The sequence below is a fragment of the Schistocerca serialis genome, chromosome 2 (genome assembly GCF_023864345.2).
Source record: "Schistocerca serialis cubense isolate TAMUIC-IGC-003099 chromosome 2, iqSchSeri2.2, whole genome shotgun sequence".
In the NCBI taxonomy this organism is placed as follows: domain Eukaryota; kingdom Metazoa; phylum Arthropoda; class Insecta; order Orthoptera; family Acrididae; genus Schistocerca; species Schistocerca serialis.
The window spans coordinates 790,596,487-790,668,575 of record NC_064639.1 but is presented as its reverse complement, the minus strand read 5'-3'; the positions used below and the strand labels follow the sequence as shown (position 1 = coordinate 790,668,575).

Below are 72,089 nucleotides of genomic sequence, written 5' to 3'. Positions count from 1 at the left end.
GGCATAATCTTCCGGTTGTAATTGTTGCACGAGCTGCAGACGGTACGATTTGAAATGTAACGGCTGCCGCAAAATATTCCACACACGTTGCTGTGATAGTCCAACATCGTGCTTAAGTAGGACCGTTGACGTTTGCGGAGCGCGTACGAAACTCCCTCACCCTCTCCACGGTTGCAACTGATCTGCCGGTGCTTTTGGGTTTGAAGTGACAACTAGTGTCCCTAAACTGTCAGTACCAACGCGCAACGCACTGTTTAATTGGTGGTTCTTTCCCACAATTGCTTCTCAGAGAACGTTGTTCTAACAGATAACATTTCGCACATTCCGATAAACAAAAACTCTTTTCTTCGTCGCCATTTTGTCAATGCGCTGTTGTAACGCCAGCTGACAGACACAATGCAAGAACGATGTCTTTGTGGTTCTATTCATGCGTCATATTTGTACATGCAATATTTTAGAAAATATATAACTTTGAAAAAGAATGAATCATTATTGTAGCCCACTAAATTGTCTTAAGAAAATGTTTAGCTTTTTGCCAAACGTTGCCCCATTTACGGCCCTTGTATATCTGCTGGCCATTATTGTCTTTTAGACGACAGTGTTCTTCAGCGAGTTGTGCTTCTATTGTCGCTGATCCGGCTGTATCCAAAGGCAGGGTTTTACAGACAATTCACCTTGTTGGATCTCCATATTTTAAAATAGTTTATTGGTTTTTAGCCTTTGTAAACACTGTTTTGGGGCCGATACTAAGACGAAGTCCATCGCAACTCTGTCATAGCTTGAATCTTGGATACTTATAAAAAAAAGAGCTCCCAGTGCTCAAACTCAATACTGTGAGTTCTTCCAATATTTAAAAAAATTCTTTTCCGATAGCTGTATTGACTCGTATGGTCCACAGTGGGTGTCGTAGACTGCCCTGTTCTGAGTTTCGTGAGCATGTGACGGAACGGGACCAGCAGCCTGGTGTGACCGGCCGTTTTGGCACACACGGAAGCCTGATGCAACTTGTCGGACCTGTTGCTAGTCACGGCACGCTGCACCATATGCTTGCTAGATTACCTTAGTGGATTTGCAAAATCGGAAGTGTATTTCAAAAGTAAGTTCCAGGACACAATAACAATCTCTTTTTGGAGAACTGTTTTAGAGCAAAGACTATTGATATTTTTAAGGTACTCAGAGAGTACCTCTCATGTACATTGCTCCGCCGACTACTTCACTTTTAGCTTTTGCGATGTAATACAAGTCATATTACTAGTGTTTGTGACACTTTTATCAAGAAGCGTTGGCTCCATTACACAAATACGTAAAATATTCGAAACAGATATCACTTCTGCAATATATTTTTCATTATGTATTCCCTTACTTTGCGTAATTTCGAAATACAGTTGTGATCCAGGAGCAGCAGTTTACAAAGATCTTTACTAATCGTATTATTGCCGCAAGAAAGGAAGGTCTGTGTTATAAGCCAGTGGAGAAAATGGTTGTATGATCTACAGCAAAGAGTGTAATAAGCGTCTTTTAAATGTAACTCAGCACCGTCTTTCACCTATATAAATGTTGTACTAAACAAAGTAGAATACTGGTAATGATAAGCGTGAGTCAATTTTGCAGGCCACCTGTTGTGTGAACATAGCACAATAACGTATTAATATCGATATGTCCGAAAGAACAGACACCATATCCACATAAGTATATAGTTCTGGCAATACCAGCCATGACCTTCTTCTGTGCAGATGCACACATATTCCCCGAACTCTTACGGGACTTGGTAAGAATGTCTTCCACGAGTAATGGGTGTGTTGAGGCGGGACACTACGAATGCAGTGTGTGGACATATAAGGTGAGAATGTGGGTCTCGCGGGAGGCGTGCACGAGACATGTCCCTGCAGTCGTACTATCCTCTGTGCCCTCGGTGGCTCAGATGGATAGATCGTCTGCCATGTAAGCATGATACACTCCTGGAAATTGAAATAAGAACACCGTGAATTCATTGTCCCAGGAAGGGGAAACTTTATTGACACATTCCTGGGGTCAGATACATCACATGATCACACTGACAGAACCACAGGCACATAGACACAGGCAACAGAGCATGCACAATGTCGGCACTAGTACAGTGTCTATCCACCTTTCGCAGCAATGCAGGCTGCTATTCTCCCATGGAGACGATCGTAGAGATGCTGGATGCAGTCCTGTGGAACGGCTTGCCATGCCATTTCCACCTGGCGCCTCAGTTTGACCAGCGTTCGTGCTGGACGTGCAGACCGCGTGAGACGACGCTTCATCCAGTCCCAAACATGCTCAATGGGGGACAGATCCGGAGATCTTGCTGGCCAGGGTAGTTGACTTACACCTTCTAGAGCACGTTGGGTGGCACGGGATACATGCGGACGTGCATTGTCCTGTTGGAACAGCAAGTTCCCTTGCCGGTCTAGGAATGGTAGAACGATGGGTTCGATGACGGTTTGGATGTACCGTGCACTATTCAGTGTCCCCTCGACGATCACCAGTGGTGTACGGCCAGTGTAGGAGATCGCTCCCCACACCATGATGCCAGGTGTTGACCCTGTGTGCCTCGGTCGTATGCAGTCCTGATTGTGGCGCTCACCTGCACGGCGCCAAACACGCATACGACCATCATTGGCACCAAGGCAGAAGCGACTCTCATCGCTGAAGACGACACGTCTCCATTCGTCCCTCCATTCACGCCTGTCGCGACACCACTGGAGGCGGGCTGCACGATGTTGGGGCCTGAGCGGAAGACGGCCTAACGGTGTGCGGGACCGTAGCCCAGCTTCATGGAGACGGTTGCGTATGGTCCTCGCCGATACCCCAGGAGCAACAGGGTCCCTAATTTGCTGGGAAGTGGCGGTGCGGTCCCCTACGGCACTGCGTAGGATCCTACGGTCTTGGCGTGCATCCGTGCGTCGCTGCGGTCCGGTCCCAGGTCGACGGGCACGTGCACCTTCCGCCGACCACTGGCGACAACATCGATGTACTGTGGAGACCTCACGCCCCACGTGTTGAGCAATTCGGGGGTACGTCCACCCGGCCTCCCGCATGCCCACTATACGCCCTCGCTCAAAGTCCGTCAACTGCACATACGGTTCACGTCCACGCTGTCGCGGCATGCTACCAGTGTTAAAGACTGCGATGGAGCTCCGTATGCCACGGCAAACTGGCTGACACTGACGGCGGCGGTGCACAAATGCTGCGCAGCTAGCGCCATTCGACGGCCAACACCGCGGTTCCTGGTGTGTCCGCTGTGCCGTGCATGTGATCATTGCTTGTACAGCCCTCTCGCAGTGTCCGGAGCAAGTATGGTGGGTCTGACACACCGATGTCAATGTGTTCTTTTTTCCATTTCCAGGAGTGTATATCGGTTTCTAGTCTCGGTCGGGGCACACATTTTCACCTGTCCCCGTTTATAAATATCAACGCCCGTTAGCAGCTGAAGGTATTAATATAATTCTATAATTTCATAACGTATTAAGGCTATTGCTGTATTTGGCTCCCTAACGTCGAGAAGTAATCTATAATTTATCAGCAGATTAATCGCGAAAACATTCCTGTATCAATGTAATATCTATTTCCATCCCTGTTTTCCCTGTACTGTTTAATTATGCCATACTGTAATTACCTGTTACTGAAACACTGAATATTGCCATCCTGTATTAACATAATATCTGTTGCCATCACTGTTTTAATCGTCTTTTTTAATGGTATAGTATGCAATTAACTTGTTACTGAAAGCGGACATATTGTCGTAGCTTACGGCTCTTTAGACAGGATGGCTAAGACCACTGGTCCACAAGTCGTTCACACTTCTGACGGTATGACCATAAATCCGTCGGCACACGGAGAGCGTTGAGCGTGTTGAGTTTCCGACGTCATAGCATGCAATAGCACGTTCGGGAGTCTTTCCGAACGTGCAGAGCAGTATCTGGCATGTCAGATATTCTGAGCGTGCGTCTGAGCGTTGACCAATGAGATGGCACAACGCCACCTACGTCACACGCACGCCGTCTCCTCCCAGTACAGAGTTGTGAGGCGCCATATTGGCATTCATTTCAAGCCTATATGTATATATGCCGTTTCTGAGCACCAGCAAATTGAGATTCACTGGAAAACTCGTAGTTAACTGCGTGATTCGTTCCAATAAAATAATGAGAAACATCATATTTGTGGTAAAAGAATTATTGTAACTTGTGTATTATGAGAGTAGGCTATTTGAAGGCAGCGACACACTGAAGATCCACCCAAAACGCATTGTTCTTGGTACAATTTGTTATAATTAAATTTGTTAGTAACATATCTACGATTAAGGTTTTCAACAACGGGTAACATAATATGATTACATATAAGTGGCGTGTTGGTTTAGCGTAATGAGTAGTGTCGCTGTCCTGTGTTGAGATGTTTGTTGGAGCACTGGCTTGCCCCTTGATTCCCAAATTTTTTTCCTAACATTCGCGTTTTTATTAGGTTCTGATGCTTTATTATTAGTTTAATATAAGTATATACTACAATATTTGATTTTATGTAAATATAAGTTCACTTTTTTTTTGTTGAGAGGTGACCTTGTTCGACTGGCTTAATCTACTGGACAGCTTGCGCTACTTGTATATTTTGCTACTTTTTCTTTTACGCTTCGCAATTCACATGTTGCAAAGATTCTGCTACTGGATAGGAACAGTAATCAAGTAAGACTAACCTCGGGGTTTTACTAAAATATGGGAATGATGAAGTAATGTTTATCTTATGCGGAGAACTATTCCAAATTTGTACCGGACTGTTTGTAACAGAACTTTTATAATCATGTGTCCTTATTGATTGAACATGGTACTTTCCTTTTCGTGGACGATGGAGGAAATGTGGGTTTTAATAGAGCTAACGTGGGAGTTTTACGCGCGCCCGTTGAGTGAACAGTGTGATTTACGAACTAGAAACATCCCTCAACTGCCGCTGAAGTGCGTAGAGATCGCGTATACCACGTTGGGGCCCACATACCGTATGCACAAGTCGCATCGTTCTTGAGCGTTCAGCAGCACGTTAAACTTGTCACGCTCAACGTTAACGTTCAACAGCACGGTCCGTGTGCCGACGGCTTAAGGCACGCAAGTGCTGACACATTCAAACCGAAGTTGGTCCTTCGAATCTTCGTTGTGGAAGATAATTTCGATACTAATTGTTTGTTCATCAAGGAGAGGAAGGGCGTTGGCGATTACCGGCGAGTATCACTGTATTCAGTTAAACCTTAAGTATCTTAGTGCTGTCTTGGGTAATGATGGGATGTGGCCGTTCCGTGTTCCATCGGTCCATCTGCAAACATGGCACTTGTGGGGCTGGTCATGTTCCGACTCCAGCTTTCATACTTTCATTTTCGTAACAAATTTGTAATTCGTCACATGAAAATATATATTTTAAAAAATAACGCTGTAGCATGTAGGTGGACTTTGTGCCTATTTTTTTCCAAAGACGTCTTAAGATTACGACTAGACACAACAACGTCGAGGTAATAACAGCTGATGTATTCGGATCCCACTATACATAAATTTTTGTGTTTGGCGTATGTACCGGATTCAGTAAGATGTGCAAAATCCATGCAAACACGAGGAGTGACTATTATAACCACTTCTTATGTACAGCACAAAAGATTTACATTCTCAGGATTCTACTTCGTTCTCTTAACCCTGTCGTTTACAAACTTATGGTCATGCAACATTTGAAGGACTTATTTCAATAGTGGTACAAGTCCATTACCTCCACTTTTCTGAATATAATGCTTCTGAAATTGATGATCCAAACAAACAGAAAGAAAGTTTCATCTCTAGCAAGAAGCTATATGCTTGAATATTTCTGGTATCTCAACCGCAGATTTTTCGGCACTCATGTAACTGTAGGACTCTGTATCTCAAAATGAACAAATGGTTCAAATGGCTCTGAGCACTATGGGACTCAACATCTGAGGTCATCGGTCCCCTAGAACTTAGAACTACTTAAACCTAACCAACCTAAGGACATCACACACATCCATGCCCGAGGCAGGATTCGAACCTGCGACCGTAGCGGTCACGCGGTTCCAGACTGAAGCGCCTATAACCGCACGGCCACACCGGCCGGCCAAAATGAACAAAAATGGACTTGTACCACTACTGAAATAAGCCCTTCATTTGTAGTGGCCTGGAACTGCGCTCTTTGATGTTACTGTATGACGCTGTCATGCCCTGTAACGTCATCTTCCATGGAAATTGGGGCTGTTGATAGCTTTCAAACACACTCAATACTGATTTATTGTGCATACATGCCCGACCACACTTTAACCGTATTTTTTTCAGTAACCTGCTATCTTGTTTTGTCACTTAGGTGACGCATCAATTTCGATTATTTTTAAGTTAAAAGGGACGTCTAACACGCTGTTATTTGGGGGTTAAGATCTACAAACATGTATGTTTTCATTTTATTAACAATAATACAAGGTTCTTCTACAGCCAATTTTTTACTTTGTAACGAGAAGCGTATGTGGCTCTTGATGGCTGAAGCATATAGACTAACACTAGAATCAGACAGCCGGTTGTTTTAGATCTCGCGGACATATGAATCGCGACCCACGGCTGCGGCAACATTTCATTCATGAGATCAGTTAAGAAAGATCATTATTTCATTCAACGTAAAACCGATTCACCTCGGAATCTTGGATGTGGCTAATAGATAAATTATGATTATGTATTTTCCACATGTCCACACATCTGACGAATCTGTGACTATAATGTTGCGTAATGGCTGCTGAAGCTCTGGAAATTCTAAGGTTCCAAAAGCTGTAATTGCAAGATTGGAATGTTGTAGCTTCTTCATCGGTATAATTTTGCTGAACACAATCCTTCGTGAACCTCTTTCTAGTAAAAAATTAAAATATTTTAATTGTTTAGCCCTAGTGCTTTTGGTCACACTGGTAGACTGGACCATGACTCAGAAAATGACAGATTTACTGTTAATTGTACAGAAAATACAACTAGATAACTAACAAAATAAAAGTCTGAATAACTAACACGCAATAAGACCTACCAAGCCAGTAGGCTTCGAAGTAATTACTGTCCCCTTTAAAGCAGATGGTTTAATTCATTTATCTTAAGGCAGACAACGTAAACGGTAAAAGTGCAGCGTCAAAGTAAATGGGAAATCGTCGATTGCAAAGAAACTTTCACCATCCTCACTGCATAGAAATCAAAACAAATTGCATGTCCGAAGGAACATTGCTTCGCAATTTGGAATAACACGGGCACTGCAATATCATATTTATCCGCCGACGCCGCGCAAGCGACTCTCAAGTAAAATCTCTCCTCTGTGCGGGAATATATGTAATTGATGTTAGAGTACTGGCTGTACACACATGGTTGCCGACATATGGAATTTTGGGCGTGGGCCTTAGTCGAGCTCGGACAGCCTAAGGAGAAGGTGACCGCTCGCGGTAAGCGGAAAATCCGGGTTCGAGTCCGGCCCGGTACAAATTTTATTGTCGTCATTCCATTATACAGCTGATGGTAGCCCATATTCGCAACTGTGAATACATTTCATATATTTCATGATGGCTGTAGTCTCCGCAGCGTCTGTTCCTTCGGATATGCATGCACGCCCAAAGGAATGATACGCCGTAATTCGGAACAACACAGGCACTGCAATATCGTATTTGATAGTTTAGTTTGATCAAATTACGCAGCGGTTTCAATAGCGCAGAATCACACAAAAACTCGAGAGAATATTTTAAAGGGAAAAATTTCCACTACGTAACATGTAACTTCACCGCTACCAACAGTATTTGCAGTTAAGAAGAGGATAATAACGTATGTCTAACGATTTGTAAATACCTGTTTTTCTTTCTCGCCTGCTGTGAAAGTTATTTTTAGAGGAACTACATTTTTTTCCAACTGAAGTTCAAGGTCCATTCGACACCAAGGTCAGTTGGTTCCAATCAATTTCTCACATTTAACAAGGTTAATAGAAGGACTGAACCCTTACCTGTCTTGAGGAAATGCAGAAACGGGCCGAACACAGGAGTCCAACAGTTTCTACGCAACTGGTTTGAAATCCAAACAGTGGCCTTCCACTGTGAATCCGGGGCTTTAGTTGTCGAGTGAGGGTACACTGACAGAAAGGTAGACTTTCTTGGAATCAGAACGTGGAATGAGTCCTTCAGAAAAGTTACAGCCGATTCGTTGCTTATCTTAGTCTTAGTCAAACACATTTCTGTATCGAATGGGCTCGTTGACAGAGTTTTGGGAGTTAAACGACGAAATTATTACGCTCTGTCCATCGTGATAAGCTGCTTAGGTTGAGGATGTAATAATAACGTTATTGTAAAAGTTTTATTACGTGTTCCTACCTTACGCGGAACCTCAGTGTATTGAATGTAGCATCATAGCTTTTTGTCAAATATTGAACAATACAAATTTCATTCTGTGACCGTAGGTGTATTTATCTTGGCTCTTTCAATCGAAGTAAGTGATTTATTATATTTCAACGACAGTGGCTACAGGTTGGTTTGAATATAAACATTTTCCGTGGATGTCCTTCCGGCGTACTTAAAGGAAGAAGGTCAGGATTTCATCTTTCCGTCAACGATTAAGTCCTTAGAGATGTAGAACAAGTTCTACTTGGACAAAGGAGCCACACAAATACATGGTTTGAATGCCTTGGCCACTATGCCGCCGGCCTTGATGCGAGGTACCTCAGTACTCGGTACAGCCCATACCACCCTTACTTTCAGGAAGATGTCTAGAATATGTTATAGGTGTTAGGGTTTGGCGGCAAAAACTCGTCTGAAGTCGTCCTGTATGAAGGAATGTCGGTAACATCCTGACTATGGATTGACATGTGTGATGGTTTCTAAAATATCGCCGGCCGTTGTGGCCGAGCGGTTCTAGGCGCTACAGTCTGGAACCGCGCGACCGCTACGGTCGCAGGTTCGAATCCTGCCTCGGGCATGGATGTGTGTGATGTCCTTAGGTTAGTTAGGTTTAAGTAGTTCTAAGTTCTAGGGGACTCATGACTTCAGCAGTTAAGTCCCATAGTGCTCAGAGCCATTTGAACCATTTTCTAAAATATCAAGAACTGGTACTATCTTCATATTGGAAAGGCACATATGAAGGATGAAGGTGCAGTTCCGTGACCTAGAAGTGCTAGTGGGTGCAGATTTCTGTCACCCACTGAATCGAACAGACCAAGACCAGGTTTATGTTGCCCTAGCACCACTATTCCTAATCCACACTGTCGCATATGTGCCCCGTTGCACGACGAACACACACAACACTCTGCATGTAGTAGGTGTACAGTATCAAAGGGAATGACTAAAACACCAAGATCGCCGCTGGATAACTGCCCAGAAATGAATATTTGAAACTCATGTTATTAGATGTTTGTTACTATAAAAATGTCCCATTTACAACTGTCCTCATGGAATCACACAAAAATTCTTATTACTCAAGATGTATATGTCAGCTACAAAATTAATCACTGAACACGAATACACAATTGAAAGGCTATAAGGAAGTGCAGATTCCATCCTAGGATAACGGTTTCCTTTAAAATTAACTATGCAACGAATGCAAGGCTGATTGGAAGATACAACGCCGAATGAGCAAAGTGGTGGATGTGCCATACCACAGCAGTACAGCACATCACTTAAGCCTGGCATGTGTGCTTCTCTTGAGGTTCTAGTAACTAGTGTCGTTTTGAACCTTCATCTCCTAAAAGGCTCAGGCAGCCAGTGGTTGCATTAGCCAGTCAGGATCCGTCAGATCCCCGACGTTTCTCAAACGTTTATTATTAATTTTTATATCACCTGCCGATTGTACAAAGAGAAAATATCTCCCCAGGTGAAGTGCTGGATCAGAGCTACTCGTTACTTATTTGCGATGAAGTTAACTGTACCTTTTGTAGTAAAGAGAACATCCCAAATTTATGTTCCGGCCTCTGATTTGTCCGTTTACGTTTAGGCGGTTAGCAGTGCGGTGTTGGCGGCAAGCGAGAGCAGGCTCCATCCCCATATGTTGCTTCAAATGGCTCTGAGCACTGTGGGACTCAACTGCTGAGGTCATTAGTCCCCTAGAACTTAGAACTAGTTAAACCTAACTAACCTAAGGACATCACAAACATCCATGCCCGAGGCAGGATTCGAACCTGCGACCGTAGCGGTCTTGCGGTTCCAGACTGCAGCGCCTTAACCCATATGTTGCGTCTGACACCACGGTGCTTTGGCGCCTTGACGGTGAAAGTACACTACTGGCCATTAAAATTGCTACACCACGAAGTGACGTGCTACAGACGCGAAATTTAACCGACAGGAAGAAGATGCTGTGATATGCAAATGATTAGCTTTTCAGAGCATCCACACAAGGATGGCGCCGGTGGCGACACCTACAACGTGCTGACATGAGGAAAGTTTCTAATCGATTTGTCATACACAAACAGCAGTTGACCGGCGTTGCCTGGTGAAACTTTATTATGATGCCTCGTGTATGAAGGAGAAATGCGTACCATCATGTTTCCGACTTTGATAAAGGTCGGATTGTAGCCTATCGCGATTGTGGTTGATCGTATCGCGACACTGCTGCTCGCGTTGGTCGAGATCCAATGACTGTTAGCAGAATATGGAATCGGTGGGTTCAGGAGGGTAATACGGAATGCCGTGCTGGATCCCAACGGTCTCGTATCACTAGCAGTCGAAATGACAGGCATCTTATCCGCATGGCTGTAACGGATGGTGCGGCCACGTCTCGATCCCTGAGACAACAGATTGGGACGTTTGGAAGACAACAACCATCTGCACGAACAGTTCAACGACGTTTGCAGCAGCATGGACTATCAGCTCGGAGACCATGGCTGCGGTTACCCTTGAGGTTGCATCACAGACAGGAGCACCTGCGATGGTGTATTCAACGATTGTAGCCTATCGCGATTGCGGTTGATCGTATCGCGACACTGCTGCTCGCGTTGGTCGAGATCCAATGACTGTTAGCAGAATATGGAATCGGTGGGTTCAGGAGGGTAATACGGAATGCCGTGCTGGATCCCAACGGTCTCGTATCACTATCAGTCGAAATGACAGGCATCTTATCCGCATGGCTGTAACGGATGGTGCAGCCACGTCTCGATCCCTGAGACAACAGATTGGGACGTTTGGAAGACAACAACCATCTGCACGAACAGTTAAACGACGTTTGCAGCAGCATGGACTATCAGCTCGGAGACCATGGCTGCGGTTACCCTTGGCGCTGCATCACAGACAGGAGCGCCTGCGATGGTGTATTCAACGACGAACCTGGGTGCACGAATTGCAAAACGTCATTTTTTCGGATGAATCATTGACTTTCCATCAATTACTACGAACTGTATTAACGGACTGCTACACGTAAAAGAAGATGTAAGTCGAGACGTAAGCTACAGGCAACAAGTATAACACAGTGTAGGTTTAAAAGTGCGATATAAACTTACTAACCGAACTGTAAACAAACGATACGTAAGTAACAAGTAACTTCGTTCTCCGTGTCATAAAGAATAACGTGCTGAGCGTAACATCTACATTAAAATTGTTAATTTCTCCCCACTTACAAGAAAAAATGTTAATTTCTCACCACTTACAAGAAAACATACGAAACTCAAATCGCGCTTCACGTACCACTACGGTACCTATACATCACCCTGAATAGTGAACACGACTAGCTGTATGTCAGTGCAGCCCACTACTATGCAGTGTTAGCCGTTTATTGCCGCCACTCATCATCTGTGCTGGGTGGCGAAAATGAAAACAGTGACTGAACGTTATAAAACGGATATTCCAGTATTGCTATGCATGTAGAGCATGATGATTAAAATGTCCGCTTTATGACAGCCCATTTTCAGTATTTGAAGTACAGAAATAAGTCATTCCCACAGATGAAGAATGGCGTGACTGCATTGCGGCTATTGGCGGTGTGCAGCGTTACTTTTAATGTGGAGATCCCGACACAACGCGCCCAAAGGAAATGCACATGCAGCTTATTGATATCTGTTCAGCTAATAAAGGCCGAATCATTGGCATGAGTTCATTACTGTCTTTCTGACTCTCAAAAAGGCCGAATCATATTGCTAGACGCGTGGAAGATCTCTTGCGCGCTTCGTTTGGTGATGATCGTGTGCTCAGCCGCCACTTTCGTCTTGCTTGGCCTCCCAGGTCCCCAGACCTCAGTCCGTGCGATTATTGGCTTTGGGGTTACCTGAAGTCGCAAGTGTATCGTGATCGACCGACATCTCTAGGGATGCTGAAAGACACCATAACTCCGGACATGCTTTATAGTGCTGTTCACAACATTATTCCTCGACTACAGCTATTGTTGAGGAATGATGGTGGACATATTGAGCATTTCCTGTAAAGAACATCATCTGTGCTATGTCTTACTTTATTATGCTAATTATTGCTATTCTGATCAGATGAAGCGCCATTTGTCGGACATTTTTTGAACTTTTGTATTTTTTTTTTTCGGCTCTAATAAAACCCCATGTCATTCCAAACATGTGTGTCAATTTGTACCTCTCTATCTATATTATTTCGTGATTTATTCAGTTTAAAAATGTATACTGACTTTTTGAACACCCGGCATATCTACCTGTCGCAAATAAAACATTTTTAACTGTCACTGTCGTTCCCATTCCGCGTCCGATGGGACCTTAATAAAAGAATAGCGTGTTATTTGTGACGGTGGGTGTCACAACTTGATGATGAACATCTTTTCCGAATGTAATAAAAGTTCACTCTCTTAATACCCGCTGTGTGATGCACATCTCCACAAACTTTGGTAAATGCGGTATTGGTGTTTCATGGTACGCTTTTTCATTCATTGGATCTATTGTTTATCAGTCTTACAGTTTTTACAAGCGTTCGTGCAACAGTATTGGTAGAATAATCGGCCTGAAAATTATTAAGTAATACTAAAGGAGAGAACAGAAAACTGGGTTGTGACAGACCCTGTCACATAGCGCTCGGAACTGTAGTCTGGACATTAATGTCGTTAATAAGGGCGAGTGACAGAAATGATGAAGTGGTACGGCGTGTGACCTTGACGACTGCGTCGGCGGGCGCCGTAACGGGAGCAGCAGACAGCGCAAGTGCAGTGCCCCGGTTGTGTCGCGCGAATACCTCGGCGGGCGCGCCCTGCCCTGTTCTCGTCTGGCCGCAGCAGGGTGGGCGCGAGGTTGCGCAACTCGCCACGCCGGGGGAGCGGCGCTGCCGTACGGCACGAGGCGTGGCGAGCGAGCGGCCGGCGCGCTTGCCTAACCGGTCGGGCGGACCGGTCCCTGGCCCGCGGACACGCCGGCGACCTCCACAATGCCGTCCGTCGCGCTGCTCGACTTTTCGGCAACAGCGCTTCTGCGTCCAGCCGGTCTTGCGTCACCCACCTGCCCCCTTAGCGCAATGCAGAAAGCATTGGCGAGAAGCTCAGGTGCAACCAATTACGGAGTTTACGGTGAAACTTTCTGTGCTATACCTTGTCTCCCAGGCGTGGACGAATACCTAGGGAACCTCTATGTTCCGGTACATCCAGAAGAAACTTCCCACGTTGTTAATGATAGCAGGCGCGGATGCAGTGTGCGGTTCTGGGGGGGGGGGGGGGGGAGGGGGACTGCAGGGGCCAAAGATTTCCTTCCCCTTCTCCCGGCCCCAGTATGACATGTGACACCCACACTTAACATGCCACATACGCAAAAGTTTTTATAACGACAAAAATAGAATACACATGAAACATCCTCTTAGAAAAATTTAAAAGTGACAGTGCTGGAAAATCTCTTACGTCATTTGATTTTCAAACAGCTAAGCAGAACTGAACGTACTCAGACATTTCCCTCTTTACTTATTCTGATCAACACTAAACTGACACACAATATTTTTAGCGCAACGCAATCTGACTTTCAATAATCCCTACAAAAGAATGGCCCTGACTAACAATAACCTATTCCTTTCATGAATCATTTACCTCACAAAAATCTTCGTTACTCGAACTACTGCAATACAGCGAGCGCCAATACTGCCAGCTAAATAAAGGATTCTATCTACTGAAGGCACTAACTAGTGATAGGCATAGTCAGCAAATGAAAGATTTGGATAGAGAACAAACAATGTATTTACCTTAATAATGTTCAAAAATAATCATATATATATATATATATATATATATATATATATCAGTTCATGATATCCAGTATTACAAATTTGCTGTTTCTGATGGACACACGTCCAGATCGTCCGCTCTCAAAATTCTGCCATCTCTCTTCCCACATCCATCACTGCACTGCTGGCGGGTCACCTCAAACTGCGCAACGCTACGCGCTGTTCACATCCAACTGCCCAACACTACAATGGCAAATATTCCAGCAATGCCAACCAGCCACAGACTGCACACAGCACAGTCAGTGATTTTCGTACAGAGCGCTACGTGGCGTTACCAACATAAAAACCTAAACAGCCTACTTACACACTCCATGACAGAAAAGTGAAGCACCCAGAAGGGGACAAGGAAACGAAACTCTACTGATTTGGATGGTATATGGCACTGTTGCAATGATTACAAAATCGAGTCAAATTTACAAAGAACATGGCATGTTGTAACCTCGCTTGATGCAAGATGGCCCACAACTTTAATAAATGGTCTTTGGGATGAAGTTAATGTCTGATCTGGTCTCACACAGACGTATCAAGGACAGGTATGACTCTCTTGCTGGCCACAGGCGTATCTCAGTATTACGCAGACAGTTTATAGAGGTGCGTGGCGTGTGTGGACGTACATTGTCCTGTTGAAAAATAACACCACGATATTGTCGCATAGAGTTAAAAAAATGTGTGTGAAACCTTACGGGACTTAACTTCGAAGGTCATCAGTCCCTAAGCTTACACACTACTTAATCTAAATTATTCTAAGGACAAACACACACATGCCCGAGGGAGGACTCGAACCTCCACCGAGATCAGCCGCACAGTCCATGACTGCAGCGCCTTAGACCGCTCGACTAATTCCGCGTGACACATGGAGGTAACGCATGAGGACATAAAAAATGTACGAGATGCCACTGTGCCGTAAGAGTTCCCTCAATCACTACCAGCTGTGACCCAAGCCATACTCGATGACTTCCCTCACCATGACGTCAGGGGTACCACCGCTGTGCCTCCCCAAAACACTGGGAGAATGGGACCTATTCGAAGTCACCGCCATATTCCTGATTATGGTCATCCAGGCTAGCACACATCCACAATTCACCAGTGGACACAATGTGACGCTCTTTATAAGCAGTTCTTTGTTCCTGGTCATCGCACCACTTCAAATGCAGCCGTTTGTGTTGTGGTATCAACTGCATTTTATGCATTGGGAGGTAATTCCCTAGCCCATCTACTCCTAGTCTCCTACAAATGGAAAGGGATTACACACAATGTTGCAGGGGTAGCAGGCGGTAGATGCAGATTTGAAGTGGTTACAATGTGTTTGGTTCACAATATGGCGGCCCTCCATTATGATCAGATGTGATCGACTGGAACCTTGATGACAAGTATGCTTGACCTCTCATTCCCATTCAGTCCAACACCAGGCCACTGCCACATTCGAATGCCCTGCAAATCTGGACATGGCATGATTCGACCAGTCGGCCAAATGGAGACCCATAATGAGGCACCTTTGTGCATGCTGATAACACTGTCTTTCACGAGTATGTGGCATCTCTGTGTGTCTCAATATCTGACGATGTTCACGTTCCTTATGTATCCTATAGGGCCTGATAACAATACTAAACGCGAATAACACTAATGCACTCTGGTGGCCGTTCCACCAGTCACAGAGAATTGAAACCCTAGATCATGTGTGCATGTATGAAATTGTGTCGACATCCGTCCATGTCTTGTGAGTGCTTCACTTTTTTTCTGTCACGCAGTGTATATAATATGTTTCAAAATAATCGTAATAATTTGTTTGGATTAGTGACTAGTACAAGTTCTTCGTTTCTGGGCGGGCTGTCATGACATCCATTTAAACTCTTTCCCAACTCCACCCCTTGGACGAGTGACTATGTTAGTCCCAATTCCACCGTTGTCCACTAACAAGATCTGTATTCTGATGCTGAAACTTCTTCCGACATTACGTATCAATACCAACCGGAAGAATGGTTAATTATCATACCATAGGGCAGTCTAAATGTAAACAATTTTGCGAACAATATGAATCAGCTCTTTATTTGACCAATTTTCTACAAGCAGCTATTTATTAGAACAAACAGCTAGCACTGAAGTCTTTTTCAGAGAGCTTAAGGCAACTTAGGAAGTTTGTTTATGTGCTACATACCTCAGTTATGTGTAAAGGATCTAAGAGAATGTAAGAACTAGTCGTCGTCTTACGCATTTTCACGAAGACAGCTGTGTCAAAGCTGAAGAAAACGCCACAAAAAAATTATACAGTGAGATATCATCAGAAAAAAGTAAACTGCGTATGTCTTATACATAATTTCGCTCATTCGTTTAACAGACACTTTTATCAGCTGGGTATTCGACGCTTCCTTCCGTTCGTTGGATACTGAATACTTTTAAAGAATTACTAGCTGAGTGCTCGGCGTTTCCTGGGTTTGTATTTAATCCAGCCTTCTATTATTCCATCTCCTCCTCCACCCTCTCCATGTCCATTGCGTCGTTCATCCTCTCTCTGCCCTTATCCTCTTCCCATCTCTACCTGTTCATTTAGTTCTCTCCCCTCTCTTTGTCCATCTCATCTTCTTTCCTTACTCTTTCCATTTCCTTCCCCCTTTCATTTTTTCCATCTCCTCCTCCCCATATCTGTCACAATCTCTTCCTTCGCGCTTGCTGTCTGTTTGTTTCCTCCTGTCCCTTTCTCTCTCCACGTTATCACGCTCACTGCAATATGACGCTGGTGATTCGTACTCTCACAGTATTTCTTTCGAAACAGGAGCCTATTTGTGAACCAAATTTAATTCAAATCGTTCCAGGGGCTTAGGACGCGATTACCGTGACTTTGCCCACATATGCAATCTCAAATATATTTAATATACAGAGTGTATCAAAAAGGATGGCGCAAACTCACACGGCTGAAAGCACAAATGTCAAGTAAACATCGGCTCTAAAAAGCAAAGCTTAAGAGCTAAGAGATATTCTTCTTTTTCAATATTGTGAAACAAATCTCTTCTACTGCAAGCTCTTTGCTTTCCATATTTTGGGAAGTGGTAGTATGGACCAAAACAAGAAAAAAATGTCCACTAAACATGTGCTCTAAACTGCATACCTTAACAGCTATGAGCACTTGTTTACTAAAAACGAACAGGTGCTCATAGCTGTTAAGGTATGCATTTTAGAACACATGTTTAGTGGACATTTCTTCTTGTTTGGAACACAACTCTTTTAATGAACAAGTGCTCATAACTTTTAAGGTATTCATTTTAGAACACATGTTTACTGGACATTTTTTTCTTGTATCGGTCCATACTACCACTTCCCAAAATACGGAAAGCAAAGAGCTTGCAGTAGAACAGCTTTGTTTCAAAAAAATGAAAATCAAGAATATCTCATAGCTCTTGAGGTACGCGTTTTAGAGCCCATGTTTACTTGATATTTGTGCTTCGACTATCGTGTACTTTCAGCCGTTTAAGTTTGCGCCATTCTTTTTGATACACCCTGTATATTTAACATATTTCACAAGAATCTGTACTTATACACTGGTGTGCAAAATTAAAGTCACAAACCACTATTTCCCCGTCCTGTGTCTAATACGTGATATAATCATATAAACTGTCGACAGATGTTCGTACTATCATGTTCTGCAAGGAACAACCACGCCAACAATGACGTAAGGCGACCTATTACATAGGGTAGTGTTCGCCAGGTAATCCAAATCGACAATCGTTGTGTACACAGTCATAGACAGTGCTGTATGGCAGAGCTGAAACGCCTACCAGACTGAAACTTCCTGGCAGATTAAAACTGTGTGCCCGACCGAGACTCGAACTCGGGACCTTTGCCTTTCGCGGCAAGTGCTCTGGCAGAAGTAAAGCTGTGGGACCGGGGGTGAGTCGTGCTTCGGTAGCTCAGATGGTAGAGCACTTGCTCGCGAAAGGCAAAGGTCCCGAGTTCGAGTCTCGGTCGGGCACACAGTTTTAATCTGCCAGGAAGTTTCATATCAGCGCACACTCCTCTGCAGAATGAAAATCTCATTCTGGCCTACCAGACTCTCTGCTGTAGAGGGACGTAGGAGGAATTGAAGCATGAAAGTCGCAGACTGATGTGGCCTGAGGGCTTAACGCGAATCGTTCTGTTGTTTTTTGTATGTGGCGACAGTTCATAGAGACCAGAACTGTATCCCGAAGACCAGAGCAGAGCCGACCACATGCCACATCAGAAAGAGAGGACCTTTATTTGGCTGTAAGTGGACAATAGTATCGCTGTAGTACTGAACGTCAACTGACATCTGACCTAGCAGCACCCACTGGACGTGTTGTATCGAGGCAAAAGGTGTACAGAAGGCTCCTGTAGGGTGGCCTTTATTGCCGGGGACCTGCTGTATGTGTACCTCTGATTTGTCTTCACAGAAGTGAACGTCCAGAGTGGAATTGCCGACATGCCATCTGGACGATCGAACAGTGGGCCAATATTCTTTCCACAGATGAGCCGCGATTTGGTCTGGAGAGTGATTCTTGACGGATTCCCATCTGGAGCGAATGTAGAACACGACTTCCGGACTCAAACGTTGTGGAAAGAGACCGATATCGAGAAGGGTCCCTAATGGTGTGAGGGGGGGTTGTGTTGACCACTCGAACGCTTCATGAACTTGTACGGTTGAATCGACAAGGTTTATCCGCTGTCAGGAATCGTGGCGAGATCTTGGGACTCATTTGGGACTGTTGCGAGGTGCTGTGTGCCCAGACTTCGTACTGATGGGCGATAACGCTCGGCCCCATAGAGCACAGATGGTTGATATTTTCTTGGAAATGGAAGAATTTCACAAGAATCTGTACATATACACTGGTGTGCAAAATTAAAGTAACAAACCACTATTTCCCCGTCCTGTGTCTAATCCGTGATATAATCATATAAACTGTCAACAGTGGCCTGCTCGATCCTTCGATTTGAATCCCAAAGGGCAAGTCTGGGACGCACTAGGGATACGGGTTGCATCACGTTGGCATCCTCCAACCACTCTCCAAGACCTGCGAGCAGCTCTGCAGGATGGGCGTTATTGCCTCACGTGAGATTGATGACATCACTTACAGCATGCTCCATCGTTGTCAGGCCGGTACTGCTGCTAGAGGTGGTCACACACCATACTGAACACGTTAACCGGTTGTCAGAATGTGTCTCTAAATTCGTTAAGTTGGAAAAAAACGAAGAACACATTGTCTACAATCATGCATGATGCAGTTGTTTCATTCTGTATTCTTACATTGTTTCTACTTGACTGTCACCTCTTTATACTGTTTTGTGCAAAATAAATGCAACTTTGCAACATTTCTGTTTGTTGCTTTAATTTTGGACATCAGTGAATCTCACCTTTATTACCTCATATCTCGTGAACTGTGTGTTGTACAGTATAATTTTGCAGGTACATTCAGTGGTAGATGTGGCTACTGCCTATGACATGTGTTGTGGAACGAGTTAGCAGTAACGAAGTAATAAATTAAACCGCCATGCATGATGCGGCAGTTTTTCACGCATGTTATTGCTTATTACGTAAAATCTCCTGCACTTTGTGTCGTCTAGTGATATATTTTTTGTGGTACAATCAGTGGTATATGTGAATACTGTCTGAAAAATGTGGTGCGAATACAGTTAGCAGTAAAGAAGTAATACATTAAAAATTCATGATTCATGCAGAATTTAGCAGCATGAACAGAGAAAATGTGGTAAGCGAGGAACTTCTTTCATTTCTCATTTTGTGAGATGTGTCATCGAAGAAAGTCTCGTAAAGGCTTGAAATTGTGAGTAAAGTTGGTCTGTAAGTCACTAAGTGCACTCATAGTCAACTCCTGGATAAATATAGTCTGGCTATTCGTGCGTCGTGAGATACGCTTCTTTTCACCCCCCGCCCCACCCCCCCTTTTGAGAGGTGGGTGGTTCTTATCATCAAGGTGGTTCTTTCCAGAAAGTAAGTGATACTTGTAACAAGTTTGGTTAAAATCGATCTAGTGGTTTTGGAGGAGATGTGGAGAATACAAAGATACATACACTTTTATAATATTTGTGGATTTTAATGCGTTCTCTATACATCCAGGATTAGAACATGTTATCAGTAACCTAAGGTTGACTGTACTGACAAATTTTGGAAGCCAAAAAATATAATAAAATAATGTAGGGTACCCACAAATGATACAGGTTTGAAGTTTTCTGCTTGTATCAGTACGTTCACGGTAGAAAATTTTACTCACGGTCGCTTTGGAGCATTGTAGAACTGATGATAGGCTCTCATGTGTCAGTGATGTGGTGTATATGTGGCCGTAGGTTGTACGGAATCAGGGCGGTAAGACGGAATCATGTGAAAACGTGACAGAATGTCAGAAAGGAGCTACTGATATGGTGTTTAGATGACCGATTTTTTGCTGTATCAATGTAGACTGCCGAAAATGTCTACAAGAAGCAGTATACCACTCGCAGCCATGTAGCATGCCATAAGAACAGTGGACATAGACGTGTAGAAAGATATAACCAACCGGGACGGCAGACGATTGTTACACGGCAGCAGTAATTCAAAATGTGTGTGAAATCTTACGGGACTTAACTGCTAAGGTCACCAGTCCCTAAACTTACACACTACTTAACCTAAATTATCCTAAGGACAAACACACACACCCATGTCCGAGGGAGGACTCGAACCTTCGCCGGGATCAGCCGCACAGTTCATGACTGCAGCGCCTAAGACCGCTCGGCTAATCCCGCGCGGCCCAGCAGTAATTGCTGCTGTCAGTGAAAGCAGATTCATCATAACTCCTTTCTGAGCGATCACTGCGAAGGGAACTGGTGCAGTGCAGATTTGGAGTCGGGTAACTCTCAAAGGGACCTTGCTCTGAATGACAAGTCTTCAGCGGGTCAAACAACACAGAAACTTAGCAGTAGCTGGCTGGGGTTTGTTGCGTAGTCAGCGTCGCCATTTTGCCTCTTTTCTTCTTTTCTAATGATGCAAGGTGTCGAGCGCTCCGATGGGCCAGTGAGGAGTTTAAACAGCAGTAGGTACGTGATGTTTTGGCAGTATTTTATAGAATGTCTAGAGCCCACTAGTCGAGGTTACCGTGAACAAGAATCAGCAGGATTATTTCAGCAGTCCCAGTGACGAAGAGTTGCCCTTACGTCCACACCTTCATGAGAAGAAACTGGTCATCGGGCCTCAGTTCGAAGCGGGACTCACCACTGAAGACGTTTGTACTCCAGTCAATGAGATTCCAGGCCAAGGACGTGTCTGGAGACGCCAGGGATAGCGGTGGGATACCAACCTGACTATCGCCTGCCAACCAGGAGTGATGGTCTGACGTGTCTTTTATTTTTTTTTTTTTTGTAGGATTGCTTTAATTGTGTTCTGCAGCACCCTTACAGCACAGCGGTACATCGATAATATTTTATGCCCCCATTTTGTTGCCCTTCATAGCAAGCCATTCTATGCTTACATTTCGGCAAGATAATGGCCGCCTGCATACGGCAACAGTTTCTGCTGCTTGTCTTCGTGCTTGCCAAACCCCTTCTTGGCTAGCAAGGTCCCATACTTCTCCCAAATCGAGAACGTTTGGAGAATTATGTGCGGGGACCTCCAATCAGTTCGGTTCAAAATGGTGCAAGGCTCTAGGCACTATGGGACTTAACATCTGATGTCATAAGTCCCCTAGACATAGAACTACGTAAATCTAACTAACCTAAGGACATCACACACATCCATGCCCGAGGCAGGATTCGAACCTGCGACTGTAGCACCCTCGTTGTTACGGACTGAAGAGCCTAGAACCGCTCGACCACAGCGGTCGGCAATCAGTTCGGGATTTTGACGATCTGACATGCCAATTGAACAAAATTTCGCATGGTATCCCTGAGGAGGACATCGAACAACTAAATCAATCAATGCAAAGGCGAAAATCTGCTTGCATAAGGGCCTGAGATGGACCAACGTGTTATTGATTTGCTCAGTTCTTCCTCTTGAAAAAACTATCCATTTTTTAAATTTTTTTTTCGAAATTTTAACCATTTGTTTGACTGCACGTATACATCACATCTACCAATTTCCGTCCCATTCGGATAATTCCTTCGTTGTACGTCTTTTTTGGCCTTAGAGTGAACTTCTTATCTATAGAATGGGTAAAATAACAATAAAAAAACAGCTTGTATCTACTGCGGCACAAATTGGTTGATGAAATCGTTCTGTTATAGGTCCCTACAAAGAGTTAGGCAAAAATATTGCCGGCCGTGGTGGTCTAGCGGTTCTAGGCGCTCAGTCCGGAACCGCGCGACTGCTACGGTCGCGGGTTCGAATCCTGCCTCGGGCATGGATGTGTGCGATGTCCTTAGGTTAGTTAGGTTTAAGTAGTTCTAAGTTCTAGGGGACTGATGACCACAGATGTTAAGTCCCATAGTGCTCAGAGCCATTTGAACCATTTGTACAAAAATATTGAAGGACTAAAAACACAATACATCACTGCAATTTTGTCATATGATGACATGATGGAGACTGTGGCTGTTGTTTGAAGACAAATGTTGATGGTGTTAGGACAGCAACCAGCCACAAAATCACTTTCAGTTCCTTTATTCAAAGGGTACCGTTTCCGGTTTCGAATCGTTGTGATTCACCCTCAGACGGTTTACACGCTTTCTTTATGACATGTGGTGTGTTTTTTACAGATTAATTGTCCTAAAATATAAATAATACATAATTATAAAAACGCCACAGACAGATGGTTGCGTTACAGATTTTCGTTGCATGTGACTTACGTGAAACGTCGGTTTGGAGTGTTTGTTTTCGTAACATTCGTCCAACAGATGTAAATACATTCTCACTGCATTCTTATTGTTGCACACGTAAATTGTTCTCACTGAACACTTTAGATTTGTCACTGCGAAGTTTTCTACCACGCACCACATGTTTTGATACATACAAAGTATGGGAGAGTAGCATAGGCCCACTTTCATATCACGGAATACCACATTATGGCTGCCCAGTCATAGCTGAACGCCTACCACGTTTCACTGTTGGGGCGTAAATTCGGCCAGAAGCTGGGAACAGCATGAAACAAGACCAATCCAACCAAATGACATTCTTCCATTGCACCATAGTCAACGCTGTATAGCTCTGGCATCACGTTTTCCTGTTACGGTAATTTGCAGCACTGTTGTGAGGTTTTCAGACTTCCAGCTCGCCTTACAAGTCCCAGTTTATGGAGCTCCCTTTGTTTTGTTTCTATGTTGACAGGGTTCCCGAATGCGACATTCGGTTCTGCAGTGATTTTTGCAGGTGTCATCCGCTTCTTTTTTGTCACTTTCTTCTTCAATGACCGACCGACATGATCACTCAATACACACTTCCGTCAGCGTTGTGACTTAGCGTATGATGTTTTTCCGCTTCCACTGTATATGGTATAAATCTCCGGTACGGAGCTCTTGATACACCGATCACTCCAGCTAGGTTGGTAATAGAGCCACCTGCCATAGGGGCATCAACAATTTGCCCACGTTGAACGTACTTAGCTCCGTAATAATGTACTCACAACCACAGATAACACTATTCTGACCACGACTGACACAAAATATTGAAGACATTCATGCGTCCCGTTCCTGGTGAGATACAACAGCGCAACCTGCAGGCTTTGCTAGCATCTGCATTTATAATCAAGCACGCATTTCTCTCCGTATTTCAGCATTTTTGTCCAACCCCTGTAGACCAGTGGCCACATGTCTGCAGTGTTGCCTCTAAACTGCTAAAGGCAAATGCTAGGATGCTTGTTCGATAGGGTCTCGTGTATTATTTCTTTGTCATATTCCAGCCGAAGCTTGCCCTCAGTCTCTAATCTTCCTCATTTCTTTCCACGCTCACCTCGCATGCGTGCGCGCTTACGTCATCCAGTTGGGAACGAGTGACGTGGCTTTCAACCGATTATTGAAATGGTGATAACATAGTAGAAATAGGTATGTGACTTACAAGAGCGCCTCTGTATCAGGTATGCAAAGCTGCTGTACTGTGACTGCATAAGCTATGACGTGTCAAGAGTACTGCCATATGATATAGGAACATATGAGAAGTCGTTCATAGACAGCGAATGTGAACGTATATGTTATGCACATGACTGTTTCTGGTTTCAGTTGGATTTGAAGCTATCATATGCTTCTGTGCTGGCCTAACCAATGGGTTATTTCAGCAGTGAGAATTGGCTCACAGTCAGTTCAAGCTCTGATTTACAATTCGTACAAGCTGTGCATACTGCTCATACCATCATTCAGTATACAGAGTGTTACAAAAAAGTACGGCCAAACTTTCAGGAAACAATCCTCACACACAAATAAAGAAAACATGTTATGTGGACATGTGTCCGGAAACGCTTAATTTACATGATGGAGCTCATTTTAGTTTCGTCAGTATGTACTGTAGTTCCTCGATTCACCGCCAGTTGGCCCAATTGAAGAAAGGTAATGTTGACTTCGGTGCTTGTGTTGACATACGACTCATTGCTCTACAGTACTAGCATCAAGCACATCAGTACGTAGCATCAACAGGTTAGTGTTCATCACGAACGTGGTTTTGCAGTCAGTGCAATGTTTACAAATGCGGAGTTGGCAGATGCCCATTTGATGTATGGATTAGCACGGGGCAATAGCCATGGCGCGGTACGTTTGTATCGAGACAGATTTCCAGAACGAAGGTGCCCCGACAGGAAGACGTTCGAAGCAATTGATCGGCGTCTTAGGGAGCACGGAACATTCCAGCCTGTGACTCGCGACTGGGGAAGACCTAGAACGACGAGGACACCTGCAATGGACGAGGCAATTCTTCGTGCAGTTGACGATAACCCTAATGTCAGCGTCAGAGAAGTTTCTGCTGTACGAGGTAACGTTGACCACGTCACTGTATGGAGAGTGCTACGGGAGAACCAGTTGTTTTCGTACCATATACAGCGTGTGCAGGCACTATCAGCAGCTGATTGGCCTCCACGGGTACACTTCTGCGAATGGTTCATCCAACAATGTGTCAATCCTCATTTCAGTGCAAATGTTCTCTTTACGGATGAGGCTTCATTGCAACGTGATCAAATTGTAAATTTTCACAATCAACATGTGTGGGCTGATGAGATTCTGCACGCAATTGTGCAATCACGTCATCAACACAGATTTTCTGTCAACGTTTGGGCAGGCATTGTTGGTGATGTCTTGATTGGGCCCCATGTTCTTCCACCTACGCTCAATGGAACACGTTATCATGATTTCATACGGGATACTCTACCTGTGCTGCTGGAACATGTGCCTTTACAAGTGCGACACAACATGTGGTTCGTGCACGATGGAGCTCCTGCACATTTCACTCGAAGTGTTCGTACGCTTCTCAACAACAGATTCGGTGACCGATGGATTGGTAGAGGCGGACCAATTCCATGGCCTCCACGCTCTCCTGACCTCAACCCTCTTGACTTTCATTTATGGGGGCATTTGAAAGTTCTTGTCTAGGCAACCGCGGTACCAAATGTAGAGACTCTTCGTGCTCGTATTGTGGACGGCTGTGATACAATACGCCATTCTCCAGGGCTGCATCAGCGCATTAGGGATTCCATGCGACGGAGGGTGGATGCATGTATCCTCGCTAACGGAGAACATTTTGAACATTTCCTGTAACAAAGTCACGCTGGTACGTTCTGTTGCTGTGTTTCCATTCCATAATTAATGTGATTTGAAGAGAAGTAATAAAATGAGCTCTAACATGGAAAGTAAGCTTTTCCGGACACATGTCCACATAACATATTTTCTTTCTTTGTGTGTGAGGAATGTTTCCTGAAAGTTTGGCCGTACCTTTTTGTAACACCCTGTATAAAAAGGTCACTTTTTAATTAACGTAGTTTAGGTTTCGTACTTAATTCTTTAATTACATTTGTAATAAATTTTGCAAGACACATACACTGAAGTGACAAAAGACGTGGACACCTCCTAATATCGTGTTGGACCTCCTTTTGTCCCGCATAGTGCTGCAACTCGACGTGGCATGGACTCAACACGTCGTTGGAAGTCCCCTGCAAAATATTGAGCCTTGCTGCCTCCGTAGCTGTCCACGATTGGGTAAGTGTTGCTGGTGCAGGTTTTGCACACGAATTCTCGATTATGTCCCATAAATGCGGGGAAATCTGGGTGGGAAAATCATTCGCTAGAACTGTCCAGAACGTTCTTCAAACCAACCGCGATCAATTGTGGTCCAGCACTCTCTTGACATTATGGATCTCTGAATACTGAATTCCTCAACGATTTCCGAAACAGAATGTCCGATAAATCTAATTCCAACTACCATTCGCGTTCAAAGTCGTGCAGTCATAATCACGTCAGAAACGCTATTGTGCGAATCACCTGAGTACAAATGACAGCTGAGCCAATGTACTGGACTTTTATACCTTGTGCATGTGATACTGCTGCCGTCTGTATATCTGCATATCGCTATCCCCAGAGATAAGCTCAGCCGAAATTTTTGAGAAGAACCTGACGGTGTGCCGAAAGGATAGGCTAAACACGGTTGGCGGTGGCGTGTTTGTTGCTGTTAGAAGAACTTTATCTTGTCGTGAAATTGAAGTAGATAGTTCCTGTGAGTTAGTATGGGCAGAAGTCATTGTTGGCAACCGGAATAAAGAAATAAACGGATCCTTTTTCCGACCTCCCAATTCAGATGATACAATTGCCGAAAGGTTCAAAGAAAACTTGAGTTTGGTTTCAAACGCGTACCCGACCCATATAATTGCAGTTGGTGGTGACTTTAATTTACACTCGATATGCTGGCGAAAATATATGTTTAATTCCGGAAGTACGCATAAAACATCATTAGAAATTGTGTTAAACGCATTATCTGAAAATTATTTCCAGCAGTTGGTTCATGAGCCCACGTGAATAGTAAACGGTTCTGAAAACACTTGACTTCTTAGCAACAAATAATCCTGAGTTAATGACGAGCATCAAAACGGATACAGGGATTAGTGAACAAAGACTTATCGTAGCGAGATTGAATATTGCAACGCCCAAATCCAAAAATAAACGAAAAATATATCTATTCAAGAAAACAGAACGCCTTCCTGAGAGACAATCTCCACTCCTTCCAAATTAACAATATAAGTTTAGACCAGATGTGGCTTGAATTCAAGGAAATAGTATCGGTAGCTATTGAGAAACTTACAGCAAGTAAATTAAAAAACGACGAAGCTGATCTTCCTTGGTACACAAAACGAGCCGGAACACTGTTACAGAAACAAAGAAATAACAAGCCAAATTTAAACAGACGAAAAATCTTCAAGATTGGCAATCTTTTATAGAAGCTCGAAATTTAGCACGGACTTCAATGCGAGATGCTTCTAATAGTTTCCACAACGAAACTTTGACTCGAAAACTGCCAGAAAGTCCAAAGAAATTCTGGTGATATGTGAAGTATGCTAGCGGCAAGACATAATCAATGCCCTTTTCCGCGACAGCAATGGGAACACTGTCGAGGTTGCAGCTTATAAATCCACTAAGTCATTAACGAATTACGTGAATTACCCTTCGCTGTGACAAATTCGTTATAATTACTTTATCTTTAGATGGTTCTCCAGCCAGGATGAGTTTTAGTGTTCTTTCAATTTAATTTCAAGAAATGGTTCAAATGGCTCTGAGCACTATGGGACTCAACTTCTGAGGTCATTAGTCCCCTAGAACTTAGAACTAGTTAAACCTAACTAACCTAAGGACATCACACACATCCATGCCCGAGGCGGGATTTGAACCTGCGACCGTAGCGGTCTCGCGGTTCCAGACTGCAGCGCCTAAAACCGCACGGCCACTTCGGCCGGCATTTAATTTCAAACCTTGTCAGATATTTCGTGTGATCCTATACTCCTTAGTAGACGGCAGTGTGCGTGTGTATCAAAATAATCTAGAAACTCTAGAAACAGATTCAACCTGGGTATCATTGTATGATTAGCCCGTGTTGGTCAGCATGTGATCGTAATTTCAGGAAATTGTCTTGGCTCCTGTCATGGTGATTTTTTGTAAGGTAGATTATAACATTTGAATTCAGAACAATGGAATTCCTCGACAAATAAAAGTGAATGGTGTAGAACGGTGGTATTAAGGATCAATTCTCATATTTTTTTTACATACAGACCCCACATGTTTTACACAAGCGATCTCAGATAATTTTTGGTCGAGAACGTAGCTAGTTCGCTCGCGAACCTCACAGCGCTTCTATCAGTACTGAATCTGTAATGTGTTTTAGCGATTTCAGTTTTTTTTATTTTAGTTAGATATTTAGTTTTTTAAAACACAGCTAATAGGTTCCAAACTGTGACTCGGAGGAATCCTCAGAAGATTTAGTCGATACACAAAGTAAGTAGCTTACAAAAGCCTCGTTTGATCTATACTTGAATATTAATCGTCAAGACTTCTTGTCAGATAGGACAGATAGAGGAAATACAGAAGATCCAAAAAAACGGCGGTGCATATCGTCACAGTTTCGTTTAGAAAGAGCGAAAGAGGCATGCCGATGCTCACAAAACGCCAGTGACAGAAGCTGCAAGAGAGGCGTCGGGAATTACGGTGTGGCACACTACTAAAATTCTGAGAACGTACTTTGCTAAAAGAGTCACTATACACAGGGTGAACCAGAACTCCACCGAGAAACTCTCAGAGGCTTTTCAGAGATACCTTCTGAGTGTTTTAGCATCAGTGTCTCATGGACTCCGGCGTCTCATTATAGAGTTATTGCCTTTCATTTGGTTTCTTGCTCAAATTAGTTTTGTATCGGTATTGCGCTGCAAATATCTGCGCAACAGTGAGAATATCGACGGTATGCGCTGTGAATCTTGTTTAAGAACAAATTTGTTCATTTCACTCACGGTTGTTGCTGTTGACAACAGTTAAGCCAGTTTTCCTCTTTACCCTCAAGCTTGCATTCAGAACTGCTTAGGCTTGTTTTTGTAACAATCGTAATAGTGCATTTGCTGTAAAGGATAGTGGTATGAATACTGGCGAAAGTAAGGCTGTGAGCACGTTTCGTGAGTCGCACTTTGATAACTCAATCGGTAGAGCATTTGCCCGCGAATGGCAGAGGTCCGGATTTCGAGTCTTGGTCCGGCATACAGTTTTCATCTGCCAGAAGTTTCAGTACGAATGATTTTACTGATGAAGAGGTGGCTGACATTCACCTCTCGCAAGGGGTTCACTAGATGCACTGAAAGAGCTGCACAACGACACTATGCTGAACTGTTTCCGCGGTGAAAGTTCAGTTTCTGTAAATACGTGTCTACTAGAAGATGGCTCCCTCCATGTTACAATGGATTATTACTTGTAGGGGTTTTCACTCTTTTGCAGATATTTTTAGAGAAATGTTTTTAACTGAGGTAACACATCGAATAAATCATAATGATATTATCACTCTGTAATTTGCCGCCGCAGACCGTGGTGTCCTTATACCAAAATACTCTGGAACTATTATTGAACAACTTCGAAAGTTTGTCGGTGGAATTCTGGTTCATCCTGAACATTACTTCCTTAAATCAGTATGTCACGAGAAGACTATGAAAGTAAAGTTAGAGAGACTGTAGCTCACACGAAGGCTTACTAGCAATCGTTCCTGCCACACAGCTTTCGTGACTGCCGCCGTTGGATAAGCAGCTGCAGCAGCAAGTCGTATACTCCTAGCTCACTCATTTGTTACATAGTTTAATTCTTAATTTCTTTGCGTGTTTTTGGTACTTGCATTGTTTAATTCATAAATTTCGAGCGTATTATAGTATTTGAGAGTTGTAGCATCGCGTTTTAGTACCTGAATAGTGTAAATTCGCGTAGTCGTTTGTCTACTGTTTTGTTTTGAACGGCCAGTGTCGGTTGGTCGCAGTCAGTGTGCTCCCTGCCGCCGTTGGATAAGCAGCTGAGCAGCAAGTCGTATACTCCTAGCTCACTCATTTGTTACATAGTTTAATTCTTAATTTCTTTGCGTGTTTTTGGTTCTTGCATTGTTTAATTCATAAATTTCGGGCGTATTATAGTATTTGAGAGTGTAGCATCGTGTTTTAGTACCTGAATAGTGTAATTTCGCTTAGTCTCCTTCCGCCGCCGAGCAGTGTCAGCAGTGCGCAAGTAGCAGCATTACTGCATTTACTAGGCAATCTTGTATTTTAATAACCGTTTAAATTTTGTCGATTTGTTTGCGCTCTCTGTAGATTAGTTCAGACGTTCTTAGCAAAACAGTTTTTAGCATGGATAGGGACTGCAACTGCTGTGTTCGGATGCAGGCTGAGTTGGCATCCCTTCGCTCCCAGCTTCAGGCAGTGTTGGCTTCGGTCACACAGCTTGAGGCTGTTGCCAATGGGCATCACTGTGGGGGTCGGGATGGGGGTTTGTCGGGGACGGCCAGCTCGTCCCACGCATCCCCTGATCGGACTACGACTGTGGTTGCCCGGGATACTGCCCGCATTGAGGCTGATCCCTCACCTGTGGTAGAGTGGGAGGTCGTTTCAAGGTGTGGCAGGGGGCGAAAGACATTCCGGAGGGCTGAACGGAAAGCCTCTCCAGTTTGTCTGACGAACCGGTTTCAGGCTCTGTCTCAGGCTGATACTGATCTTCGGCCTGACATGGCTGCTTGTCCTGTTCCAGAGGTTGCCCCTCAGTCTGCAAGATCCGGGCAGTCGCAGAGGGTGGGCTTACTGGTAGTTGGGAGCTCCAACGTCAGGCGCGTAATGGGGCCCCTTAGGGAAATGGCAGCAAGAGAGGGGAAGAAAACCAATGTGCACTCCGTGTGCATACCGGGGGGAGTCATTCCAGATGTGGAAAGGGTCCTTCCGGATGCCATGAAGGGTACAGGGTGCACCCATCTGCAGGTGGTCGCTCATGTCGGCACCAATGATGTGTGTCGCTATGGATCGGAGGAAATCCTCTCTGGCTTCCGGCGGCTATCTGATTTGGTGAAGACTGCCAGTCTCGCTAGCGGGATGAAAGCAGAGCTCAGCATCTGCAGCATCGTCGACAGGACTGACTGCGGACCTTTGGTACAGAGCCGAGTGGAGGGTCTGAATCAGAGGCTGAGACGGTTCTGCGACCGTGTGGGCTGCAGATTCCTCGACTTGCGCCATAGGGTGGTGGGGTTTCGGGTTCCGCTGGATAGGTCAGGAGTCCACTACACGCAACAAGCGGCTACACGGGTAGCAGGGGTTGTGTGGCGTGGGCTGGGCGGTTTTTTAGATTAGATGGCCTTGGGCAAGTACAGAAAGGGCAACAGCCTCAACGGGTGCGGGGCAAAGTCAGGACATGCGGGGACCAAGCAGCAATCGGTATTGTAGTTGTCAACTGTCGAAGCTGCGTTGGTAAAGTACCGGAACTTCAAGCGCTGATAGAAAGCACCGAAGCTGAAATCGTTATAGGTACAGAAAGCTGGCTTAAGCCAGAGATAAATTCTGCCGAAATTTTTACAAAGGTACAGACGGTGTTTAGAAAGGATAGATTGCATGCAACCGGTGGTGGAGTGTTCATCGCTGTTAGTAGTAGTTTATCCTGTAGTGAAGTAGAAGTGGATAGTTCCTGCGAATTATTATGGGTGGAGGTTACACTAAACAACCGAACTAGGTTAATAATTGGCTCCTTTTACCGACCTCCCGACTCAGCAGCATTAGTGGCAGAACAACTGAGAGAAAATTTGGAATACATTTCACATAAATTTTCTCAGCATGTTATAGTCTTAGGTGGAGATTTCAATTTACCAGATATAGACTGGGACACTCAGATGTTTAGGACGGGTGGTAGGGACAGAGCATCGAGTGACATTATACTGAGTGCACTATCCGAAAATTACCTCGAGCAATTAAACAGAGAACCGACTCGTGGAGATAACATATTGGACTTACTGATAACAAACAGACCCGAACTTTTCGAATCTGTATGTACAGAACAGGGAATCAGTGATCATAAGGCCGTTGCAGCATTCCTGAATATGGAAGTTAATAGGAATATAAAAAAAGGGAGGAAGGTTTATCTGTTTAGCAAGAGTAATAGAAGGCAGATTTCAGACTACCTAACAGATCAAAACGAAAATTTCTGTTCCGACACTGACAATGTTGAGTGTTTATGGAAAAAGTTCAAGGCAATCGTAAAATGCGTTTTAGACAGGTACGTGCCGAGTAAAACTGTGAGGGACGGGAAAAACCCACCGTGGTACAACAACAATGTTAGGAAACTACTGCGAAAGCAAAGAGAGCTCCACTCCAAGTTTAAACGCAGCCAAAACCTCTCAGACAAACAGAAGCTAAACGATGTCAAAGTTAGCGTAAAGAGGGCTATGCGTGAAGCGTTCATTGAATTCGAAAGTAAAATTCTATGTACCGACTTGACAGAAAATCCTAGGAAGTTCTGGTCTTACGTTAAATCAGTAAGTGGCTCGAAACAGCATATCCAGACACTACGGGATGATGATGGCATTGAAACAGAGGATGACACGCGTAAAGCTGAAATACTAAACACCTTTTTCCAAAGCTGTTTCACAGAGGAAGACCGCACTGCAGTTCCTTCTCTAAATCCTCGCACAAACGAAAAAATGGCTGACATCGAAATAAGTGTCCAAGGAATAGAAAAGCAACTGGAATCACTCAATAGAGGAAAGTCCACTGGACCTGACGGGATACCAATTCGATTCTACACAGAGTACGCGAAAGAACTTGCCCCCCTTCTAACAGCCGTGTACCGCAAGTCTCTAGAGGAACGGAGGGTTCCAAATGATTGGAAAAGAGCACAGATAGTCCCAGTCTTCAAGAAGGGTCGTCGAGCAGATGCGCAAAACTATAGACCTATATCTCTTACGTCGATCTCTTGTAGAATTTTAGAACATGTTTTTTGCTCGCGTATCATGTCATTTCTGGAAACCCAGAATCTACTATGTAGGAATCAACATGGATTCCGGAAACAGCGATCGTGTGAGACCCAACTCGCCTTATTTGTTCATGAGACCCAGAAAATATTAGATACAGGCTCCCAGGTAGATGCTATTTTTCTTGACTTCCGGAAGGCGTTCGATACAGTTCCGCACTGTCGCCTGATAAACAAAGTAAGAGCCTACGGAATATCAGACCAGCTGTGTGGCTGGATTGAAGAGTTTTTAGCAAACAGAACACAGCATGTTGTTATCAATGGAGAGACGTCTACAGACGTTAAAGTAACCTCTGGCGTGCCACAGGGGAGTGTTATGGGACCATTGCTTTTCACAATATATATAAATGACTTAGTAGATAGTGTCGGAAGTTCCATGCGGCTTTTCGCGGATGATGCTGTAGTATACAGAGAAGTTGCTGCATTAGAAAATTGTAGCGAAATACAGGAAGATCTGCAGCGGATAGGCACTTGGTGCAGGGAGTGGCAACTGACCGTTAACATAGACAAATGTAATGTATTGCGAATACATAGAAAGAAGGATCCTTTATTGTATGATTATATGATAGCGGAACAAACACTGGTAGCAGTTACTTCTGTAAAATATCTGGGAGTATGCGTGCGGAACGATTTGAAGTGGAATGATCATATAAAACTAATTGTTGGTAAGGCGGGTACCAGGTTGAGATTCATTGGGAGAGTGCTTAGAAAATGTAGTCCATCAACAAAGGAGGTGGCTTACAAAACACTCGTTCGACCTATACTTGAGTATTGCTCATCAGTGTGGGATCCGTACCAGGTCGGGTTGACGGAGGAGATAGAGAAGATCCAAAGAAGAGCGGCGCGTTTCGTCACTGGGTTATTTGGTAACCGTGATAGCGTTACGGAGATGTTTAATAAACTCAAGTGGCAGACTCTGCAAGAGAGGCGCTCTGCATCGCGGTGTAGCTTGCTCGCCAGGTTTCGAGAGGGTGCGTTTCTGGATGAGGTATCGAATATATTGCTTCCCCCTACTTATACTTCCCGAGGAGATCACGAATGTAAAATTAGAGAGATTAGAGCGCGCACGGAGGCTTTCAGACAGTCGTTCTTCCCGCGAACCATACGCGACTGGAACAGGAAAGGGAGGTAATGACAGTGGCACGTAAAGTGCCCTCCGCCACACACCGTTGGGTGGCTTGCGGAGTATCAATGTAGATGTAGATGTAGATGTAGACCAGGAAAGGGGGAACTGGCAATGATACATAAAATATTCTCCACCACACTCCATAAAGTGACTTGAAGAGCATACCTGTAGACGCAGAAAAATATCATGTATTAGCAGTTTCCACGTATTACCAGTATTGGGGAAGGTCCTGCAATAACACATTGCCACGGTAGTTAGTGAAGACAACACGCATTGTCTGACATGCAGCTGGGAGCGTTTTAATTCACATGTTCCTGTCTGCAAACTTATGATTTACTTTGTAACTCTGTCTTAGTTAATGTTTCCTAAGAAGCTTCCTCATAGTGTTTGAGTACGAAATGGCATCTCAACGGTCTACTAGACGTGTACTTTTCTAGCGTTTGGTCGACGTTTTCGTTGCAGCGCAGGAAATTTGAACAAACGGGCAAGGTATTTGCTCCTCAAAATATCCATTAGAGAATACCATAGCCGCTCCACATCTACGTATTATCTGTGTAACTATTTCGACCGGGAGAATTGGGGCGTTAGTTCAAATGGTTCAAATGGCTCTGAGCACTATGGGACTTAACTTCTGAGGTCATCAGTTCCCTAGAACTTAGAACTACTTAAATCTAACTATCCTACGGACATCACACACATCCATGCCCGAGGCAGGATTCGAACCTGCAACCGTAGCGGTCGCGCGGTTCCAGACTGAAGCGCCTAGAACCGCTCGGCCACTTCGGCCGGCGGCACGTTAATTCTCTTCCGTAAAATGAGTGCGTCGACAATCATGGGCAGGCAACCCACATTACGTGACTGCATGGCGGGCTGCGCGCAGCATAACAAGCGGAACTCCCTTACGCGGAGAGAATCACCAAACACTGATGTGCACGAGGTACGAGGCACTGACGTTGTCACACACACAGAATCCTTCCTTGTCGACGAATAATTGGCCACAACTGCCAAGATATCGCAAATCGAAAGAAATAAGAACTTAATGTTTCAAACGTTTTACACTTCTAGAATGTAACTTCAGTTGCAGTCAAATTGAAATGGCTCTGAGCACTATGGGACTCAACTTCTGAGGTCATCAGTCCCCTAGAACTTAGAACTAGTTAAACCTAACTAACCTAAGGACATCACACACATCCATGCCCGAGGCAGGATTCGAACCTGCGACCGTAGCGGTCGAGCGGTTCCAGACTGTTGCGCCTAGAACCGCTCGGCCACCAATGCCGGCCAGTTGCAGTCGATGGAAGTGTTTTAAAACCATTTGCGTTTACTGCGCGAGTAGATAACCTTGTGGATAACATCGGAAGCCCAGTGCTGTTGTGTATAGAGAAGTAGCACATCTAGAAAATTATAGCGACTTGCAAGAAAACCTACAGTCGATGTACACGTGGTGCAAGAATTGACAATTGACCATAAACATAAAAAATTAACGCATTGCGCATAAAAAGGCGGAAATGCCTATTACTGTGTAATTACGCGTTAAGTATCTGGAACTATTTGTATGGATCGATTTAAAGGGGAACGGTCACATGAAACTAATCGCACGAAAGTAAGGTGCCAGACACATTTACTGGATAAATCCTGAGATTGTATAGTCCATCGTCGAAGAAGATAGCTAAAGAAATACTCATTCAAGAAAGAGCAGCGTGTTTTGTTACAGGTTCGTTTAGTAAGCGAGGAAGCGTCTCTCTGAGATGCTCCCCCAACTCAAGTGCAGAGAGTACAAGAGAACACTGTACGTCACGATGTGGATTACTGTTAAAATTACGAGATAGTACGTTCCTGGAAGAGTCAGACAGTATACTGCTACCTTCTAAGAATAGTTCGCGAAAAGATCATGAAGAAAAAATTAGAGAGATTGGAGCTTTCACAGAAGGTTACCAACCAAAGTTCTCCCGGCGTACCAATCGCTGCTGGTACAGAAAGGGAGATATGATAGTATTACACAGAGTACATTCCGCCACACAGCATTAGGTGACTTGCAAAGTATAGATGCAGATGTAGAATTCTGGGAGTGTTGTAAGTGGACTAAGGAACATGATTTCGTTAACAACACTGAAATGTTTTATTATCTGTTTGATACTCGTAGAATACAAGCTAGAGGAAACAATTACAAAAATTTGACCACTGGGAAGAACAGTGGGTTCGCGATGTGCTGTGATATGCTGAAGCGAGGACTCTGAGTATAAACGTAAAATGTAAAATGTGTTTTCACCTTATAAACGTTTCACAGCTGACTTGGACCTTCAGTACTCTCTGTAACTGAAATACACTGCTGAGCCAAAGAAACTGGTACAGCCGCCTAATATCGTGTAGGGCCCCCGCCAGCACGCAGAAGTGCCGCAACAAGACGTGGGATGCACTCGACTAATGTCTGAAGTAGTGCTAGAGGGAACTGACACCATGAATCCTGCAGGGCTGTCCATAAATCCGTAAGAGTACGAGGGGGTGGAAACCTCTTCTGAACAGCACGTTGCAAGGCGTGCCACATATGTTCAAGCGCAAGTGCTTCAACTCAGAGGGGTATTCCTGGAGACAGTCTGTAGCAATTCTGGACGCGTGGGGTGTCGCATTGTCCTGCTGGCATTGCCCAAGTCCGTCGCAATGCACAATGGATATGATCAGGTAGGATGCTTACGTACGTGTCATCTGTCAGAGTCGTACCCAGACGTAGCAGGGGTCCCACATCACCCCGACTGCACGGCCCCAACACCGTTACAGAGCCTCCATCGGTGTGAACCCTGCTGACACGCAGAGTCCATGGATTCATGGGCCTGGAGGTGTTGCTAGCTGCTGGACGCGAAAACACCGATTTGTAAAATTTATGTGACGTCATGAGGTCGGAAAAAACAGAGAAGTTTTTAGAAGAGGTGGGAGTTTCTTAACGTGACACACATTCTTGGCGGGATATTTTGCTGAAGAAGCAGTTACGTCATTGTTGGGCAGAGAGTTTTGCAGCTAAATGGCTAACATGGTCCACAATTAGTTGCAGGTTGCCCATCTAAAAGCTTCCAGGGCGAACAAAAATTACACTCTCGGTGCGTCATACAATTAGTGACCGAATTTAAAAATTTAAAATGCTGTCACAATCTACTCATTAAGAGGTGTAATTTTATGTTTATGGGTTAATACAGTAAGACAGTTATAGTTAGAACTGTGTATACGTCCTGAGACGCGTTACTCACCGCACAGAAATACCCAGAATATACTCATCCATTATTTGAGAATTAGAGCACTTTGTGACTTGTAACACATACTTTCAAACCTTTATGAAACTTTTTGTGATTGAGAACCTCCACAAAATGATGAAAGGCAAAAGACTGCCACTTTCTACATTATCGCTGTTCGCACACTGAAACTGCAACATCAATGATGACGTTTTAATTTATTGCTTCTTCACTCTAACTTTATGCGCAACATATTTTGCAGTTACTATCCACATGTATCAATGAATGTACCTGCAAAATTACGTCATCGTAAACACCACAATTCAGAAACCGTCATAACTCTTTACATGAATGAAGAACTAGTTTTTACTGAAAACGGAATGCAAATTATCTACACTATACTCATCCAGTGTTTGATACTGCAACATCAATGATGACGTTTTAATTTATTGCTTCTTCACTCTAACTTTATGCGCAACATATTTTGCAGTTACTATCCACATGTATCAATGAATGTACCTGCAAAATTACGTCATCGTAAACACCACAATTCAGAAACCGTCATAACTCTTTACATGAATGAAGAACTAGTTTTTACTGAAAACGGAATGCAAATTATCTACACTATACTCATCCAGTGTTTGATAATTAGAGCAGTTAATGACTTCCAACAGTCTTCAAACACAATTTCAAACATTTGTGAACATTTTTCTCTTATCTGTTCAGCATAAATATTTAACACATTAACGCATTTGTACAGGAATCAAACGCTTCAAGCTGTGTTATACATGGGAATTCGATTCTATAAACAATCGGGGGTGGACTTTACTGGTACTTCCAGTGATCGGCCTCGTGCTGGAATGTCATTTACGTCACGAATTTCTGTGTTGTTCCGCTCCAGTTTAAATACGCATATTGTTGGTGGGATACAACTTATTTTCGTGAGGCTCAAAGATCGCTCAACTTACAGACACGAATGTTACAATTCTCTTTAAGACTAGTGTTATCTGAAGTCAGCCTTCACGAACGAGCTTACCCTATAAAAATTTTCTCAGTTTCTCTGATTTTTGTTCTTAGATCATTTCAGTATTTGAAAAGGCGTTTTATATGCTGACCACTATCACGAAGTTGCCCGAATCCGTAGCTGACAGATCAGCGCCTCTGATGGCCATACGGAGGACACGGGTTCGATTCTCGGCACTGCCGGGAATTTTTTCTTGTTGGTAAGACTCGGCCTCCTGAGACCAGTTCAGGAGTGACTTGATTGAGAATCAGTGGCTCCAGCTCACGAAAACCGCCAAAGGCCGGAAGACTGCTGTGCCGACCCTGCGCCCCTTCGAAACGCACCCAATGAGGTCATTGGCGGAGGATGACACGGCGGTCGCTAAATACCGCTGTGGCCGCCAAGACCCGTGGACAAAGTTTTTACTATCAAGCAATAATTAATATGCAATTTGTTTGTATTCTTATGAGTTACAAGTGGGCCTTACAATTTATACAAAATTCCTAAATGTGTTTACATACAAATTTGTTGAATTTTTTAAAAGTTATTACGATCTTTGTGTAGCTGTGCATAATAAATTTCATGCTAACATGTAATTGCCGGAAATGCTTCAAATACACAGTTTCAGAAAATGCTTTCGAATCCATTCTGTAATGTGTAAGGCTGCTAGATTAGTTACACAGGATGATTCTGCGATAATTTACAAACACTCAGCGGATGGTGGAGAAGGTTAAATGTATCAATTTAAGTTCAGGGATCCTGATCCGGAAACGGTCAAGTTGAAAGCTACAAGCGAAAATCATTCTGATACTTTTGACAGTGGAATGCATGCGCCGGAACTCTTGTTGCTTAGATTGAAGCGTTGGCAATTTCCAGAGCTGGTAGCGTGGAGCAAAAGAAGAAAAAAAATCCAGTTCACATGAGCTCTAAAATGGATACCTTAACAGCTATGAGCACTTGACACTATGAAACACATATATTTCTGCTACAAGCTCTTTGGTTTCTATGTTATTGAGGATGTAGTATGGACCAAAACAGGAAAATTAAATATGGGCACTAATACCGAGTGATCAAAAAGTTAGTATAAATTTGAAAACTGAATAAATCACGGAATAATGTAAATAGAGAGGTACAAATTGACACACATGCTTGAAATGACATGGGGTTTTATTAGAACCAAAAAAATACAAAAGTTCAAAAAATGCCCGACAGATGGCGCTTCATCTGATCGGCATAGCAATAATTAGCATAACAAAGTAACACAAAGCAAAGATGATGTTCTTTACAGGAAATGCTCAATATGTCCAGCATCATTCCTCAACAATAGCTGTAGTCGAGGAATAATTTTGTGAACAGCACTGTAAAGCATGTCTGGAGTTATGGCGTCTTTCAGCATCCCTAGAGATGCCGGTCGATCACGATACACTTGCGACTTCAGGTAACCCCAAAGCCAATAATCGCACGGACTGAGGTCTGGGGACCTGGGAGGCCAAGAAAGACGGAAGTGGCGGCTGAGCACACGATCATCACCAAACGCTGCGTGCAAGAGATCTTTCACGCGTCTAGCAATATGGGGTGGAGCGCCATCCTGCATAAACATCATACGTTCCAGCGGGTGTTTGTCAGCCAGGCTGGGGATGATGCGATTCTGTAACATATCGGCGTACCTCTCACCCGTCACGGTAGCAGTTACAAAACTAGAATCACGCATTTACTCGAAGAAAAAAGGTGCGATAACTTTTATTTGTTCTAATAAAACCCCATGTCATTCCAAGCATGTGTGTCAATTTGTACCTCTCTATCTACATTATTCCGTGGTTTATTAAGTTTTCAAATTTATACTGACTTTTTGATCACCCGGTAGCTACGAGCAGCTGCTCATTTTCACCACTTTCAAAAGCATCTCTTCTACTGAAACAATGCCCATAGCTCTGATGGTACATGCGTTTTAGACCCCATATTTACTGGACATTTTTTTCTTACTTTTCTCCATACTACCACCTCTGTAAGAAGCCTATCCTACAATCTTAGCATCAACAGTAGTGCCGATATATGTATTCCACTGTCAGACACCACAAAGAAGCTCGCGTACAACTTTCCAATCGGTCGATTCCGGATCAGGGTTCCTGAACTGAGATTGATACACTTACTCTTCTCCATTGTCCCCGAAAGTTTGTAACATCATGACGAAATCATCCTGTAAAATAACAACGGACTTTGTTTAATCTAATTTTTACATACAGTGTGTTTCAAAGTCTTTGCATGAAACGTCTAGACGTGATAGTCTACCTAATGGAGAATAACTTATATTAAATGTCAAAATATTAGTTGAAGCTGCCAGGAGACACTAGGCGATCTCTACTAATTGTTATGACGAGATTGCATAGGAGGGTCTAACAACTATGCTTACCACCTACCCCAGCAAACTGATAGTGATGTTCAACAAGAAAAAAAAAAACATCGATTTTTTTTACGAAGTGTAAACATTTCATTTAACTTGAATTGATAGACTACTGTTGCAGTGTGATTAAATTTGGCCTTATCAAAGTGTCTTTGCGTTGTTGTTTGGTAGTTTTTACTAGCTAGATTTCTCGTAGTGTTCCGGCTTGCAATAGGCGTGGTAGCAGACAAGGCTAGAATTACTTTTCGCGGGCCCACGCGTCCTTGGCAACAGATGTCGCCGCCCAAGACTGGAGCAGGTACTCAGGACTTCCCACAGCGAACAGCAGATGGCCTGCCGAGACTCTCGTAACTGCGGCAGCCTCGATCGTATTTCAGGAGACCTCCGTACCATATGCTGGGGGAGACCACTTTCAGCGTTCGCCACCCACAGTCATTAATTATCCGATACGGTACTGTTAAAGGCACACGCGAGCACCTTTGCAGAAATATAAATTAATTCGCTCCAACAGATGGTCCGTGCTCAAAATAGCTTCCGTCGCAGAAAAAATGCAGGCTGGCTGGTTTTAGGAGTGGGTCTGCAACTGGTCAGTGGGTATATAAAGCGGGGCTTCACTCTGTCTTGCCAGTGTACACCTCCAGTAGCACACCACAACAACAACATGGCTTCTAAGGTGAGTTGCTCCAGTGCCACGAAGAGTGTCCATAGACTGAAAGACAAAAATTTCCAGCTGAACTACATTGTTGCCATATCTAAACCGTTGTATTAACTTCACAGGATACCATTATTGTTCTGTAAGTGAATGGGAGTCAGAAACATATAGATTTTGTAGACATAATTACATTGAAGTCTTTCAGGGCGATTTAAAACCGAGTGTGACTAAAGATGATCGGTTCGGTCTAGAAATGTCCAACACTATGGAAAGAAATAGGCAACGACCGTGCCGCAGTGGATACACCGGTTCCCTTAAGATCACCGAATTTAAGCGCTGTCGGGCGCGGTCGGCACTTGGGTGGGTGACCATTCAAGTCACCATACGCTGTTGCCAGTTTTCGGGGTGCACTCATCCTCGTGATGCCAATTGAGGAGCTACTCGACCGAATAGTAGCGGCTTCGGTCAAGAATACCATCATATCGACCGGGAGAGCGGCGTGCTGACCCCACACCCCTCCTATCCGTATCCTCCTCTGAGGATGACACGGCGGTCGGATGGTCCCGGTAGGCCACAAGTGGCCTGAAGACGGAGTACTATGGAAAGAAATAGTGCCCTATTGTACTTTTGATTACGTAATCATCCTAGTGAATACCTTAGAAACGGACATCTGTAAAGTAACATACTAGACCAAGTGATAACATCATGAAACTATTTGTCAGATATGTCTATCTTTCACGGTATTCGGTGATGGACAAATCTCGATTTGCATAATAAATGATACACATAACGACAGAAGCTTGTGTTTCTATGAATACATTGGATCCAGAGTACTGCTTTCAGAATATCAGTTGTTTTAGCGGCAGATCACGAAGAAACAGCAAGCACAACGTATAACAAAGGCAGATGACAGTGTGCCGCGACTTCTTATTGAAGTAACTGAGCGGAATGCAGAAGACACTTTTAATATCTGGTCTCTCTTTTACCTTTTACTAATGGGAGGACCGTACAAAATAGTGTTCGTGTGTGAACGCTTATGTACGAACAGATATCTCAGTGGTTTCCTCCAAGACGATAACTCCCACAACGCTCCGGTAGAAATTAAGTGGATTATTTTCTTCTGGAACAATTCAAGACCAACGACTGGTTAATTATTTCACTTGATACGTCGAAGCGGAAGCTAAATACAACTTCAGAGGTGAATCGGATAAAAATAAGTCGCTAATAGGAAGCTTGTATTCACCGTTGCTCCACGTGAATGAAAAGGAGGTTCACGGCTTGATTGTTGCCTCTTGAGTGGGTTGTATGTCACGTGTCTACGTACCCATCTAAATCTACATGACTGTTGTGCATTTCACACTCGCGTGCTTGGCAGGGAGAGCATAGAACGCTTTCGCGACTGCTACACCATCGAGTACCACATGGAAATAATGAACGCCTAAATCTCTCCGTGCGAGCTCTGATATACTTTATTACGGACATGTTTTCACATTCGGAAGTGACAGTTGGTCACTGAAATTTTGTGAAAGATATTGCTGAATCGAAAAACTTCTTTGTTTCAATGACCGCCGCCCCAGCTCACGTATCAAATCCGTGATGGTAAACGAGCTACCCCTCTTTGAACTTTTTCGAAGTCCTCCGTCAATCCTACCTGGTAAGGATATCATACCGCGCAGCAATACTCCAGAAGACGACGGACAAGCGTATTGTAGGTGTTTGTTTAATAGAGTTATTGATCTGTTAAGTGTTCTGCCAACGAAACGCCGTCTTTGGTTCGTCTTCCCCATAACGTTTTGGTTTCTGTGATCTTGCGCGTGACTGTCCCGTGTGAGTGACCGCAATGATTGCGCGTACAGTGTTGTGTCGTAGGTAGTGATTGGGGGGGGGGGGGGGGGGCGTTTAGGGGAGCGTGAAACCTGGTGGAGGCATATATTCTAACCATCTCTAATAACATATACTGGGCCCCGGACAATAACGCTACCGTACCACTTCATAACTCGGAATTTTCTACAAAGCATTACGAAAGAACTGAGGATCGAGAACATTACGGTTGCAAGCGAAATATTAGTGGTGAAAATTTCTTCTCCACCAGGATTTGAAACAGCTACTTCCAAATCGAGCATCACAAGTGTAGTTTGATGATCTTGACTATTGAGCCGGTCGCTTGGTGTAAATAATGGCTATAGTCAATAGTTGTCGTACATGCCCAGCTACTTTCAACAGTTTCAGCTAAACTCGTATGGATGCAGTGGTGAAATATGGGATTAGGACCGCAGTTTTCTTCTGCAGAAGTAAAGCAGTGCATCTGTAAAAGCCTGTACACCAACGCATTCCTTATAAAATCAGAATTTTGCTACGTATCATTTAGTGATTTAGGAAGAAATTTAATAGAACTAGCCGACAAAAGCGTTCGGTCACTCAGCATTCTGTTCTCATATACTGTAGGGCAATTTATCGTGGCGTCTGGAGTCCCTAGTTCTGAAACTGCTGTGTTTGGATACTGTAGGCCGGTAGTATTTGGTGTCCGGTCGCCACCAACATTACCAGTTACACAGTGCTGTGCCCATTAGCACAGAAACAGCCACTGCGATTATTGTATTTTATTTCACTGCTGATTTGTAGCAATAAATATTTTACTTAAGTATCCTTAGTGGAAGTGTCACTACGTAAGGCGATTTAAGTTTCAGTTTGAATGCAGGCAATATTAACACGTTCGTTAACTTCGTGGAACAGGGTAAACTCATTCTCTCTTCACCGCTCCTCTGTCACTGACATGCTGTCGAACACGTGCTCGGACTGGAAAAGGATAACGCAGGATTAACCGTATCGCCTTCAGACTAACTATTACAGCATTAGCCTAATCTATGTAGAAAAACCAGCAGGATAGTCAGAAGGGGCTTTGTCCCCACTCTTTCCAAATGTTATTCTGACTCCAACTCAGTCGGCCAAGTTTGCGTGCATTGCAGTAGTAACATGTGATACAAGAATAAAAAAAAAAAAAATGGTTCAAATGGCTCTGAGCACTATGGGATTTAACTTCTGAGGTCATCAGTCCCCTAGAACTTAGAACTACTTAAACCTAACTGACCTAAGGACATCACACACATCCATGCCCGAGGCAGGATTCGAACCTGCGACCGTAGTAGTCGCGCGGTTCCGGACTGAAGCGCCTACAAGAATCAAATAAATGCCAACATCACTCTGTACTAAATGATATTTGCATTGCATTTCCTCTTTTATGACTGTTCGTTATAACAGATAATAGATATCGAACGTTTCAGTAAGCTTTATCTTTCTGTTTCAGTCTTTGTGAGGAAATAGTCACTGCTTAGTTGCAAATAAGTTCACTGGTCCCTTTTTACTTTTTTACATATCTGTTCAGTATCTTATCATGAAATATATTTACGAATTTATATAAAAAATTCAGTTCTTCTGCCGTCAACAGTAGGTGCTACTGGAACAAACATATGCTTTTCGAATTGCGACACTGTTGCTCAGTAAGTTCAAGTTATGCATAGTGTTACGATAGTTTACAGAAAAGTTCTCCAAATATTAATGAGCATATACGCGAAATCATAAACATTCAATAGTTTTAGCACTGCAAAGAATAAGAAACTGATGTAAGTGCATTTGAAAAGTACATTTTTTGTTTCCTTAATTTCAAATTGAGCGATCCTAGCCCAATGCGAACGAAATGAACCCTTTAACAAGAGGCACTCAAACTTGCTAAGGATTTTATGACTTGAGACTCACGTAATGTACGCCGGCGTCTTTTCTCGACTAATTTTGTTGGAGGTCAGTAGAAGAAAATAACAAGCGCTCATTGCGGTTTACCATCTAGCCAGTGTCATGGTGACTACATACACGGCACTTGTTCACATGGACACGTCTATCGAAGTAAATAGGTCATCGTTTTATGGAAGGAAGGAATCATTCTAGCATTGACTGAAATGGGCCCAAGAAAACTTAAATCAAAAAGGCTGAAGGGGAAGATATTTATAAATAAAGTCAATTCCAAAAGCTTTCTTCTTCTTCTTCTTCACTTCAAAGTTTAGGCAATATGCCTGTTCAAGCTTCACGTTTTTAAGATAATCTTCTTCTCGGTCTTCTTTTCCCCCTTTCCTGAGGGTTTGTACTTGTTTAGAATGATTGGAATTCTGCTTTCTTCCATACGTTAAAGACGTTGCTTCCATATCTCCCAACATTTTTCCACGTGGTGGTTGAAAGTATAAATTCCTAGTTCTTCCGCATATTCAGATTTGTTATAATATTCTTGGGCAACCTTTGAACGATCTTAAAAATCTCATTTCAGGCGATTGTATTGCGCTTTTGCCTTTCTTTTATTCAGTCCAAGATCCACTGCCGTAGAGCCAGACAGACAGGTACAGCTATATTTTTGCAAAATTTTAATTTTGTGTCTTTCCTCGTCTTGTTCTTTAATGTTTTGTTTGTAGTTCCACATATGTGATGAAATTTTTTGATTTTATTATTTTCATCATTATCGTTATTTAAGCTGATATTGCATCCTAAACATCTGGAAATGAAGACTTGTTGTAGTAATAATTTCGTGTGGCTCAAAGGCCTGGTGCAAGTCTTTTAATTGGTTGCTACTTCGGCGACTACCATTTCGCTAACCTACCCCAGTTATCCAATCGGGGAAAGGCGACCTGCAGTTTGACGTGAAATCCGAACCACATGTCGTTTTTGGCGACTCGTGACATAGTTCAGAGGTGAAGGCTAGGTTAAAACGAAGGCTTAAATCTGTGTTTCGACCGGGATTCGCTCCCGCTAGCTTTTATTTTCGAAGCATGCACCTTACCGCTAGATCACCAGAGTCGATATTTGTTTCCTTTCCTTTCCTTCGGTAGCAGTTTTTGATCGGAGTGGGTTTTTCCATTTGATTCATAAGTTTATTTTTAGTTGTGGATGTTTTCAAATTGTAGAAAATTCTACCGAATTCATATAATCTATATATGCAATGTCTTCAGTTTGTTTGTATAACTTTAATAATAATTAGGTACTGAAAATGAAGTATTGATTACATTTCTATTTTTTTGTAAGTCAGCTTGAAGTTGTACACGATTGTTTGATGGTTGGTTGCTGGGAGGGGACGAAACAGCGAGTCATCGGTCCCATCGGATTAGGGAAGGATGGGGAAGGAAGTGGGCTGTGCCATTTCAGAGGAACCATCCCGGCATTTGCCCGAAGTGATTTAGAGAAATCACGAAAAACCTTACTTAGGATGGCCGGACGGGCTTTTGAACCGTCGTCCTCCAGAATGCGAGTCCAGTATGTTAACCACTGCGCCGCCTCGCCCGGTTAGTTGTACGCGAAAGATCATAAATACCAACAGAACGAGACATAAGCTTAAATGGCACAATGTTTTTTTAAAATCTCCTTATCATGTCGTGAGAGATGCCTCTAATGACCAGCTTCGACGACTGAGTCGCAAAAGACCCTGAATGTTCCTTGAGAATTCAGAATAGCTTCGCGTATGTTCGGTCGAATGCGCATTTAAGAAGGCCCGGTCGATATGTTACAGAGAAGGTGACCTTCAGATGTAACAAAACTGGCCTGTGTAGCCCGTGGCAGGAGACCAGCTTCCAGTAGCGACACACACACACACACACACACACACGCCCAGGTAGACACGGCAGCTTTCACCGGCGCGGTAACTCAAGGGGCAGTGACGCGGCAGCCGGCTGGCGGGCTATTATCTAACGCAAAAACAATTCCCGGCCGCCGAAACTGGGTCACACACACGCACACACACACACAGACACTCGCCCGCTGGCTCTGCGCTCCCACACAGTGCCAGCTCGGCCCGAAGGCCTTGGCTGGCAGGCGGGCCCGCGGTTACGCGAGCGGCCAGCGCCTCGCCAGAGCGGGCAGCCAAGTGCCCGCGCCCGGAGCCGGTGCATCGCCAAGTGCGGCGCGCTCCGCTGCACACAGCACGCCCCGCTGACGCCTTCCGCATCGTTTACACTCGCCAAGCGCTTTATGGCAACTCTGCCACTGCTCAAACGGCGCACGTAGCTCGTAGCACGAACTAAACTACACACATTATCTGATCAAAACTACCCGGACATCCATTAGCGGACATTAATACTAGGCGTGTCCACCCTTCGCCATTATAACGGCTTGAACTGTGCAGAAGACACATTCAATGAGGTGTCTGAATGTCTGTGCAGAAATGGTAATCCACTGTTGCTCAAGAACCGGCGCCAGAGACGGTGTAGTGTGTAGTCGACGTTTTAATTCACCCATTGGGTTTAGGTCAGGAATCAGGACAGATCAGCCCAAAAAAAATGGCTCTGAGCACTATGGAACTTAGCTTCTGAGGTCATCAGTCCCCTAGAACTTAGAACTACTTAAACCTAACTAACCTAAGGACATCACACACATCCATGACCGAGGCAGGATTCGAACCTGCGACCGTAGTGGTCACGCGGTTCCAGACTGTAGCGCCTAGAACCGCTCGGCCACTCCGGCTGGCCCAGATCAGCCCATTTCAGGAATGTACTGTCCACAGAAAACTGACTCACAAATGCTTTTTTGTGACAAGTTGCATTATCACGCTGATAGAAAGAGTCGGCATCGCCGAACTGTTGCTCTACTGTACGCAGTACACAATGCTGTAATGTGTTCATATCCTTCCGCATTTAGCGATTTCTCATGTGCAGTGAGATAACCACAACCTAACCACGAAGAACATCCACATACTACGACACCACATCCTCCACATTTAAAAAAAAAAAATTGTCAGCATTCTGACTGTGCACATACAGCCATCTCACCACAGGAAATGTTATATTACAATATTTTTGGAAGTTATGATAGACATTAGTTTATGCCGTGGACTGGTACGACGTTACATAGGCTTAACAAAGGACTGCTTGGACATAAAACAAGTTTTACAATCAGATTGTGCTAAAACGAGTAAACGAGACGAAAATGTAACACAAGACACACAGTGCTATAGAAATCATACTGGTAACACAATAAAAAATGATGTTATGTTATGTTACGTTAACCAGGGACCTAGAAACGACGGAGAGGCTCTGTCCCCGCTGCAGCCGCAGTGGTCCACTTCACCCCTCCGCCGCCCCACACCGAACCCAGGGTTATTGTGTGGTTCGGCCCCCGGTGGACCCCCCCAGGGCACGTCTCACACCAGACGAGTGTAACCCATATGTTTGTGTGGTAGAGTAATGGTAGTATACGCGTACGTAGAGAACTTGTTTGCGCAGCAATCGCCGACATAGTGCAGCTGAGGCGGAATAAGGGGAACCAGCCCGCATTTGCCGAGGCAGATGGAAAACCGCCTAAAAACCATCCACAGACTAGCCGGTTCACCGGACCTCGACACAAATCCGCCGGGCGGACGTGCCGGAGACCGGCGCTCCTTTCCGCCCGGAAAGTCGTGCGTTAGACCGCACGGCCAACCGGGCGGGCATAATAAATGATAAGTCGCCGTTGGTACATGTGTGGGACAGTCCCAACTCAGTCCGTGTTAATGGCTATACACGCTATTTCAGCTGCTCATATCACAGGATGTGATGCACCCGGCAATGCCTTCAAATACCACGTGCAACATTTACATATTCTCTCGCTCACTACGTGCAAACTATTAGTCCTACGGAAATATGACCAATTCTCTTGGGGTTGACGTATATAAATCACGAGTGTTCAGAGGAACTGAAATTACTGAATGACGATGGAAGTTCCACAAATTTTCAAAATCAGATGTTGTTGAGGCCAGAGGAGACTTTTTTTTTTAAATACGAGGGTTGGAACTTAAATAGTGGCAACTATTTATTCACAACCTATAAAAAAGAGTTACCTTTTTTCACCTGTCGCTGTCCTTCAAAGTAGTCACCATTGTTGTGATGTGGAAGGCGTAGTATACCGTTAGCAGAGCATGTTCTGTTGATGGTGCGAATGGAGAGTTCTACAGCCTGTCTAATCTCTGGAACAGTTCTGAAGGGAATGCCACGAAGTGGCTCCTTCTTCTTCGGAATCAAATCAAAGTCACAAGGACTTCAGTCCGGGGAGTATGGTGGATGGTAGACTACTTCCCAGTCCCATCGACCGAACAGAGCAGCCACAGCTAGCGCTGTATGCGCCCGCGCATTGTCGTGCAAAATAACGGGTGGGTTGCGCGAAAAGTGTCGCCGCTTCTTCCGGAAAGGTGGTCGCAGGTAATGCTCCAAAAACGAACAGTAATACTGTGCATTGACGTTCTGCCGTGGAGGAACGTAATGCATTAGGATAACGCCATCACAGTCGTATACGAGAATCACCATAACTTTCACCATACTGGGACTCTAACGCACTTTCGACTTTCACGGCGACCCATAATGACGCCATTTGCTGCATTGGCGTTACAGTTCTGGCCTGCACGATGTGGCCCATGTCTCATCCAGTGTTACGATACGGCGTAAAAATGCCTCTCCTACGCGCTCATAGCGCTCCAAGTGCGTCTGAGCAGCGTCGTAACGCATCTATTTCTGCATTTCCGTTAGGTCATGCGGAACCCATCGTGATGCAAATTTTCGCATGCCCATGCGTTCCTTCAGGATGCGAAGCACAGTCGTATGCGCTAATCCGGTTTCGTTGGCGAGCTCATGAATCGTATGGCGTCGATCACTGTCCACTAACGCGGCAACAGCATGCACTTCTTCTTCAGAGACGCTAGGCGACCTGCCCGATGCATGTCAGCCACAGTTTGCCGACCTTCGTTGCAGGCTTTTACCCAGCGTGCCACTGTTCTGTACGGCAATGCCGATTCCCCGCACGCTTCTTGAAGATCTTGATGACACTGTCGTGCTGTACGACCTCTGGCACATTCAGTCTTGATCCAACTCCGTTGTTCCTGTTTCGAAAACATAGTGACACCGTTGCGTTAGACCTCTCGCTCACGAGTGACTGTGTTTCTCTCTATTGTGCGCACGCCGGTGACGTGGGACGGGCGAGTCCATTTGCTCGGAGATGAGGTAAGTATGTCAACATCGTGTGCTATCAGCGACAATAGTAGAGTCCATTGAATAGTGCCTCCACAGAAGTGTTGCCAGTATTTAAGTTCCAACCTACGTATAACCGATCAGCCGTGGGAGAGCGGCCACTGACGACTTTTATTTTCTTCCTGGAACAAATGCCATCGCATGGATGGACGCTCCCGAAGCGCTTTATGAGCACCCAAACCATTATCAAATTAATAACTGCTATAAATGCTTTTCTTGGGGTTAACGAGCTGGAAGGACATCCTCAGTAGCGAACATCGCCAAGATAGCATGTTTACAGTGATATCCAGTCTAGGTGTGATGCTTCTTGCATCACCGAAACCTCTTCTTTGCGCTCAAAAGCCATACACAATGTTTTGAAATTACAGCTATTTCTTGAAGTCTTCATTTGAACAGTGCTGCTTGCATTGTCCTGTAGACTCTGTGCTCTTTAAACGCATAATATGCTCAGTAATCATTTTCGTGGTACTGTGGTACTGTAGTAGTGTTCTTATCAGACCTATAACTGCCTTGCCTACCTCCTTATACCATCAGTAAGGTTAGCTTTTCTTCCACTATTATATTTAGCAGGCGAAATTTACACATGAATTCTGTATAGTACCAGAAAACAAAATACAGTAGTTCCAGATAATCGTTGTTGGTTTGCATTGTTGTCACGGGACCAACATCGGTCTGCAGTATATCTCAACCACAATGTCCACTGCCACTAGCGAAGAACTGGCAACTAAAAAAAGTTCCAAATACTCATATGTTACAGCACAAGGAGAACTTTCATTGCGACGCAGATTAATCACAAACCAATACTCATACCTCTGTGTTCATACTATTGTCTAATCCTTCTACTCCTGCGTAAGTTTGAGCCCGCGTAAAGAAGTGTCTATAAATCATAAAGCAAAAAGCTGCTGTCCAGTTTTAAGAAAAGAGAAACCTAAATACGACCGGAATGTTTCAAAGTGAGGGCTGCCCAAGGGCGACGTAACCTGTCCACTTCTTTTCTTTTTACTTATCAGTGCTTACCACTGAACGTAAAACAGGAACTAAAAGACTCTATTGTGGTACATTTCTTTTATTCTGCAGTATCGTAGTGAAGCATTCAATCGCATATGCCATATCACAGCTCTTTGTTCACTTTCTATTTATGTTTTCAAGTCAGTAACTTATTCATTTCAAAACGGAATACTTAGGGTTCAGATAATCTCAGGAAACCTGAAAACTCAAGTAAACAAAGCACAAACAGTCAACACGTCTTCGTTTCTTGGATGACTCTTCGAAACGCCTGCATTTAGGCAAATTATTAAATGAGAAATATTTCACAATATATTTTAATGAGAGATCCATTGAATTTACGGCTTGCACTCCTATTAGCTTCATTTCAATCCGTTACAAATTCTAGACATAGTATTTTGAACATTTCTGAACTCACAAGTAATATCAAGCATTTTTATTTTTACATACGTAAAAATGAAGTGAATTATTAATTTCAAAATGTTTCTGAACTGTTTGGAAGATACTCGATTTTCCCCATCATTCCTCGCTTTTGTATTGTATCAGTTATCCCCGTCAGAATAACGGTGCTCATGGCTATTTTCTTCGACGTTCCTCTAAAGGCTGGGTGGGGGGAGAGGTGACGTAAAAGGAGAGCGATCGGTCAACGAACTGTTTGTTAGCTGCGTGACGAAATAATCTTCAGTGAACAGTTATTAATTCCAACATCAATTTATAATTCTGGTACAGGGATACTCATAGTCCTACTAGTAGCCGGCTGGTGTGGCCGAGCGGTTCTAGGCACTGCAGTCTGGCACCGCGCGAACGCTACGGTCGCAGGTTCGAATCCTGCCTCAGGCATGGATGTGTGTGATGTCCTTAGGTTCGTTAGGTTTAAGTAGCTCTAAGTTCTAGGGGACTGATGACCTCAGATGTTAAGTCCCATAGTGCTCAGAGTCATTTGAACCATTTGAGCCTTCTAGTACTTGTGACCGCAAGTAAAATCGTCGAATACCGTCGCCGTTTGGTTTCCAGTTGCTTACGCCAGAGATTGTTGGTATTGGTAACAATACGTCCTTTAATTAACTCTAATGTTGATTGCAACTGTAATCACTCGATAAGCCAAATAGGTGAGACGAGTTTTACATGGCGTTCCACAGGCTATGATAAAATGGTGGATAGCTGCTCTCGTGGGTAACATTAGCGTACTCCATATCTCTTACGTTAACAATCCAACTACGTCCGAGCACTATAATACAAACGTTTTCTTGTTGTTAGAATACAGTGACATTTCGATAGTCTTCGGGGATGGGTAGGATCTACCCAGAAAGGATGAAAATTAGGATTAAACTTCGCGTCCACTACAAGGTCATTATAGACGGACAACAAAATCAGATCGTAAAGGGTGGAGAAGAAAATCGATTATGATTCCTAAGATAATTCATTCGTTTAAGAAGAAGACATTCTGGATTTGAGACAAAAAAGAGTGGTCCGCGCATAGAGTCCCGAGGAGAGTCATTCAGAATCTGAGACCTTAACTTTTCCCGGCGAATTGAATGTTCAAATAACTTACGGGTTTGCTGCCGGGTGACGTCGTCGAACACCACCGATATTTCGACAGGAGCACACCCTGCCATTCTCAAGGCACAAATGCAAGGAGGAAAAATGTGCAAGCAAATTTAATACCTCGGTTCACAGAGGAGAAACAAGGAAGACATCACACACAGAACAAGTGTCAACAAACCAAAGATAACCACCTTCAGAAATATCGATAGTATTAATCAACAGGTGAGGTAGCACTAATTCTGTCCCTGTGTTTTTTGATGAGAGACAGAGCCGGATTCCAAGCAGCATTTAAACAATATATTGGTCAGACAATCAGGACTGAGGAAGACCGGTGTATTGAACATAAGCGTCACACACGCTTACAACAGCCGAGCAAATGCGCTATTGCAGAACATTGCCCTGACACCGGTCATCCTATGGAATACAACAACACGGAGATTCTGGCTTGCACGTCCAGCTATTGGGATAGTGTTATTAAGGAAGCTGTTGAAATCAAGCAACCTTATTAACAGAGATGGTGGATTTTGTTTAAATGCTGCTTGGAATCCGGCTCTGTCTCTCATCAAAAAACACAGGGACAGAATTAGTGCTACCTCACCTGCTGATTAATAGTAACTATCGATATTTCTGATGGTGGTTATCTTTGGTTGTGTTGACACTTGTTCTGTGTGTGGTGTCTTCCTTGTTTCTCCTCTGTGAACCGAGGTATTAAATTTGCTCGCACATTTTTCCTCCTTGCATTCGTGCCTTGAGAATGGCAGGGTGTGCTCCTGTCGAAATATCGGCGGTGTTCGACGACGTCACCCGGCAGCAAACCCGTAAGTTATTTGAACGTTCAGAATCTCTTTATTTTGTTCTGGAGTCGGCAGTAGCCTATGGGAGATGTGCCTGAGGTGTAGGGGACTAAGTGAGCCTGGTCTGTCCGCTTGCAGCTGATCGTCCTCGCCGCCGTGGTGTGTGCCGCTGCCGCGCAGCTGGTGGTGCCACGCGCGCCGATTGCCACACCTCTGGCAGCCGCCATCGCCGCCGGCGAGTACGACCCGCACCCGCAGTACACGTACGGCTACAGCGTGCAGGACGCCATCACCGGAGACACCAAGAGCCAGCAGGAGTCCCGCGACGGAGACGTCGTCCAGGGCAGCTACAGCCTGGTCGAGCCCGACGGCTCCGTCCGCATCGTCGAGTACGTCGCCGACCCCGTCAACGGCTTCAACGCCGTCGTCCGCAAGGGGGCCGCAGTCGCCCCCGCCCCCGTCTACGCTGCCCCAGGCGTCGCCAGGACGATCATCGCTTAAGACGGCCCGGACTCGCCATCACGGAAGAACATACAGCTTAGCGAAACACCTTCTGCACATTCTGTGAATGTACGCAAATAAACGGCACTGACTTGGTTCACTCAGTAACTTTTTTCTGTTCTGCTTTTGTTACGTTTCCCGCAGTCTCCAACTTCTCGGTATGTAACTACAATATGCTGTTTAGTTGCCTGAAGAGGACTGCTGCAAAGACGATCGAAACGTCGGTTTTATGGTTGTCTTGGTACTGAAGGATTCCGTGCGCAATATTGACACAGAATCAAATAATGCAGTTCAAGACATAAGTCCAAGGGTTTTAGAAAAAGAATTGACGCTAAATCACGAGTCTCAGTTTTTGCGATTTCTAACACACAGTTCAACAAAAACTGACATCTCGATTACACATAATGGGCACATGATTAGTGAGACTGAACAGGTGAAACCCCTAGGCTTTCAGATAGATAGTAAGCTGAACTTCTGCCTTTACCTCGTCTCCTACCTTCCCAACTTTACAGAAGCTCTCCTGCGAACTTTGCAGGACTAGCACTCCTGAAAGAAAGGATATTGCGGAGACATGGCTCAGCCACAGCCTGGGGGATTTTTCCAGAATGAGATTTTCGCTCTGCAGCGGAGTGTGCGCTGATATGAAACTTCCTGGCAGATTAAGGCAAAGGTTCCGAGCTCGAGTCTCGGTCCGGCACACAGTTTTAATCTGCCAGGAAGTTTCATATCAGCGCACACTCCGCTGCAGAGTGAAAATCTCATTCAGGAGATAGTAAGCTGTCGTGAAAAGTCCATGTTCAGGATCTTGTTCAAAATGCAAATCTCTTGGCGACCCCTATTCAATAGTCTGGGAATTCACACAATGGCGCCTCGATACATATTTTCCTTAATGTCGTTTGTTATTAGCAATATCAGCTTATTCTCAAGAGTTAGCGGCATTCACTCAATTATTATTAGGTAGAAATCCACTCTACATTTGGAACGCATCTCCCTCACTCTTGGGCAGAAAGGCGTACAGTATTCTGCTGCATCCATTTACAGCAACCAAGAATTGAAAAATCTTAGCAGTAAGCCACGCACGTTCACAAACTGAAGACTTTCTTTATGCCTTACTCTTCCTATTCTGCCGAGGAACTCCAGGAAAAAATTAAGCTAATTCCTGTGTTACGTTGTTAATTACGTCTATTTAAATTTAAGGTTTTTCGTCTGCATAGTATTCATGTACGTTCTGTTTTATCTATTATTATTCTTCTTGTATAATTTGATGTTCCGACTTGTTCCATGACCACGGTGACGTACTTATCAGTTTAGTCCTACAGAACATGACATATAAAATAAAAAATAAAATATGGTGATGACGAGTCCCATCACCAAAAATGATTTTATTCGAGTTGAAACTGGCCATGGAGGCCTACACACTTATGTCGTATTCACAGTAGTTTGCACTATCGAGGAGAGCGTAAATTAACGTAGCATTTTATCCATAAAACATATACTGTGGGAACTGGACTATTTTTTGCCATCAACGCCATTGAAAATCTTCATCGAACGCACTGGAAATGAACAGAGCGTGGTGGCTTTGAGGTTAAGATGCTGGACTGTTATTTTGAAGATTTTAAATCCACATCCTAGTCTGATCGTACTCATTCATATTTTATATGACAGGCACCACAGTGGATCATTATACACACATCAAAAAAAGTTTTGCATCACCTCGGTTCCGAGAGTTCCGGAACTGAAAATTGGAATAGAGATCAACGTAAATATTGCTCATGAAAACAACACATTGCATGTTGTACCACCATACAGCGAGACCTTCAGAGGAGGTGGTCCAAATTGCTGCACACACCGGTACATCTAATACCCAGTAGCACGTCCTCTTGCATTGATGAATTCCTGTATTCCTCGTGGTATACTTCCACAAGTTCATTAACACACTGTTGGTCCAGATTGTCCCACTCCTCAACGGCGATTCTTCATAGATCCCTCCGAGTGTTTGGTGGGTCCCGTTGTCCATAAACATCCCTTTTCAATATATCCTAGGTATGTTCGATAGGGTTTATGTCTGGAGAACACGCTGGCCACTCTAGTCGAGCGATGTCGTTATCCTGAAGGATGTCATTCACAAGAAGTACGCGATGGGGACGCGAATTGTCGTTCGTGAAGACGAATGCCTCGCCAATATGCTGCTCTATCGGTCGGAGGATGACATTCACGTATCGTACTGCCATTACGGCGCCTTCCATGACCACCAGCGGCATACGTCGGCCCCACATAGTGCCACCCCAAAACAGCAGGGAACCTCCAACTTGCTGCACTCGCTGGACAGTGTCTAAGGAGTTCACCCTAACCGGTTTGCCTCCAAACACGTCTCCGACGACTGTCTGGTTGAAGGCATATGTGACACTCATCGGTGAAGAGAACGTGATGCCAAATGTCGTGGCTGCAAAGATGGACCTCGTCATGGACGACGGGAGTGAAGTTGCGCGTCATGCAGCCTAATGCGCACAGTTTGAGTCGTAACATGGCGTCCTGTGGCTGCACGAAAAGCATTGTTCAACATGGTGGCGATGCTGTCAGTGTTCCTCCGAGCCATAATCCATAGGTAGCGGTCATCCACTGCACTAGCAGCCCTTGGGCGGCCTGAGCGAGGCATGTCATTGACAGTTCCTATCTTTCTGTATCTCCTCCATGTCCGAACAACATCGCTTTCGTTCACTCCGAGACGCCTGGACATTTCCCTTGTTGAGAGCCCTTCCTGGCACAAACTAACAATGCGGACGCGATCGAACCACGTTATTGATCGTTTAGGCATGGTTGAACTGCAGACAACACTAGCCGTGTACCTCCTTCCTGGTGGAATGATAGGAACTGATCGACTGTCAGATCCCCTCCGTATAATAGGCACTGCTCACGCATGGTTTGGGCGCCTTTGGTGGCAACTCTAAACAGCCAAAGGGACTGTGTCTGTGATACAATATCCACAGTCAACGTCTATCTTCGGGAGTTCTGGGAATCGTGGTGATGCAAAACTTTTTTGATGTGTGTACGTATTAGTTAAGAATTTTGTCGATTCTTTTCAAACTAGTTGTCCCTCTTTAATGGTCTCGACGTCAATCAGATACTTAAGTCTCAATGTTATAATTCGCATCCTCAGCAACAGCAAGATTGAGAATAGTATTTACCCTCTATTATTTTCCATCTACACTTATTAGCACTTATTATTCAAGGATTTTTAAAGGGATTTGATGTGTTGGTAAATGTGCCAACACCTTGTAGATAGACGGGGGCGAAATGCACGCTATCTAACGCAGACGGGCGTGAATTCTGGAATAGGATAAGTAGTGAATTCTCATAAGAAAAGTATGCAGCTCCTCAAATACTTATCTTTTATTCTTTGATGTGAATACAGCATTCTGGATGAGACATTTCATATGATAACTATCAAACTATGTAAGGCTAATGGCGCCTTGCTAGGTCGTAGCCATGGACTTAGCTGAAGGCTAACTGTCTCTCGGCAAATGAGAGAAGGCTTCGTCAGTGTAGTCGCTAGCAAAGTCGTCGTACAACTGGGGTCGAGTGCTGTATCGTATCTCGAGACCTGCCTTGTGGTGGCGCTCGGTCTGCGATCACACAGTGGCGACACGCGGGTCCGACAAGTACTAAATGGACCGCGGCCGATTTAAGCTACCACCTAGCAAGTGTGGTGTCTGGCGGTGACACCACAGGGTTGGTAGCCGAAATGTTATTTGATAACATAACTAATGCTATGCAGTGATATTATGGTAGTGAGACTGTCAGTTCATAGCTATCAGATTAACCTTATTGCAGTTGCCGTTTACTGGTGCGGCTCACTCTCCCCCTCCCTGAATTCCGCCTCTCCCTCACCTATCTTCCCCCCTTGCCTTTTTTTGGCAGTGTCAGCCTACCCACACACAAATGAAGCATTTTCTTGTAGAAGATAAACATTTCAGTTCCAAAATACACTATGTGATCAAAACTATCCGGACACCCTCAAAAACATACGTTTTTCATTTAGGTGCATTGTGCTGCCACCTGCTGGCCGGTACTTCATATCAGCGACCTCAGTAGTCATTAGACATCGTGAGAGAGCAGAATAGGGCGCTCCGCGGAACTCACGGACTTCGAACGTGGTCATGTGGTTGGATGTCACTTGTGTCATACGTCTGTACGTGGGATTTCCACATTCCTAAACATCCCTAGGTCCACTGTTTCCGATGTGATAGTGAAATGGAAACGTGAAGGGACACGTACAGCATAAAAGCGTACAGGTTGACCTCGTGTGTTGACTGACGGAGGCTGCCGACAGTTGAAGAGGGTCGTAATATGTAATAGGCAGACATCTATCCAGACCATCACACAGGAATTCCAAACTGCATCAGGATCCACTGCATATACTATGATAGTTAGGCGGGAGGTGAGAAAACTTGGATTTCATGGTCGAGCTGCTGCTCATAAGCCACACATCTTGCTGGTAAATGCCAAACGACGCCTCGCTTGCTGTAAGGAGCGTAAACATTGGACGATTAAACAGTGGGAAAACGTTGTGTGGAGTGACGAATCGCGGTACACAATGTGGCGATCCGATGGCAGGGTGTGGGTATCGCGAATGCCCAGTGAACGTCATCTGCCAGTGTGTGTAGTGCCAACAGTAAAATTCGGAGGCGGTGGTGTTATGGTGTGGTCGTGCTTTTCATGGAGGGAGCTTGCACGCCTCGTTGTTTTGCGTAGCACTATCACAGCAGAGGCTTACACTGTTGTTTTAAGCACCTTCTTGCTTCTCACTCTTGGAAAGCAATTCGGGGATGGCTATTGCATCTTTCAACAAGATCAAGCGGCTGTTCATAATGCACGGCCTGCGGCGGAGTGGTTACAAGACAATAACATCCCTGCAATGGACTAGCCTGCACAGAGTCCTGACCTGAATCGTATAGAACACCTTTGGGATGCCGGCCGGGGTGGCCGAGCGGTTCTAGGCGCTACAGTCTCGAACCACGCGACCGCTACGGTCGCAGGTTCGAATCCTGCCTCGGGCATGGATGTGTGTGGTGTCCTTAGGTTAGTTAGGTTTACGTAGTTCTAGGTTCCAGGGGACTGATGACCTCAGAAGTTAAGTCCCATAGTGCTCAGAGCCATTTGAACCATTTGAACCTTTGGGATGTTTTGGAACGACGACTTCGTGCCAGGCCTCACCGACCGACATCGATACCTCTCCTCAGATCAGCACTCCGTGAAGAATGGGCTGCTATTCTCCAAGAAACCTTCCAGCACCTGATTGAACGTATTCCTGCTGGAGTGGAAGCTATCATCAAGGCTGAGGTTGGGCCAGCACCGTATTGAATTCCAGCATTACCGATGGAGGGTGCCACGAACTCGTAAGTCATTTTCAGCCAGTTGTTCCGATACTTTTGATCACTTAGTGTATAGTATGTAACGTAACTTTGAACCTTTATCATATTATCGACAGAAAATTAATAAGTAGTAGACATATGTGGAACAAGATATCTAGGAGAACGTGGAAAGCGACACGAATGAGATGTTATAGTTGCGCCAGTTTTTCTGCATAGCTCCGAGACATCCTAGTAAGATTCGTAAGTTGAAAACGAGATTTTTGAGATCTGAGAAAGCCTACACGTGACTCGATACTTTTAAAATGACAACATATGGAGAGAATTGATTATTTAAAAACAGAAGGAAGAATCAATGAAAGTAAAGAAAGATGGTCATCACGTACCACTGTTCATCTGTGACACTGACACTAACAATGTGTTACCAGCAGGGCTAATCATAACTTTTTAAGGTATCTTACTGCCGAGCTAGGTGTACTGTGTCCTGTCACAGAGAAAATGGGTTTCTCAAAACCATAGGTTTTGGCGACATGTTATAAGGGTAGAAAAAACCACAGCATCAAATTCGAAACTGATTACAATCGACGGTCTAGATTTGTGATGGCACATGCAGTATATACTTTGAATGGAATCCTGATGCAGCACGGATCGCTGCTCAGTTTAAAATGTATTTCCAGTAAGAATCTAAAATTTATTTGAAGCACTTGACAACATTTTTGAGGACACATTACGTAAGTAATAAGGCACAGGATATCAAGAGAGACATGTGGCGTCTAACAGAACACCCTGATGCCTTCTTGTTCCGTAGAGCTATAATTGTGTACATAAGAGATCTGGTGGCTAATGAAAGAACCTCCGAGAAGCTGTACGTAGTTTGTTGCAACATATGAAGTTGGAACGCCAGAAAACTGTAGCGAAATCCAGGAAGATCTCCACATCATCGAATATTGGTTGATGAAGGGCTGACAGAAGACCATCAATAAAAACAAATAGGCTCAAAGGATCATTCTTGTTCAATTACCCAACTGGCAAAAAGCCACTGGAAACAATAACCACGGTAATATATCTAGGAGCATGTGTACGGAGCGACCTAAATTGTAACGCCCAGCCGGCGGGAGTGGCCGTGCGGTTCTAGGCGCTACAGTCTGGAACCGAGCAACCGCTGCGGTCGCAGGTTCGAATCCTGCCTCGGGCATGGATGTGTGTGATGTCCTTAGGTTGGTTAGGTTTAAGTAGTTCTAGGTTCCAGGGGACTGATGACCTCAGAAGTTAAGTCGCATAGTGCTCAGAGCCATTTGTAACGCCCACACAAAATTAGTTGTTAAGAAAAACAGATGACAGTTTAGGTAGGAAAAGTCCTAAAGTAATGTAATTCGATTATGAACCAGGTAGCTTAAAAGTCCCTTGACGACCCATTCTTGAGTGTAGCTCATAAGTCTGTGACCCTCGCAAGGTAGAAATAACAGTTTATGTAGACAAAATCCAAAGAAGATCGGTGCTTTTCGTCACGGGTTCCTTTAGTATACGCGAGAACACGAGATGCTTCTCGCCTATCCTAGTTGACGCTCTAGACATTTTATTTATATCAGGAAGTTAATCACAACCATATCTTGATTTATGTTTCACAGTAGTTCATCGTAGAACAATTATTAGGCAAGGAGACTACATTTCAGGTTCTGCGTAATCAGCACTGAAGTTTAAACTGTTTTTCAGAATTTGATCATAATGTCGACGGTTACACGTTGAGTAATTCAAAAAGAGTAAAGCCAGTAAAACAATAAGATATGAAGGAAGTTCATGGCTTCGATGAACTGTTGCTACCTTCCTAACCAGCAACAATGAAAAAATAACTACACTGAAGCGCCAAAGAAACTGGTATAGGAATGCGTATTCAAATACAGAGATGTTTAAACAGGCAGAATGCAGCGCTGCGGTCGGCAACGCCTATGTAAGACGACAAGTGTCTGGCGCAGTTGTTAGGTCGGTTACTGCTGCTAGAATGGCAGGTTATGAAGATTGAAGTGGGTGTGAACGTGGTGTTATAGTCGGCGCACGAGAGATGCGACACAGCATCTCCGAAATAGCGATGAAGTGGGGATTTTCCCGTACGACCATTTCACGAGTGTACCGTGAATATCAGGAATCCAATAAAACATCAAATCTCCAACACAGCTGCGCCTGGATAAAGATCCTGTAAGAACGAGACCAAAGACGACTGAAGAGAATCGTTCAACGTGACAAAAGTGCAACCCTTCCACAAATTGCTGCAGATTTCAATGCTGGGCCTTCAACGAGTGCCAGCGTACGAACCATTCAATCTAAAAAGTAAATGTCGTGAGACTAGGGCTTCCCGTCAGGTAGACCGTTCGCTGGGTGCAAGTCTTTCGATTTGGCATCACTTCGGTGACTTGCGCGTCGATGGTGATGAAATGATGATGAGTAGGACAACACAACACCCAGTCCCTGAGCGTAGAAAATCTCCGACCCAGCCGGGATTCGAACCCGGGCCCTTAGGACTGACATTCCTTCGCACTGACCACTCAGCTACCGGGGGCAGACACCATTCAATGAAACACCATCGATATTGTCTTTCGAAACCGAAGGCTCATTCGTGTACCCTTGATGACTGCACGACACAAAGCTTTACGCCCCGTCTGGGCCCATCAACACCGACATTGGACTGTTGATGATTGGACACATGTTGCCTGGTCGGACGAGTCTCGTTTCAAATTGTATCGAGCGGATGGACGAGATTGGATATCCATGGACCCTGCATGTCACCAGGGGACTGTTCAAGCTGGTGGAGGTTCTGTAGTGATGTGGGGCGTGTGCAGTTAGAGTGATATGGGACCCCTGATTCGTCTGGATGCAACTCAGACAGGTGACACGTACGTAAGCATCCTATCTGATCACGTGCATCCATTGATGTCCATTGTGCATTCTGATAGTCTTGGGCCATTCCAGCAGGACAACGCGACACCACACACGTCCAGAACTGCTACAGAGTGGCACCAGAAGCACTCTTCTGAATTTAAACACTTCCGATGGCCACCAAACTCCCCAGAAATGAACAATGTTGAGCATGTCTGGGATGCCTTGCAACATGCTGTTCAGAAGAAATCTCCACTCCTTCGTACTCTTCCGGATTTACGGACAGCCCTGCACGATCCATGGTGTCAGTTCCCTCCAGCACTACCTCTAACATTACTTCAATCCATGCCACGTCGTGTTACGGCACTGCTGCATGTTCGCGGGGGCCCTACACGATATTAAGCAGGTGGACCAGTTTCTTTGGCTCATCAGTGTATGTAACACATGTCAGAAGTTAAATGCACCTGTAGATACCCTAAAAATTACGTGACAAAAAGAGAATGGGTGAAAGGCGATTGACTGCCTTGACGTGTCTAATAATCCAACCTTGGTCGAAGGTTGAAGCTTCACAGCCTCAATCTATAACGAATTAATCCAGAGATAAAGAGCGCCAATTATGATCTTTCACCATATAAAAATGGAATGTAGTGTTAGTAAATCAATGAAGAAACAGCCTATTATATTGTCTGTTCAGCGTTGTTACTAAAGTTGCTTGATGAAAGAGTACAAGGACTTAGCCAGACAGGGAATTTCATTGAACCAAACAAGTGGGCAATGAGAAAGTAACTACTCGTAACGCAAAGGAATCAACAAGAAATCACGAGTTCTGGCACGATATTTTCACCTGATACATAGTTCTGAACGAATCACCAACTATCTGCGTATTGGCTCACAGTTTCATTAAGTATAGATCTAGGATTGGTAATAAACTGCATTTTTATGGAGTGCAGAGAGATTGTTATGAACATCATGGCAGATAAAGGGTGGGATACGTCTGTCATACCAAAACAGGCACTACAGAGAAGACTATTGACGCCTCTTATTTGGAAAGATCGCAAGGAGGAATGGGTGAAAAGTCTATTTAAAAACTACTTACATTTTTAGATGAGAAGGAAATTAATCTCTCCTTTGTGTTGCGGTGATGTGTTGGAGAAGTGGATTATACTGGTGACCATCTATGATAAAATATTCAGAGCTAATATCGACATCGACATCAACCTCTGCACATACATAGTAGAAGTACCGATGAAATTAAAAGTGGAGAAATTAATGTGAAAAGAATTTTGAAATTCCAAGGTAAACTGTGATGCTGAACTCACAGAAAACACTCTGGCGTGAACCCAATGTGACCCACCTTCGCTTTAAATTTTGTGTCGTTCTGATGATCGTTGTTTCATCATCTACCGCTGGTGGCTCTTATAATTATAATACAGCATAAGGCACGTACAGCACCACCGGTTTATTTATCTTAGTTTTTACGGAAAACAGAGATAAAGGTCACTGTATTCATGGAAAGTGTCTCTGACTAACGGATAGTGAAGGTGTTACGGAACGAAAGCCAGGAGATTCTCACATTCTTTGAATTAGTTTCTGTTAGGGATTACTAAACGCCATCTGATTCTTATGAGACTGTAATGCAATACTCAAGAACGATCATGTGCTTTATTAAATGATGTTGCATCAAGGCATATTAAAACTTTCCGGCATCTACATCTACAGACATACTGTGTGAACTGTGAAGGGCATGTGGAGGGTAGTTAGCATGGTACCACAGGTTGGCTTCCCTTCCAGTTACATGTGGAAGAATGACTGTGTCCTACGCGAGCCGTAATTTCGGTAATTCATGGCCTCTACAGAAGCGACACGTGGGACGACGAAGAAGGTTTCTAAATTCTTACATTGGTTCTCAAAACTTTTTAAGTAGGTTTTCCCTAGAAGTGATGTTATTCCAGTGAAAATCTATATTTGTAATGTTGGCACATGTAACGTAAAAACATAAGCATAACATCAAGGGTCGTCTGTCCACTTATCACAATAAGAGGACTAGTAGGATATGTGAAAGATGACCTTGATTTACGAAAACCAGGAATATATAGTATACCTGACCAATGTGACATGTCGTACATTTGCCAAACAACTAGGGCAGTGGACATCAGATGCCAAGAACGTCAGAGGCACACCTGGTTAAGACAGGAAACTAAATCAGCCATTACCGAGCACTGTATGGAACTTAATCATTCCATGGTTTATGAAAAAATGAAGGTTCTGTCACAGACCCCCTGATACTGGGGTACTGGTATGAGAGAGTCAACGTGGCGGAAAATCTCATATATCGTGACACTAGGTACCATGTCAGCAATCCTGAAGTTGAAATGAAGTTGCTAAAACCGCAACGATTGCAGCAGCAGAAAGTAAGCTATAGAAGACATTTCCTCCCACATGAATGCGTCCACCAGATATGATACCAAACATGAAAAAATTTTCTTTATAATAATTCTGGATATCATTGTCATTACTGATAAGGGCAAGATATATGAGCATTATATAACTGTGTATCAAATGAGATATTCTTTAAATGAACAGAGTATGCGTCACAATGTTACTTACGAGACAGGTTACAGTCAAAATTTTTAAGATGGCGAAGGACAACACTATTTTTCGTATTATGACAGAGTATGCATTAATAAAGAAGGAAAAGTAGGATTTAAATATTACAACTTGTACAATATGCGTTTGTAAGACGGCATAAAATAGAGAGTTATTCGAGCACTGGAGTATCTTTTTCTCTGTCAGCAAGATGTTTCACATTGCTGGTTACTTGTATGGCGGCATCGACTCGGCTCAGCCGTTCACCGTGGGCGTAGGGAGCGTGTACGGTGGACGAAGACTCTCAGGGTGCAGGTAGGTCATGACGTAGTGAGCAGTTGGTTTCCATGAATACTGGGTACAAATTTTATTGTGTGCAGTTTTCTCATAATTCTAGAAAGCTGAAATGGATTTTCACAATTCATGTTATTCACTTCTAGAGGCTGCAGAGGGGACTCAGCAGATCAAGTTTTACATTGCAACTCATGTCCGGAAACATCATTCAGAACCATCACAGAGCGTCAAAGTTATGGGCGCCGGCGCCTGTAAAGGTATGTGTAATCAAGGTGGTTCCGTGATGATGTTACAGACTTTCAAGAATGATGGAGAAGGATCAGCCTCTGGTTCGGAAACGAACGAGTCGAAAATTATAAGCGAAATCCCTTCTGAGAACCCTAACAGTATAACACATGCACCGGTACTATTGTTGCTATGCTTGTAGGGTAGACAACTTTCAGAGGTGTTAGTATGGACCAAAACAAGAAAAAATGTCTAGTAAACATGCGCTCTAAAATGCATACCTTAAGCGCTGAGACACACAGTCAATGGTAACAGAATTACTTTCGCGTGTAACTTTCAACTCCTTCATTTCCGAATCAGGTAAGCATACCTCAAATTGATACATTTATCCCTCTCCATCATTCTTCAATGTTTGTTACATCATTACGGAATTGCTCTGAATATACAGGGTGACAATTCTTGAACTATATGAAATAAAATCATCCTAATTTCTGAACGGTGTGCTTTAACTCCACGATTCGCCGAGGGGCATGATAGGAATTGGTATGCACTACGTGTTTTGGTTTAGCGATGATGCCCACTGTCATTTGGATGGGTTTGTCAATAAGCAGAACTGGAGCGTTTGAGGGACTGAGAATCCTCGTTTCGCGATTGAGAAGGCTCGTCATCCTCAATGAGTGATTGTGTGATGTGCGAATGTCCAGTCACTGAACGATCGGTGCGATACTCCTCGATGGCACGGTGACTGCCGAATGGAACATGAAAGTTTTGGAAGATGATTTCATCTCCATTATCCAAAGTGAACCTGATTTCGACAAGATGTGGTTCTGCCCCAGCTAACACTCAGTACCCAATGTAACGAAATGGAACACCTACAGCCATCCTGACAATGTCATTTATTATATGGCTAAAGCTTTTGGTGCTTCAGTGCATCATCTTGAGGCCTGTGTGCATAAATAGTAATGGTAGCATCATTAGCTTATCAACCATGCAATACAAAGACAGATAACGAAAAGAGTACGAATCAAGGACAATACTCTACTAGTGAATTTACAGTAATCATTTGATAAAACAAACAGATACGTCCGTTCTCACATATCTAACGTATACCATAACGAATTCCCACTTATAGATTGTACAAATATGCTATTTACTGTTAAATTCATTAAGTAAAGATTTCATGATTTTATTGATCAGTTGGAAATACATTAAACTGCATAATCCTGAAATAACCTCTTAAATAACAAAAATAACTGTAGAAAATTATAGATGTATGAAATGACTACAACTTCAGAAATAAGTAAAACAAAGACATTTTTATCTATGCGCAAGTAGTCCATGCACAAGGACAGCATCACACTGTCGATCTACAGTGCTCAGCTGAAAACCGAATGCAGGCATATTTATGTCTCATGTATGAGCATAGAATGATTGTCCAAGAACGTGTCAAGAGACCAACTGCATAGAACCACCTATGTCATACCATACACAGAATATATACAATTCAAGATCATGTTCAAGATGAACAACATCTACACATCTGTGAGAAAGCAGCCCTTGCCGAAGGACAATCTCAACGAAATACAAGAGTCAGTATGGTAAGCTGTCAAAATGACAGTATAAATACTGTACATCTATGACTCACATCAAAGTAGAAAATGCTGAGGTGCAAATTGTAGAGGGGCAAACTTATGTCCTATACATAAAATGAATGTCCAAGACGTGTCAAAGAACCAAATACAGGAATCATCTGTGTCATAACACATGCAGAGTATATAATACACTCTCACAAGGAACTATTCAAAGCACATTATTAATTGACCAGTGAAGAAGCCACACAATACGCCAGTAAGAAAATTATAAGTAAATCCAATATGTCTGTTTAATATAAGACTATGAACACATGGCAGCAATCCATGGGCTGACTATATATGCACTATTACAACAAAATCACTGGCAAACGCCACAAGTCGTGTCCAGCGGAAGCGAAGTGAGCATAAATGCAAATTCATGTAAAATTGAGTACAGTGCATAATCACTAATTGTGTTACACACGACTAAAATAAATGCACATCAAAGATAATGACACATTCAAGTGATAATTCGTAGGCTAGGGCTAAAACATCAGAGACCTGATTTCCTTTATAAACAGGTTTACATAGATCACCTGAAACTTAGTAAGACGTTGAATACCCACCAACCTGATAGGACAATGCATTACATCAGTAATGCAATAGATAATAAGATGCAAATTGTGGTAGCAGTAATGAAAAGAAGATCTGAGAATTGAAATGTAGACAACATATGGTACATAGGACAGAGTACACCTGTAGTGGTCATGTGTTCTATGACAGGGTAGTTAACACAATAGACATAGTTTTTAATAATGATGACTTAAGATTATTATAGAATGCTAATAAACACGCTGTGAACAGAAAGGTGCCAAATAAAGACATTAAATTAATGTTAGTAGAGATTAAAAGTACACTCAATTTTTGTAGGGTTGATGAAATACAGCATGACTTCATTACCAACAAAGTTACATAGTCAATTAACCAATATGTTACTAGGAATAAGAGGATCAGTATGGATTGGACAAATACTCATGAAATATTAATTTGTTGTTTTAATTCTACAGTGAAAGAGCTTTAAGCACTAATTGTGAAAGCTCAGAAGTGGAACACCCTGGTAATATGATGTATCACTAAATATAGTGGTTTTTCTAAAACAATATAATTTTACAACTAGACAGTGCCCCCACTAAACAGTGTCTTAAACAAGTCAAAAAGGCAATTAGGGAGGCATCTTTCTTATTTGATGAAAAATGTACAGGTCCCTCAAAGTAATGAATCCACATGACCCTTGTTTACATGCACAAGCAAAGATCCATAAACCGAATGCTCCGATGAGGCTCATTACAAATTATATGGGAAGTCCCGCTTACAGACTGTGCAGTAAGTTAAATGAGAATTTGGTCACTAACTATGTGTTTGAGCGACAATTCTCAGTCAAGAATACTTATGACCAGGGCGGGAAAATTAAAGATATTTAGATACGTGATACATACATATGGGTGTCGCTAGAATTTGTAAATTTGTACACAAATTGAGCCCTGCTGCAGATCATATCGGTGCCATTGTTAGGTTGGCATCATTTAGTTGGTATAGTTACAGTGGTCGTCTTCTTCTTCTGTTCATTCGCGAAACCCCGCTAGTGGAAGTAGCGGCGGTTATCGATATCGCACCATCTTTGGGGCGACGATGTGGTGTTTCAGTGTCGTATGAGTTGGCAGTTCGGTTGGGGACGGACGAGCAGCCAGGTCCACGCTGTGTGGAAACACGCTGGGACCACTGGCGGCAAGCATGCACTACTGGATGGAAGGGCTGTAGTCGTGAGGGGTACAACCTCGTTGTCAGCTGGACCCAGGAAGTTTAAATCGAGTCGGTCTTAATTCAAGTAGTGAAACCTCCACCATTGTGAGATCTCGCCTTTTGCTTGCGTGTTGCTGCTCGCACTGTCACCGAGATGAAGAGCAGTGAGTGGAGCGTTTGGGGGAGGTGAACCTAATTAGCCTTCCTCCACTTCTTATTATTAATTGTTGCATTCTATATGTCATTATTTGTGAAGTTCAACCAGTGGTATTTTTCCTGCTTAGTGGCCGCCAACGCCCCAGTTACCTGCCCTGGAGCTTAGAGTATGTTATACAGTGTACTTTTTCTCGCTTTGCCACTACTGTCCGGTAAGGCATGTAGTTCGACAGTTTCCTTGATTTGTGGGCCGGGTGGTGTTTTTTTTTCCTACTCTGGTAGTAGTAGTTCCTTTCTGCTTCCAGATGCTCTAAACACCAGAGTCTGAAGTCATAGTGCTGACCACCGGTTCTGGCTTGGGTGTGTTATTCCATCGTTGCCTTGGTCATCGCACATTACGTGGATTCAGAAAATGATTATTGGTCATGCGTTCAAACTGTCACTAGTCTGAGTTACCATCTCAAGAAGTGACTGCAACTCTTAGATGCCTGTCTCAACACTTGTGAAGTTTTAAGAGACTTTCCCAGATCGATCCTTGGAGTAATGTCTGCGGCCCTCCCCTCCCCCTTGGTTTGGTCAGATTTGATCATTGTTTTTTCTTTTAAATACATTTTAATGACTGCAATTTCAAGTTTGAAGACGTTTAACTGGGTCTTAAAAGGATTGCTATTCAGGCTTTCAGCCATGAGACAGTTTTTAAATTATTACTATTGGGGTCCTCAGCTGAGAAATAGTTGAATTTGTTGTCATTAAGGCCTTCAGCCGCGAATGATACTTGTCTTAAAATTTTAATTGTATTCTAGCAGTGAGATTTTGATGATTGTTCTTTTAAAAATATTTTAATAACTGTAATTGCTGCTTGAAGTAGTTTAACTGGTTCTTTAGATTGCTATTCAATTCTTCAGTTGTGAAACAGTTTTAAATTATCACTATTGGGGCCTTGAGCCGAGAAATAGTTGGAATTTGTTGTCATTAAGGCCTTCAGCCATGGAACCCTTATTAATGTATTGTCACCATTTATTTGTTGTTGTTTCGAAATAAAGTGTACATGATTGAAAAATAAACTAACCAACAGTAACTGATTATTGCCCCATCCACAACCGCAACCCAGTCTTGCCTTCCTTGGTACCAGGCCTCACAAATTTTCCTGCAAATGAAGACATTTTTCTTGCAAGACTGAATGACGATGATGTATGTCCATAGATGAAACTGATCATTTTCTTAAAATTGTAAGAACTCTTTCTGTCATATAATTACTTCTCCTTTAAAGGAGAGTTTTCAAGGAGCATAGTGGGTTAGCAATGGGCTGTTACCTGTCAGGAACACTAGCTAATATTTTTATAAATCATTTGGAAGAAAAAACTATTACACAGCATCAGAAGTTCCCTTGTCCGCCGCCGGTAGCTGAGTGGTCAGCGCCACATTATGTCAATTCTAATGGCCTGGGTTCGATTCCCGGCTGGGTTGGAGATTTTCTCCACTCAGGGACTGGGTGTTGTGTTGTCCTAATCATCATCATTTGATCCCCATCGACGAGCAAGTCCCCGAAGTGGTGTCACATTGAAAGACTTGCACCCGGCGAACAGTCTACCTGACGGGAGGCCCTAGTGCCACGACATTTATTATAAAAGTTCCCTTTAAAAGATCTAATTATAAACTATACTGTAAACTTTTTAAAGGGTGATAAACAAATACAAAAATTTATATATAAAATCTGGAATTGATAACTTCAAAAATTAAATTAAAATCATTTGGAATTTCGTAAAGAGAGTGTCTGACTTAAAAATAAGAATGATAACATCAAAGAGATAAGCCATAATGACTAGGTAGTACATAATCCTATAGCAGTTTCTAACGTATTTAACAATCATTTCTGAACTGCAGCAGATCACGTTGGTTGTAAGGGTTCCTTAAATATGCCCTCGAATGTATTAGAAAAAGCTGACCACAATATATATGACCCAATTTGTGTAGCTCCAGTCACCTGTAGTGAAGTCAAAAATATAATCAAATCCTTAAAAAACAAAAATTCCACAGGTAGTGACAACATTTCATCGAAAGTGTAAAGCATTGTGGTGATTATATATGTCAAGTGTTGTACCACATTTTTAATTATTTTTTGCAGCAAAGTATTGTCCCAGAGAGACTGAAGATTGCTATTGCGAGACTACATTTTAATAATGGTGACGAAACTAATTTGACTAGCTACCATCCTATATCTCTGTTAAGTTGCTTCTCAAAAATATTAGAGAAAGTAATGTACAACAGAGTTGTAGAGCAGCTCACTATACACAACGTCCTCAACAAAAATCAGATTGGATTCCAAAAGAATATATCAACAGAGCAGGCTATTTTCTCTCTGCCAAATGAAATTCTTGAGTCACTAAATTAAAAATTGTCACCTATTGGAATTTTGTGTGACATTTCAAAGGCTTTTCACTGTGTTGATCACAACTTTGTCTTAAAGAAGACCAATTTTTATGATTTGAATGGTAGTACTGATAGATGGATTGAATCATATGTACACAAAAGGAAGCAGAAGGTGATAATAAATGGTTTTGATGGCTGTCCTGTGTCATCTGACTGGGGCACATGAAGTGTGGAGTGCCATAAAGATCGAATTTGGGAACTTTACTGTTTCTTATCTTTGTCAGTGATCTCCAACTCTGTACAAACAGTAAGAGCAACATTACTTTTTTGCTGATGACACTACTAGAATGCTTGAAAGTGAATCAATCTGTGAACTATCAAATAAGTGTAATGCTGTACTCGTAGATGTCCTTCTCTGGTTTAAGTCTAATGGATTAACACAAAACATTGAAAAAAACACAACATATTCAGTT

General features: G+C 43.6%; 1 protein-coding gene across 1 annotated transcript; it reads left to right on the top strand.

The window, feature by feature from the left end:
• Nucleotides 1-41,385: 41,385 nt before the first annotated feature.
• On the top strand, nt 41,386-54,482 carry LOC126458027 (cuticle protein 19.8-like). The gene is made up of 2 exons (XM_050094811.1): nt 41,386-41,527; nt 54,012-54,482. The coding sequence occupies exons 1-2, from the start codon at nt 41,516-41,518 to the stop codon at nt 54,372-54,374; spliced, it is 375 nt and encodes a 124-aa protein (XP_049950768.1). The 5' UTR covers nt 41,386-41,515; the 3' UTR covers nt 54,375-54,482.
• The last annotated feature ends 17,607 nt before the right edge of the window (nt 54,483-72,089 follow it).